The sequence below is a fragment of the Stegostoma tigrinum genome, chromosome 24, assembly GCF_030684315.1.
Source record: "Stegostoma tigrinum isolate sSteTig4 chromosome 24, sSteTig4.hap1, whole genome shotgun sequence".
Taxonomy (NCBI): domain Eukaryota; kingdom Metazoa; phylum Chordata; class Chondrichthyes; order Orectolobiformes; family Stegostomatidae; genus Stegostoma; species Stegostoma tigrinum.
Genome location: NC_081377.1, coordinates 7,744,727 through 7,816,815, shown reverse-complemented (window position 1 = coordinate 7,816,815; position 72,089 = coordinate 7,744,727). Strand labels below are relative to the sequence as shown.

General features: G+C 41.4%; 1 long non-coding RNA gene across 1 annotated transcript; it reads right to left on the bottom strand.

Moving 5' to 3' along the window:
• Nucleotides 1-37,189: 37,189 nt before the first annotated feature.
• Nucleotides 37,190-57,681, bottom strand: LOC125464920 (uncharacterized). The gene is made up of 3 exons (XR_007250132.1): nt 57,631-57,681; nt 45,120-45,321; nt 37,190-37,563 (listed from the first exon to the last, which is right to left on the bottom strand). It is a non-coding gene; the product is annotated as an uncharacterized LOC125464920 (long non-coding RNA).
• Nucleotides 57,682-72,089: the final 14,408 nt, after the last annotated feature.

Genomic DNA, 72,089 nt, shown 5'->3' with positions numbered 1-72,089 from the left:
TATTACGAGCAATGCAGCATGGCCAATCCACTTAAACCTGCACAACTTTGTGCTGTGGGAAGAAACCAGAGCACCCATACAGTTACAAGGCAAAAGTGAGAACTCCACACAGACAGTCACCCAAGGCTGGAATCAAACCCGGGTCCCTGGTGCTGTGAGGCACCAGTGCTAACCACTGAGCCACCCTTTAGTTTCAGAGAAGTGAATTATGTCCCGTTCCTTTCATACAGATCTTCCATTATCTCCCTAATACAGAAATGAGTAGCAGTTTACTGAATGATGGAAATAAAGCCCCATTTCCCATCTGGAAGAATCCACGTGCAATTTTACACTAGGTCTAGTTGAAGGAGGTGGCATGGACGGTGAAACTTAACCACAACCATGTTGACCTCAGGCTGAGTGAAGAGATATATACCTGCGAGGAAACAAGGAGATCACAGCCTCTTCTCTGCTGCCTGTCTGTGCCCACAGCTTCTGCTGAGCTGCCTGTGCTCATGCACCAGGTGTGCTGCAGGCCCAGGAGTGGCATTTTGCAGGGGTCCAAACTCCCTGAAACTTCTTGGAAAAAACTAGCAGAGAACAACACCTCAAAGACAATATTCGCACAAAGTCTGCAGCAAGCATAGGCAAGTCAACAGCCTTTCACCGGCAAATCTGATGCTGATCCCATTAAGAGGCGCAAGTGAGAGGTCCCTCTCGTGGCTGCCCCCATGTTCAGCTATGAATGCACTCACAGAGTCATACAGCAGGGAAACAGGCCCTTCGGTCCAACCAGTCCATGCTGACCATAATCCCAAAATAAACTAGCTCCACCTGCCCATGCTTGGCCCATACACCTCCAAATATTCCTGTTCATGTACTTATCCAAAATGTCTTTTATATGTTGTAACTGTATCCTCATCCATCACCTCCTCTGAAAGTTCATTCCACAAACGAAACAGTCTCTGTGTAAGAAAAAATTGCTCCTCAAGTCTTTTTTAAATCTTTTTCCTCTCACCTTATGACTACGCCCCCTAAATCTTGAAATCCCCCACCCTAGGGAAAGGACACCTCCCATTCAAATGTACAGCTCTCATGATTGTTTAGGAAAGGGTGTCAACTGTGCCTGCAGTAGTCCAGGGTGGCAGACTGAGCAATGAATCTACATTCAACGCTGTTGACATTCTGATCAGTTCATTCTGCATGCTTCGGGTGCCCATATGGCTTGTCCATACTGGTGCCCTCCCAAACGCAACGCCCTACACTGGCCATCAGAGCTAGTATCCCTGGCATTCTCTGATACATACACCTGCCTGCATTGCAGAGCCGCACCTAGTAGGCATTGACCTTCGGTGTCCTTGTTTAAATTTCTGAGCAGACCTCTCAAACCCTGAGCTCAAATTAGTCAAACAGTAACAGCCAATTCCATATCTACTCACCAGCACAGCCTTTCGACACCACCTGTAACCTATGACATTAACAAACAAAGGTGACTCAGTCAGGCAATGACTATATCTTGGTAGGCATCACAAAAGAAATTGCTGACTCCAGCATTCTGGACCAGCAGGTAATAAGATGCGTGCCTTGTCATCCCTTTTGTAAAATACCTATTAGTATTGAAGGCTGCAGGGTCACCTTATATCTGCAGAGTATACAGACAGCCAAAAAAACATAGTAAGTGAAACCCATCATTAGCACAAGTTGAAAACTACAAGCAGAAAGGATTTCTAAACAGATCATAATCACTCAAGTGTTTCAGAAAGCATTCAAATCGGAAGGTTAGCTTTAAAATGAGATACCCGTCTGTAAGCAAGGTTATAATGTCAGGAAAAAAATATTAGTAATGCCAAATATTCTAAAGAAAAATAAGTTAAAAACGAAACCCAAAGGACTGTGAGTGCTGGAATTCAGAAACACAAACAGAAATTGCTGATTTGTGGAGAGAAAGCAGACTTAACTTTATGAGTCTAGTGACCCTTTTTCAGAACTTATAAGGAAAATAAATAAAGAAACCCAGTGAGCTCACTTCACTTCTCATTATCTCTGGAGTTTTCTGAGTTCCATCCATTAGTCCATTCAGGAAACACTGATTTAGGATTAAGACTATTCAACATTGAAACATAACTTGAACAACTGAATCTCCCATAATGTGCAAGAGCAAACACTTGTATTTATGCTGTTCATTTAGCATAGTAAAATGTTTCTAAAATATCTCACAGTGAAATGATACAAGGACAAGATGCCAAGCTTCCACATTCTTCTGCTTAAACAAGTTTCCAAAAGAGAGCCTGAGGTCAGATTTTACAGCAAGTCACTACAAATACTTACAGCCAATGGGCTGAATTCTCCAGGCCTGGCCAGAGTTTTTAAGAGGGGCAGAAGGGGCAACTAAATTGGGACAGAGGTAAATGCTGCTATTAATTTCTCAGGACCCTGTAAATGGGTGGGATTTCCCCTTTATCATTTATTCACATGTCATGAATATTCATTACCACCCAGCTCTCTTTAGGCAAAAGTTGGACGGTCATTTATATATTATACATCAGAGGGGTGTAGCTGGCAGGGTTCCTGTGTCTACAAACATCTTCAGTAACTTTGCTCCTTCAAAACCAAGGCACTTTGAGCAAGTGTTTACTTTGAAGTCTGATCGGGTCAACAAGCTGATGAGATGCCTCTGTCAAATGTGGTCTGGTGTGTAGTTGTGAAATGCTTACGGGATTAAGTGCTTTTCTTGAACTGGATGAAGAATATTTGTGTTGGCGGTCATAACTCAGGCAACCCAAGCACAGGCCCAGCCCTGTGGAGTTGGTTCAGATGATAATGGTCTCAGTGCAAGTGTTGTTAGTTGATTCAAGGATGCTGATGTTAGTATGGCTGTCCTCCTAACTGGCGTGCAGAATCCATCTCAAACAGCATTGATGGTAGTTCTCAAGTGCCTTGAGTTGACGCCTATATACAGTCCACGTTTGGAGCCATATGGAAGAGTCAGAAGTGTGATATCAAGGATCTTGATATCAGCAGGGATGTCACAGTCATCGAAGAGTCAATGATTCAATACAGTATTGAATCCCTCCATCAGTGTCAGCCTTAGATCCACATCGATGATGAGGCAGTACCACAGTGGTGTCAGCAATTCTACGTTAGTGGCTAGACTAAAGTGACAGACTTTGATTGCAAGTAATGCATCTGTTGGAAATGGCGCCTGGATTTTGGAATGCAGTTGGTTTCAGTGGCCTTTAGTGCTTCCCGTTCATCAGATCTGGTGTTTTACCTGTTCATGTGTATATAATTAACTGAGAAGAATGCAAGTATGTAAGCAAACCTGACTCATCAGCATGCAGAAGTCACCCACGCTCCAAACTTAGTTTCAAAACTGATTCCGTCCATTTAATAGAATTCCCTCAGCATTTTTACAAGCATTTTTAATGTTCTGTGGCCTTTTCCAACCACTCAGCTGGATGATTCACAGAAACATCTCATGCAATATCTATATGAACATTAAGTCCATGTGGCACCTTGTACCATTTGAATTAAATTGCCAAAGAAAAACGTGCATTTTCACAGTGCCTCTCACATTTGCTTGGCTGGACTGCCCAAACACCTAGAAAATTTACAGAGATGTATTCATCATATGAATGCTTACAGAAACTGAGACTTGTAGATGCAAAGGTGAACACTGCAAGTATTTGGGAATCGTTCAATGTCTTCATAGTCTCACCCCTTCCCATCCTAGTAAGTTCCACCAGTTTTACAATCTGCATTCCCACTGCTTCCAGGACACTTTCTACTAATTCTGACCTGTCATGTATTCCCCCACAGTGTCCCAACATTTAACAGAGTTGACTTGAGGTGGCTAGGCTCTCCCTAAGCTCTCCACCTCTCTCCATCCTCATTTTTGTTAAGTAAAGACTTTCAACTCTTCAAAAATCACATGCTTAACTAAATATCTGGTCATCCATGTCAATATCTCATTCTCTGGCTTGACTTCTGTTTTTATCTGATTATATCCCAGTGTAATTACACCTCAATCACCTTGGGCAATGCAGTTTTTACTGTGTGCACATGGAGATTGTCACAGACTTTGAAATGTTCTTTCCAATCTGCTTTTGCAAATCAGACTCCACATGCGTTTAATATTTTTGATTGCTCAGGAAAGGCTTCAATGTGCTGAATTGCACACTTTAAAATCTGACCTGATTCAAGCTAGGAGTCCACAAATTCACCATTAAAAAAATTCACCCAGCTATGAACATCAAGATTCAAAACTGCAATGTTGTACTTGCTGACTATTCCATGAAGAAATTGTGCAGCATCAAAATCTATCCAGTATGGATTTATACGGTCCCGATGTTTCAATATTGGAGCTTTCAGCTTCATTTCTAAGTTTAAGATTTCCTTTGACATTTACACTACTTTAAAGAAATGTGAGAGAGAAGACTGGAAAAGTCATTTCATGTCAGCTGCTATTAAACATGGTTTTAGAATCTCAATGACTGTCAACAACAGCAGTGTCTCAGTAATTACTGATCAAGCAATCAATCCATCTCTGGAGAGTCACAGGTCTCACCAGGATTCATTTTTAATAAGAAAAAGGCCACTTGCAATTCTGCTGGGTCTCAGGAGTTAGCACATTAGGTCTGATGCATGTCAAGCATTGGTCTTGACGCTTTCCTTACAGAGAATGACTGTAGTTCTTTTCTTCAATAACTGTGCAGCCAGTTCCTCAATTTCTTTAAGCAAAATTCTAACAGTAATTATTAACACCATTTCTTTTTATTGCCAAATGTTTTTCATTATCACAGTAACTGTTAACGTGGGGAATCAGTTAACTCAGCTTGATGGACAGCAATTTGCGTAGATTCAGTTCATGCACTGGCTGAGGTGACCAGGAAGGACTCTCTTTCTCAACTTTACCCCTCGCCCGAGGTGTGGTGACCTTCAGGTTAAACTATTATCAGCGGTCTCTTTTTAATGAGAGCACAACCCTCTGTACTATAGAACTTTACCTACTAACTAATTAGTTACACTGACAATGTTGTAATATCAGGAACTGAAAATAGTTCAAAAGAGTTTTCAGCTCTGCACAACAATCCACAATGCTGAAAGTAAGAAATATGTTTGCTTATATCGTGCCTTTTAGAACCTCAGGAAGCCTCAAAGTACCTCATAGACAATAAAATACTTCTGAAGCATTGTATTATAATGGATGAATGCTGCAGCCAATCTTCACACAGTAAGCCCTTACAAGCAGCATTGTGGTAATAGCCAAATGTGTTTTAGCGAGCGATATATATTGGCCAGGGCTCCACTTCACTATTCTTCTTCAAATAGTTACATAGCATCTCTTATGTTCACCTGTGAAGGCAGACAGGGACTTGGTGTAATCTTTCATTCAGATACGGTGACATTGTGGCAATGTTACTAGGAGTCCAGAGGTCTAGGCTAAAACTCTGGAAACATGGGATCAAATTACAGCACAACTGCGAGTGGAAGTTAAGGTCAATTCATAACATCTGGAATTCAGAGCTAATGATGACTGTGAAACTATCATCGATGGTTGGAAAAACCCATCTGATTCACTAATATCTTTTCAAGAAGTAATGTGCCATCCTTACCTGGTCTCGTCTGTATGTGACTTCAGACCCACAGCAATGTGGTCATTTCTAATTGTTCCCTGAAATGGTCCATCAAGCTACTCCATTCAAAGGCAATTAGAGTTAGGCAACAAATTAGCCTTACCAGTGACATTCACAGCCTATACAAGAATATTATTTTTAAATGCAAAACTTCCAACTGCGCAGGGCTCCATCAGTACTGAGGCAAGATTGCACATGAACCCACAGTTTTCCAACATGAATTGAGTGTAGTTCTAAATAAACAGAACAGAAACTTCTGCATAGGAACAGAAGGTGGGTTATGAGTCATGTCTTTGGTGTGGGGTGCCAGTTGAAAGTAAACCTCCTGAGAATGGAGAGAGGGGAAGGCGTAAGTGACAAAACTGAATCTCATCTCCATTGTCCTCTTGGCCACCCAAATAATCCAACTAACTATTACCCACTGCACATGACACGATTCAAAAAATGTGAGATGATGAGAATAAGTTCTCAAATCGGAGCTGAGAAATTGTTGGTCAAAGGAAAGTCATGTACAATTTGGAGATAGTAAGAAGATGCTGAGATAACATATTTCCTGAAGAAGGGTCCCGACCCGAAACGCTAACTTTCCTGCTTCTCAGATGCTGTCTGGCCTGCTGCGTTCCTCCAGGTCCTCACCGTGTCAAGTACAATTCAATCTGTAGCAGACAATACATTACTAATCATTCCCAGACTAAAGCGTATCATGTAACAAAAAATAACTCCTGGCACCTCAACATCAGCTAATGTTCTAAATTGTGTATTGAGGTGAACATTGTTGAAGTTTGGGGAGAGGCAGTTCAACTTAATTTGCAGAAAGTTTTGGCCAATCTTTCACCACAAGTGGCAAAAAGCTCCCGACATCAAAAGATGAGATGGATGGGGGTGTAATCAAGTTTCATTGGGCAACAGACTGCTGAATAACTGCACATTTGCATGTACCATAGACCATTAGCCCATGAGATTTATGAGCAGATTAGGTCATTCGATCCATCAAGTCTGCTCCACCATTTGATCATTACTGATATTTTTCTCAATCACATTCTTCTGCCTTCGCCCTTGGTATCCTTACTAATCAAGAACCTATCTATCTATCTCTGTCTTAAATACACTCATTGACTTGGCCTCCACAGCTCTCTGCAGCAATAACTTCCACAGATTCACCACCCTCTGGCTGAAGAAATTTCTCTTTATTCTCAGTCCTGAAGGGTTTTCCCTTCACTGTGATGCTATGCCCTCAGGTTCTAGTCTATCCTAGTGGAAACATCTTCTCCATGCCCACTCTTTCCAGGCCTCTGAGTATCCTGAAATTTCAATGTGACTTCCCCTCATCCTAAACTCTATCAAGTTCTCAACTACTCCACGTATGTCAAGCCCTTCACCCTGGGGTTATTTTTGTTAACTTCCTCTGGGTGCCCCTCCAAAGCCAGCCTTAAATTTAGGGCTCAAAATTGCTCATAATATTCAAATTGCAGTCTGACTGGAACCTTATACAACACCAGCTTTTTACAGTGAAGTCCTTCTCATGGACACGTGTCAAAAATCAATTAGTATCTTCCAAACCTTGTGCAACCTGAAAAACCTCCAGGTCAATAAGAAACTATAGAAAGTAATGAATGCAGCCCTAACTATCATGCAAGCCAAGTTTCCATCCATTGACTCCATCGACACTTTGGAATGCCTCGGGGGGGCAGCCAATATCATCAAAGTCACCACCCACCTTGGTTATAATCCCTTCCAATCACTTCCATCAGGCAAAATATACAGAAGCTTAAATTCATGTACCAGCAGGTTCAAGAACTGCTTATTTCCTGCTATTTTTGGATTTCTGAAGGGAATTCTCAAATTTCAAATCAAATGTTGATTTCGCTCCCTGTGTACTTTCTTTGCAGCCATAACTTTGTATTCCTCACTCTGTTCAATCACCCTATGTTCTTCGTAAATTGTCATCTTCCTGTACTGCACACAAAACATAACTTTTCACAGTATTTAGGTACTTGTGACAATAATAAACCAAATCAAATCAAAACTGTGACTTTAATAAGAGCACAGAAATCTTCAAGATAAATCCATCTTCAAAGTAAGTGAGCATCTTGCTTGTGGTATAGGGGCAGCTACAACAAAAACTTTGAGAAATGAGCATTGAAGCATTGGAGAAGGGAAATACAACAGACCCAGTAAAGTGAAGAGTTTCTGTTTGCAGTTCAACCCTTCAGTTATCAAATTAATTTTTATACGGCTAAACATCGCCGACTTAGAAGAACAGAAAGTCTGTGGTGTATTCGTAACTATCAGATAGTAGGAACAGTAAAAGAATCCTAACATCACTCAGATGTCCTTCCAGTTCAGTAATAGAAGAACCAACAAATAATAACAGTGGAATAACTTAGTTGGCTATTTATTACTTTACATGCATTGAAAGAGATCATACCGTCAAGCACACACATGTGTGCATACTTTTGCAAACACACACTAATACTCAAGCATGCACACACACAAAAAGATGAAAACTTGGAAAGTTGGATGTTAATACAAAAACAGCTTCCTTGAATCTGCATTTGCACAAATTGAATTAGAATTAGCCTTATTATCACATACTCAAATGAGTCCAGTCAAAAGTTCAGAGGTTGCCACTTCACACATGCAAAGGTACCTAGGTACAGATTCTCAAGTACAAATTCTGAGGGAGAAATAAATTTAAAAAATTTAATGTCCAGCATATCACATGTTAGGAATAAATTAGAAAAATTAAGAAATAAGTAATTCAGAATAACATCCTTCCAACCCAGCCCACACCAGCACTTAGCCTCTAGTCTAGGCTGTGCCTTGACTCCAGATGGCACTGGGCTTCACCTCGAGACTGGGAGACCACTCTGGAATTATCTCGAGGCTGGGAGACCACTCTGGAATCACTTTGAGGTTGGAGGTCCATGTTGAGGCCACACCAGGCTGAAAGAACACATCACTTGGCCAAGAGGATGTCACGCTGGGCCGAAAGGATGCCAAGCTGGGCCAAGAGATCACCACACTGGATCCACACTGAGTTCAAGAGTCCGTGTCCACACTGAGGCCAAGAGTCTGAGTCTACCCTGAGACAAGGGGTTCAGGACATCACTGAGAAGAAATCAGTGAAGGTTTATTCAACTGGATCCTTTAGATCATTGTGGAAATTTGACCGACTTGCGTGCAACGATGCATTGTGCCAGAGTGCACACTTTCTGAATGCTGTAATAATAGAATTGAAATATGACCATTACCTATTGTTTTGGGTAATGCTGTTTCTATGTAAAAGTATTTATCAGACAGGAAAATGAATTATTGCACAATGCTTGATCAAAAAATTCACTCGTGCATTAAGGGAAATAAGAAAAGCGTGAAATATGAAAAAATTGGAAAAGAACAACTGAAATTGCTTGAAATGCGCAGTAGGTCTGACAGTAAGTAAGAGGTGAAGAAGCTAAGCTCTTAGTAAAAGGCTCCAACTGTAATACCTTCAGGCATTGTCCTACCTGAATTTTCTATTTTCTATTTTAATATCTTGAGAGCAAACAAATCAATAAACTATTCTACCTGACCCACTTGACTATCTATCAGTGTGCCGCCAATCCTCACTGAATGAATTATTTCTCTCCCATTGTACTACGCATCAATAGTATGACATTGACTGTAGGTAGTTTAGGATGTGCTGGGATTTATTTCTTACTTATTCATTCATTCTTTCATTCCTTCTTTCTCATGTGGAAAATTAAATGAAGTGTTAGATGCTTTACCAAATTTGGTTGGGCAGACCCTATTTGTCTTTAATATGAGCATCAGTCAGGACCATTCTCAGGCCCCAACACTGCTGTAGCTGCAAAAGCACCCAACCTGGGAAACCATCCTGTTTCAGAACAGCAAGCAGGTCCCTGAGGCTTCAGACTCAATAAGAGGGCAACGGCTTGGAAAGAACTGGCACTGCCACTGTCAGAGGTGGATCACAGGGCATCTCCAATTTTTTGTACCCTCTGTTTATACTATATATGCATAAAAATCTCTAGCAAGACCACCTTTGTGGGGAGCTACAACTTCAGTGAGGGGATTTGTTTTTAGTTGGGGGGTGAGGGATCAAGGACGAAATCATCACTGGCTAGACCACCATTATTGCCCGTCTCTGACAGTCCAGAGGGCAGGTAAGAGTGACCCATATTGCTACGGGTCTAGGGTCACATACAGGCCTAACCAGGTAAGGATGGCAAATTTCCTTCCCTAAAGAACAATAGTTTTTAAGACAATCAATAGTGGTTTTATGGTGCTGTTAGGCAAGGACTTTATTCCAATCATTATTGAATTCAGATTTCACCATCTGCTATGGGGACATTCAAACTCATGTCCCAAGAACATTAGCCTGGGGTGAGCAGCACCCACCCCTCCCCCCAACCAATAATGAGTATTCCGTCTTCTGGCTTCATAACTGATTCAGCATCTGAATCCAGCTGTCGTGAAAGTTTCTTTTCTCTACAGGCAATACGTTTGGGAAATTTCCAACACAATTTCCAAATGAACACAAGGTTCACTGGAAAAAAAGGCTGCCCAAAGTTTACAGCGCTTAACACTCACTACGGACCAGTTGAAGTCAGTCCCACATTAGTGGCAGAAAATTCTGAGTTCCAGAGAAGGACGGCATTACTTAAAAAGACACAAGTTAGTGAAGCGTAGTCAGCTTGGATTTGTAATGGCAGGATCATGCCTTCACTAACTTCATTCGGTGTACTGAGGAGCTAACAAGCTGGATGAATGAGAAAGGCCGATTTACTTTACTCCACATGCATTTTAATAAGGCATGTGACAAGGTCTCACATGGCAGACTGGTCATAAAAGCTAAAGCCATTTGAGATTGAAGGGGAAGGGAGGCATTGGATTTAAATTTGGCTCCATGATAGGAAGCAAAGGGTAGTTTCCAATGAGTGCTTTAGTCACTGGAAGACTACTTCCAGTTGGGTTCTGCAGGTAGAGCTCAGTACTCGGTCCTGTGCTGTTTGTAGACTATATCAATGATTCAGACCTCATAGTGACAGATGTGTATAAGAAGTTTGCAATTAATACAAGAATTTGTTGTGTTGACAAAGGGGGAAAGCAGTAGAGTGCAGGAGATACCAACATATCAATTGAGTGGAAAGATTAGTGGCAAATGAGATTCAGCCTGGGGAATTCCAAGGTAATACATTTATGGAGGATACACAAGGAAATGAAATACTCAATAAATGCTGGGATAGTGAGAGGTATGGACGAAAGCTCTGTTCGTGGAAAGTATCACCACAGATAACGTGATTTAAATGGCACACTAGACGTTTTCTTTTATTGGTCATGTTTGTGCTACAACTGTATAAAACAATAGTCAGGCCACAGTTAAAACACATCAGACATTTCCAATCGCCACATTACAGCACAGGGTATGATTACATTGGAGAGCATGCAAGGTAGATTTACAAGGCTATTGTCAGAATTAGAAAATCTTAACTGAAAGGAGAGATTGAATAGATGGGATCATTTTCTTTGAAATGTATGATGTCATGGGAAGTTTGAAGTGCATAAAATTATAAGGGACCTAAATGGAGTAGTTAGTAAGGTGTTATTACTCTAACAGGCAGGCCATTAACTGTTGTGTAAACAATCTGTAGCACTGCTCCTCATGGACTAAGAGCTCATTTCAAGATAGTGAATTACAGGGTCTGTTTGGTTGAGTGTGGTAGAGGGAAGCCACTTCGTAATCTAAGCAGGAGAGGTTTTGTCCTGAGCAAGATGTAATTTGCTGCATGAAAGCAACCAGGTACAAGTTATGTTAATGTGATAGACACTGTTACAGAGACAATGGTGGAGAATCAGATGGGCAATGATGGAGAATCTTACGCCTTCTAGGTGCTGAGCTGCTCCCCCACAAAGCTTATCAGACATCATCAAACTAGGTGATGCTTATAACAGTGTTAACCAATTCAGAGCTTTACAACCTAATAAAACATTTCTCCCCCAAATTTACTCCCCTTGTAAGTAATCTTGGAGATTTCACAATTCTTCCAGAATATATTCTCTTCAAGTTCGAAGGATTGTCAGTCTCTCTGTTGATAAATGTTAATATTGATTTTATGCCTAATAATTTGAGGCCAGTGAGCAATTCTCCATTATGAAAGGTCTCATATGTTTATCCCAATGAAGCAGTGCTGGATAATTGATCTGCAATGGGGCCAGATCCCGCAGTTCCTTTGTACAACCCCTCAGTTGAATGAACGCTTTGCAATTGCTGTTAACTTGTAACTGTTAGAATGATTGTATCCTTCCTGTTGAGGTCCCATATCCAGACCAATTGCTTTATCCCCAATTTCTCAACCATCTTGCATGATGGTGCCTGCTGCTGTGCATGGACTGCTATGTCCAATACGAACGTTCCTTCTTATTTACATTTTGATGGTTGTTTGAACATGTTTGTTGGGATTTGAATCCATAGCCCCAGATTATTAACAAAGATTATTACTAGATTACTACCACTGCACCATCAGCTCCCCTATTGCTTGCAAGACCCTGACAATTACATTTCTATAATTTGTTGTGATGGTTTGAAACTTTCTCACCTCCATCCAACCCAAAGTATAGTCATTGATAACAAGGTCAGACTTCCCATCAGAAATGAATAGATCTATGCTCAACATTCCCAAGGGCTAGTAAGGTAATTAGTAGGTATCAGGGGCTCCCACTACTCTGTCCAGTGAATACTGCAATTATTGTAGTTGGCTACGAGAACTTTGATTCTTTCAGATTTTAGTTCTGGCTCTACACTTGGTGATACTTGAGCGCCCTTCATGTATCGTGTCTTGGATATTTTCCTGAAGTGAATCTGGAACAATCAACATATTATCATGCACCAGTAAATACATCATCATGAACGGACACCAGGACAAAACACACCTCTTAAAGCCACAGTATTGTCACATGGTAATGTTTCCATTTCCTATTCCAGGTATCCCCATTGTCACTCTGAGTGAGATTGTTAGTCACTGCAAAATCTGAGCAGTTTTGTGTGTTGTGAACACACAATAGCTAGCTAGCAAATTTAGATTCCCAAATGTCACTTCATAGCATCTCCCACTTTCAAGGTGAATGATGGATCAGATGAGCAGAGAAAGTTTTGCAAAGCAAGAAACAATTCCGACCATGTTGCTGTCACCTACCTAACCCTTCTACTTCCCAGTGCTAGGTTTAATTTTTTTAATTCTCAGCATTTCAATGAAGATTCAAACATTCTTTAAATATGATGTGGGCTTCTGTTTCTACCAACCCTCTGATTCCCTGTCAGCATCTAAATGATAACGTTCTCCCCAACTTCTTCATCCAATTGCTTTAAATCTATCCCTTCAGTTATTGTTGTAGGAAGGATGTAAGGACCAAACTAAAATCACTTGGTTAACTCAATAAATAATTACCAAGGAATAAGAGTTGCTTTAGTAATGACCAACAAACTGCTCTTATTTATCTTGTGGTGCTTTTCAAGAGCTTCTTTCAACTTTCTTTCTCAATGATTTTTATTTTATTGAGCTCCAAGTACAAAAAGAATAGAAAGTAATGAGCTGTGAACAGATCACATAGAGGATTTACATGACAAGCAAGTAGTAGATTGAGTCATTGCTGTTACTGACAGATCACCGTCAAAGGAATCCTTTTTAAAGGTAAACACAAACCACATGTTTAATAGTCATACAGGGTCTATGTTAATGCAAGGTGTCCAGGGTAAGTAACAGGCATCGGACCAGATGAAACACAAGTGGAAATTTTCAGGCTCCTGACCTCGTTCTTCCTTATTTCTCTCTCAAACTTCAGCCCCACTACCCTGTAGTATTCCAAATCAGGCCTCTTGCACATCCTCAAAGTCTTTCACAAAGTACAACCAGGTGGAGAGAGGGAATTGGCTCTGCTCTTTTTAAATCCCACTCTCAACAACTCAATCATGGCAACTAATTTTTTTTATTTTCTTTATCGCACACAGCTATCATATTTCAATCAAAACATAAATAACTAAATCAAATGAAAGAGACAAATTCACAAAGTCTTCTTGAGTAGAAGTTCAAAACACACACACACACACACACACACACACACACACACACACACACACACACACACACACACACACACACAAACACACGCACACACACAAACACACACACACATACACACACACACACATACACACACACACACAAACACACACACACACAAACACACACACACACACAAACACACACGCGCACACACACACACACACACACTCTCACACACACACACACACACACACACACACACACACACACACACACACACACACATATTATGCTGAAGGAGAGTGGGAGAATGTCTAGTACAGACAGGGGATAAAGACAATTGCAGATTAGAACTCTTAAGAGTCTTTGGAAATTTGAGAATGACCTGAGGATCAACGATTGAGCCAATTCATTATTTCTTCAACAGCGACTCTCAGTGAATAGTTGTTGATCCAAGATGCTTTTCACTGGGAAATGACTTCAAGAGTGAAAGAGAAAAAGAGGGAGAGTGTTCCGACTTCTTATTGGTATCAAATTGCATTTTTTTAACTCTTGCCTTGCTGTTCAAAAGGTGTTGCTGAAATACAGTTCATTTGTGGCTCTCATGTCTGGCTTCATTGTGTTTTTACAAGTGGATGATTTGCAAGCAACTTGTCATATTAAACTTGTAGAAAGGTGTGAAGCAACAGGAACATACAAAATCTGAATTCCAACACCGTTCATAGCGATGTTAATTTCAGCTCAAACTGACCCCTGTTCACTGCTGGTTTCATGAGCTTGGCTCAACCTAGCTGTAGTTACAGCAACCAATTTACACCCAAATCTGAAATAACAAGGTGTAGACCTGGATGAACACAGCAGGCCAAGGAGCATCATAGGACCATGCTGTGTTCATCCAGCTCTACACCTTGTTATCTCAGATTCTCCAGCATCTACAGTTCCTATTATCTCTTACACCCAGATCTGTTCTTTTTAAAGGCCATGAAGGTCTCAGCATTAAAATCAGATGCTGGTATTTGAATATCAATAATCTATTTGGCTGTTCCTTCAGTTCTTTAATTTCTATGTGCCGGATTCCTTCCCATCTTTCTCTCTCACTCTTCTCCATTAAAACACAGTTTAAAACCAAGATCAAACATTTAGATCAGATATCCTAATATGTCTTTATGAGGCTTGATGTCAAATATTGCCTTGATATTTCTATTATACTAGGGTGTTGCATAGTTGTAAGTATTGTTGCTCTCAGTGAATGAAATAGCTTATCAATTCCCTGCCACACTGGCATTGTCCAATATTACAAGGCAAGCTGGCTACCAGTTGAGCTGTCAGCTTCTTTTACATCTGGGCTTGATGCAGACACACCCATTCATTCTAGGTAAGGGTATTGGCAGCTCCAACATCTGCTCTTATTTAAAGGCCTGCAATATGGTCTTTCAACCATAACAGAACAAGAAGGAAGTATCATTTCAAAAGGCTGCTCTTGAGACGCTGCCTGACTGTGTTTAACAAAGGAGGGTCCTCTGTTCAGGCCAGATGCTCATCCTTTCTTTCCATCAGTTTGCACAAAGTAAACCTCATTTCCCACATCAGTAGGTCGGAGAGGTAACTGAGCAAAATTTCTGAGATTGCATACTCAATATTTGCTTACTGAACGAATATGGTCAAAAATGCAGGGTGCTAGGCTTTTACCCTAAGGCAGGTAAACCTTCATAGAGGCAGCAATGGGCTGAGGAAGCATTTCAGCTTTTTCACATTAACAACAGATAGGACATCACTGCAGTGTGTCATGCTGAAAAAATTAACTAAACTTAAAAGCCAGGTGGGAAAACACACCGACACTTCATCAGAAGCTGCACTGAGGATGTTAACCCAGCATGGTAACGAAACATCTGCGAAACAAGAAACCAGCTCAGCAAGGCAACCAACCTCAACACTAACCTGAGCTACAAATCTACTCCAAAACCTTATTAACCAAACTAGGTCTGAATGGGACTGAATAATGCAACTATCAATTTAACATCCCCAACATTGATTAGGAAAAGGGAACATGCTGTGGACACTGGAAATCTGAAATAAATTAGAAAATGCTTGAATATTCAATAGGTTATTCAAGTACTTGAATGAAAGGTCACTGAGCTGAAATACTAACTCTGTTTCTCACTTCATAAATATCAGCTCAAAAATGGCCTGAGGAGAGCCAGGAGGGGGCACGAGAAAGGCTTGGCAGAACGGATTAGGGAGAACACAAAGGCATTTTACACTTACTTGAGGAATAAGAGAATGGTCAAAGAAAGAGTAGGGCCGATCAGGGATAGCATAGGGAACTTGTGCGTGGAGTCTGAGGTGGTAGGGGAAGCCCTTAATGAGGTTTTTGCTTCTGTCTTTACGAAAGAAACGAACTTTGTAGTGAATGAAACCTTTGAAGAGCAGGTGTGCATGCTGGAATGGATAGAGATAGAGGAAGCTGATGTGCTGAAAATTTTGTCAAACATTAAGATTGACAAGTCGCCAGGCCCGGACCAGATTTGTCCTCGGCTACTTTGGGAAGCGAGAAATGAAATTGCTTCGCCACTTGCGAAGATCTTTGCATCCTTGCTCTCCACTGGAGTCGTACCTGAGGACTGGAGAGAGGCAAATGGAATTCCTCTCTTCAAGAAAGGAAATAGGGAAATCCCCAGCAATTACAGACCAGTAAGTCTCACATCTGTCGTCTACAAGGTGTTAGAAAGGATTCTGAGGGATAGGATTTATGACCATCTGGAAGAGCATGGCTTGATCAAATATAGTCAACACGGCTTTGTGAGGGGTAGGTCATGCCTCACAAACCTTATCGAGTTTTTTGAGAATGTGACTAGAAAAGTTGATGAGGGTCGAGTTGTGGATGTGGTGTATATGGACCTCAGTAAGGCATTTGATAAGGTTCCCCATGGTAGGCTCATTCAGAAGGTCAGGAGGAATGGGATACAGGGGAACTTAGCTGCCTGGATACAGAATTGGCTGGCCAACAGAAGACAGCGAGTGGTAGTAGAAGGAAAATATTCTGCCTGGAAGTCAATGGTGAGTGGGGTTCCACAGGGCTCTGTCCTTGGGCCTCTACTGTTTGTAATTTTTATTAATGACTTGGATGAGGGGATTGAAGGATGGGTCAGCAAGTTTGCAGACGACACAAAGGTCGGAGGTGTCGTTGACAGTATAGGGGGCTGTTGTAGGCTGCAGCGGGACATTGACAGGATGCAGAGATGGGCTGAGAGGTGGCAGATGGAGTTCAACCTGGATAAATGCGAGATGATGCATTTTGGAAGGTCGAATTTGAAAGCTAAGTACAGGATTAAGGATAGAATTCTTGGCAGTGTGGAGGAACAGAGGGATCTTGGTGTGCAGATACATAGATCCCTTAAAATGGCCACCCAAATGGACAGGGTTGTTAAGAAAGCATATGGTGTTTTGGCTTTCATTAACAGGGGGATTGAGTTTAAGAGTCGTGAGATCTTGTTGCAGCTCTATAAAACTTTTGGTTAGACCGCATTTGGAATACTGCGTCCAGTTCTGGTCGCCCTATTATAGGAAAGATGTGGATGCTTTGGAGAGGGTTCAGAAGAGGTTTACCAGGATGCTGCCTGGACTGGAGGGCTTATCTTATGAAGAGAGGTTGACTGAGCTCGGTCTCTTTTCATTGGAGAAAAGGAGGAGGAGAGGGGACCTAATTGAGGTATACAAGATAATGAGAGGCATAGACAGAGTTGATAGCCAGAGACTATTTCCCAGGGCAGAAATGGCTAGCATGAGGGGTCATAGTTTTAAGCTGGTTGGAGGAAAGTATAGAGGGGATGTCAGAGGCGGGTTCTTTACACAGAGAGTTGTGAGAGCATGGAATGCGTTGCCAGCAGCAGTTGTGGAAGCAAGGTCATTGGGGTCATTTAAGAGACTGCTGGACATGCATATGGTCACAGAAATTTGAGGGTGCATACATGAGGATCAATGGTCGGCACAACATTGTGGGCTGAAGGGCCTGTTCTGTGCTGTACTGCTCTATGTTCTATGTTCTATTCTGAGACTTTCAGAACTTCCTGCAATTTCTATTTTCATTCCCACTTCTGCCCTGATGATGGAGGGAAGGTCATGGATGAAGCTGCTGAAGATGGTTGGGTCGAGGACAATATCCTGAGGAACTCCTGCAGAAATGTTCCAGAGCTGAGACGACTGACTCCAATGACCACAACCATCTTCCTTCTGTGAATAAGAAACAGAGAGCTGTGGATGCTGGGAATCAGTAACAAAAACAGAAATTGCTGGAAAAATGCAACAGGTCTGGCAGCACCTGTGGAGACAAAACAGAGTTAACATTTTGGGTCCAGTGACCCTACTTCAAGAAGACCCAATTCCGAAACATTAAGAACATAGAACATAGAACAGAACAGGCCCTTTAGCTCACAATGTTGTGCCGACCTATTATCCTACTAAGATCAGTCTACCTGCATACCCTACATTTTACTATCCTCCATGTGCCTATCCAAGAGTCACTTAAAAGTCTCTGAAGTAGCTGACTCCACTTCCACTGCCAGCAGCGCATTCCACACGCCACCTCTCTCTGTATAAAGAACCCACCTCTGACATCTCCCCTCTACCTTCCGCCAATCACCTTAAAATTATGCCCCCTTGTAATAGTCATTTCCGCCCTGGGAAAAAGTCTCTGACTATCCACTCTTTCTATGCCTCTCACTATCTTATACATCTCTATCAAGACACCTCTCAGCCTTCTTCACTCCAATGAAAAAAGCCTAGCTCCCTCAACCTTTCCTCATAAAACCTGCCCTCCAGTCCAGGCAGCATCCTGGTAAATCTCCTCTGCACTCTCTCTAAAGCTTCCACATCTTTCTTATAATGAAGCAACCAGAAGAGAACGCAATCTTTCAAGTGTGGTCGAACCAGAGTTTTATAGAGCTTCAGCATAATCTCACGGCTCTTAAACTCAATTCCCCTGCCGATGAAAGCCAACACACCATACAGTTTCTTAGCAACCCTTGGGTCGCAACTTTGAAGGATCTATGGACGTGGGCCCCAAGATCTCTCTGTTCCTCCACACTGCCTAGAATCTTGCCATTAACCCTGTATTCTGCATGCAAATTCAGCCTTCCAAAGTAAATCACTTCACACTTTTCTGGGTTGAATTCCATCTGCCACTTCTTTGCCCAGCTCTGCATCCTGTCAATGTCCTGTTGCAACCTGCAACAGCCCTCCACACTGTCCACAACTCCACCAACCTTCATGTCATCAACTAACTTACTCATCCACCCTTACTCTTCCTCATCCAAGTCATTTATAAAGATCACAAAGAGCAGAGGTCCCAGAACAGATCCCTGCAGCACACCACTGGTCATTTTTCATCTACTACCACCATCTGTCTCCTATTGGACAGCCAGTTTTATATCCAGACGGCCAAATTTCCCTCAATCCCATGCCCCCTTACATTAACTCTGCTTCCTCTCCACAGATGCTGCCAGATCTCCTGAGTTCTTCCAGCAATTTCTGTTTTTGTTTCATCTTTCTTTTGTGCTGAGATTGACTCCAAAGAGTGGAGCAGTTTCTCCATGATTCTCATGGACTGCAGTTTTGCTGGAGTTTCATGATGCCATACTCAGTCAGGTACTGCCTTGATGTCCAGGGCAGTACCTTGCATCTCATCTCTGGAGCTCAGCAATTTTTGTCCACGTAATGAGAACTGGAGTCAAGTGGTTGAACTCAAACTGCTTATCACTTAGCTTGATAACACTGTCAATGACAAATTTTCCATCAATTTGCTGTTAATTAAGAGGAGCTAGACGAGATCTGTGGAGCTCTGATTATGGCATTATTTAGCTCTATCACATGCAGTCGATGCTGTTTAACATGCATTAATCCAGTGTCGTAGCTTCACTACATGCTGAGATATTTCTGGTGCTGGTTTTGGTATTTCTTCTTTCCCTATTAAATCTAGGTCAGTCCTTTTTCTTTATGGCAATTGTTGAGCAAAGAGCTATACCAGATTTTGAAGTGGCAGATTATGGCGGAATACAATTCTGTTCATAGCACCTTGTGGTTGTCACATTTTGAGCTGCCCTGCCTGATCTGTCCTGAATCACCTCTATTTATCACAGTGGTGATATAACGCAACATACGAAGATGGGGCTTTATCTGCACATGGACAGTGCTTGCTAATACTAGCAGTGACAAAGACATATGTTAGAGTTAGATTCATGAAGATGCGATGAAGTAGAGTACTTCTCATGTTGATTCACTCACCACCTGTTACAGCCCCATCTGGTCTATCCAACCTTCAGGAATCAGCCAACTTGGTCAGGAGTGCAGCTAATCACACTGGCTACCTTCAGTCGTTCTTCTTAATGGAGGATATCTGATGCATCTGCTGAAGGAGGGAGTTAAGTAATAACAAGCAGGGTGGTTCCTTGCCCATGTTTGATTTGATACCATGATATTTTATGGAGTCCAGAATCAATACTGGAGCCACCCAGGAGCAGCCCTTTCTGACTAGATGCCACTATCCACCATCTCTGGCATGTCTGTCCCGCTAATGCAACGGAGCACAATAACAGAGGAGTCTATGATATTATGTTAAAGGAGTGATTCAACATGAGTCTGACTTTGTCAGGTCTTTGTTTGACAAGCTTTTGGAACAGCTCTCCCAGTTTTAGTACAAATTTGCAAATTTCAGGATGACACAGTTGATGGGTCTGGATCAGTGGCTGTCACATCTGAATCTAGTGCCTGGCTCGTTCCCAGGGGACCCATCTGGCTCTCTCTTAGTTTTAGATTTTCACAGTGATTTGGTACAATTGTGCAGCCTGTTTGGCTGTTTCAGATGAATTTATGAGTCAACCAGATTTCTGTGACTTTGCTTATCTCATGTAACTCGGACCAGCTATTACCTTCCATTAGTGACCTACGTAGGGTGTTAAACAGTCAGAAAGTTCCATGGTAACAACTGGTGATACTCATCTTTTTATTATAAATTACTTAATTGACTGAATTTAAATTCCCTTGCACCTGTGATGGGATTGTAATGCATGACTCTGCTTCATTAGTCCAGACTATATCTAAATCTAACACTTAATGTGCCCATGTGCAACATTATTTAGAAATCAGGACCAATTACTCTGCAGTGTTGAGATCTTATAGAATCTCTACAGTGTGGAAACAGGCCCAACAAGTCCACACTGACCCTTGGAGTATCCCGCTCAGACCCATCCCCCTGTAACCCACAAACCCTTGAACACTATGGGCAATCCACCCAGCCTGCACATCTTTGGGCTGTGGTAGGATAGCAGAGCACCCAGAAGAAACCCACACAGACACAAGGAGAATGGGCAAACTCCGCACAGACAGTTACCTGAGGCCAGAATCGAACCCGGATCCCTGGCACTGCTAAACATTGTGCCACCATGCCACCCCACAGGCAAATGGTCAGAGTAACCTGCTTAGAGTAATCAAACATGATGGAAACGCTTTAGCACAAACATTCTTTTATTTCATCCACAAGTTTGCAGTCTTTCCCTCAACCCTTCTACCTGGGACATTAATGAAAACACTAAAAGCAACGCTCCTTTAAGAACACCACTTCCCAGTTCAAAATTACAAAACAACCTTGCTCTTTGGCATTCTGAGTTTCACCTTTGGTCTGCGTTGTACTACCTACCTGAAAAGATGCGACAGGAATGATGGTGAGGCAGAGGGAGAATATCCTACAACTGTATTCACATGCATTCTAATATCGTTGTCAGTACCAGGTTGACTACTGACCTGTTTCGAGCCTTCTGATTTTGGAATACAATTAAGAAAAGGATTTGGTTCCATTCCCCACTATGTTGTTGTGACTTGCCTGACCATTGATCCTCTCAGGCCGTTGTTTATCTGTTTGCTATGATGGATAGTTCTGGACCTGCCAACACTGTATTGATTTTAGTCAAATCAATCCTTAGGTTGCAGCTGGGCTTTCATGATTGCCTACAGGTAAAAGCGTGAAATCTTTCTAACGCCATTACTCGTATTCATATAGGGAAAAAAAATCATTTTCTTTTCAGGGGATTGGCCAATCCATCTCCCGGCTGTCATTTTATCTATCAGATTTGCGTTTTTCACTTTGTACTACCATGTGATGTTGAAACATCGGCAGAGAGAAAGTGACAGGCCGATATTTCACATCAGACAAATGACAGGGAGACCAAACATGAAGTGCTATTTAAACTGTCATAGGTAGCAGTGCTGACTGACAATGCTGAGCTCTCACTTGATTTGAGTATTTAACTGAAAATGAAGCTGCACGACTAAACCAGGGTTTACCTGTCATTGTATCAGAGATAATGGGAACTGCAGATGCTGGAGAATCCAAGATAACAAAGTGTGGAGCTGGATAAACACAGCAGGCCAAGCAGCATCTCAGGAGCACAAAAGCTGACGTTTCAGGCCTAGACCCTTCATCATTACCTGTCATTGTCACCAGATATGGACTCATCCAAGTACCACAGCGAGGTAAGCATTAGTGGTGGTGACAATTGGTAAATTTCAGGTGATGAAATTTAAGGTTTGAGTTGCATGACCAAGTCTCTATGTTGATAGTGAAAGTGCTGCGGCTGGAATGAGTAAGATCATTCTATTCTCAATGTTCTTTCTCACTTCCGCTTGCTCCTCAGTGACCATTGTACTTTACCTTTGTGCATCTATTTCAGACCACTCAACACAAATAACTAGGGCACCCTTATTTAGCAGATTTCCTCAGTCATCCCATTGGAATCTATCAGATTTAGTTCCACTGCTAGGCATCCACAGATTAGTCAGAGTACCACCATTACTTTCAACTATACCCTGCCCTATAACCTTTAGTCCCAACACTCATTCATTTTCACATTACACATCAATGACAGCATCTGCAAATGTTGAGTCATCAGCCTGATATCGATTGAACCTACTACTGGCTCTCATTGCTCCTCTGAACTGACACTGCTCTGCATAGAGATGCGATTGCATGAATTAGCTAAAAGGTTCCTTTGAGTTTTGCAAGGTTAATCCTTGAAAGATGCCAAATTGGTTTAGATTCAAGTTAAACTAGAGCTCAGCTGTTGAACTACGTGCTGAGAAGTGCCGAGAAAATAGGCTGACTGATCTAATTCAAGGTAATTCAAGTAATTTAAGCAATTAAGTTTATATTAAGTATTTCATAAAGCATTGTATTTATATTACATCATGTTACAATCCCCAGAAAGATCTGTATTGTTTGAAATGAGTTGCAGCTGAAGGGATAAAATTTCACACTATGACATTTGCTGTAACCAATGTCTGAAAGAAAATACTGATTGAAAACTAATCTTTATGGAAGGTAACTTACATGTTAACGACATAAAGTTGCATTCGCCACATACTTATCGCTCATTACATTCTCCACAATTACAGTCCTTTGGGCAAACAGCTCACAGATACTTCCAGCTTCCAATGGGTTCTGGTCTTTCTGTTTCACCAAGTTATGACTTTCGGTAGTCATCTCCAGGTGCTTTCCTCAGGTGTCAGAGACTTTTTAAATATACCGCCGATATTGAACCTTATTCTGATCATTATTATTTTCCCCAGCTGTCACAGAACAATTCTCCCAGAATCCATAAAAGGCTGTAGGATGCATCTCTTCAGCCAAAGAACATTTCCTTCCTATGCCTGGCTGTAGTAGCTCACAAGGTCAAACAACCTTTTCTTCCCATTGACCACACACAACAAGTGACAGTCTGTGATATTTATTGATATGAAGGAAACACTACATCACAATCTCAAGAGAAAAGATGATGTTTCGGTTCTGGACCCTTCTTTGGGAATGATCAGAGATTTCTGAAGAAGGGTCCCGACCCGAAACGTCAGCTTTCCTGCTCCTCTGATGCTGCTTGGCATGGCTGTGTTCATCCAGCTCTACACATTGTTATCTCAGGTTCTCCACAATCGGCAGTTCCTACTATCTCAACACAATCTCAAAAATGGTTTCCTCTGCTTTCTATCCCATAATAACACAAAATGCATTAATTATGCATCTAGATAGAAATGTAATAACTATATCTGATCCCTTCACTTTCATTTTAGAAGCAAATAGGCTGTTCCCAGCGCAAATGGTTAAAACTGCCAAGAACAGCACAGTAGCCCCCTACTACTGCCTCACAGCACCAGGGATCCAGGTTTGATTCCAGCCTTGGGTAATTTGCTGTGTAGAGTTTCCATGCTCTCCATGTGTGTCAGTATTTATTGACAATCGCTAATTGCTCAGGAGATAGTTAGGAGTCAACCATTGCTGTGGATCTGGAGTCATATGTAGGCCAGGCTAGGTAAGGATGGCAGCTTCCTTCCCTAAAGGATGCTTGTGAACCAGATGGATTTATCATGACAATAGATTTACAGTCATCACTAGACTTTTAATCCCAATTTTTTATTGAATTCAAATTCAAATTCCACCATCTGCCATGGTGAGATTTAAACCCGGTTCCCCAGAACATCACCTGGGTCTCTGGATTAGTCCAGCAAAATTACCACCAGGCCATCAATTCCCCAACATGGTACTCTCTGCAAGTTTAACCAAGCTTCGGTCTACGGGTGTTAATGGAGATTTCCCTCAGCTTCTCCCTCTGCTGTTCTGAGATTATAGTTATCGGTTATTTTCTGGAAAGCTAGCCGATAAGTTGGACCTGACCAAGGTTTAGCAGATGTCTGTCTTCTTTCATTGATCCTTTACTGACATTTGCTTTCATTTCCAAAAAGTTCTTTACTTCTCAAAAGCATTCCCAATCTGTCTTGAAATGTCAACAGACATGCCAATCTCGATTTCAGTAAAACAGGGATCGTGAAGCTGGAAACAATGTGATTTAAAGTGGACTCTATAAAACACAAAGGTGGATATAGATGTCTTCAGAATGAAGATGCATATTCACCTTTTAAAACTCCATTCGCAGCTTGTATATCAAATGTTAAATGCTGAAATTTTGAAAATTTAAGAGGTAAATTAAGATGCAGAGCTTCCAGGGTATTAATCTTTGAATTACTACCTGAGCTACAGGCAAATCAGTTCAGGATAAATAAAGTCAAGGGGTTTGGTACATGGTTCAGAAATTGGTGTGAGTGGAATGGATGTAAGTTCATGGAGCACTGACACCAGTATTAGGAAAGAAAGGAGCGTAAACAGAAATTGCTGGAAAACCTCAGCAGGTCTGGCAGCATCTGTGAAGAGAAATCAGAGTTAACATTTTGGATCAGTGACCCTTCCTCAGGCCTTTCCTCAATCTCGGCCCAAAATGTTAACTCTGATTATTTGACCCCATCACTAATGCTTTTCCCACTCAGTATAGTTATCCAAATAATTGCCCTGTGTAATGTTCCTCTTGCTTTAGAAACCTACAATACCTCTCTCTCGAACCCTTCCCTCTTCGAATAAGTTTAACCCCTCTCTACAGCCCGAGCTATTTGATCTAACAGGGCAGAGGTCCCAGCATATTTCAGATGGAGCCTGTCTCAATGGAACAGTTCCCTTCCATCCTAAGTAGAAAACTGAAAGAAAAACTTCGGATGCTGTAAACCAGAAAAAAACCCCAAAAATTGCTGATAAAGCTCAGGGGCTCTGGCAGATCTGTGGAGAGAAATCAGAGTTAACATTTCAGGTTGAGATTGAGGAAAGGCCTGGGGAAGGGTTAGTTGATCCAAAATGTTAACTCTTACACAGGACAATTATTTGGATAACGATACTGAGTGGGAAAAACATCAGTGATAGGGTCAAAGGAGGAAAAATGCCAAAATTATAAAACTAGTGGTTCTCAACTTGTATGCAAGTAGTATTCAGACCAAAACAAATGAATTAATGGACAAGTTAAGGATAATGAGTGATTTTATAGCCATTACCAGAGACATCGTTACAAGGAGATCAAAACTGAGAACGAAAAATTCATGGGTATGTGATGTTTTGAAAGGGAAAAGAAGAGGAAATATTAGTGGGTAGCATAGTTGGCATGGGATAGACTAAGTACAATAGCGGGAAATTATCTTAGATTAGAAAATGTTGAATCCATATGAAAGAAAGTGAGAGATAAACAAGGGAAAAAGACACTGGTAGGAATAATCTATAATTGTGACTATATGGTAGATAACAGAAGAAGTCAGGAGTTAATGAGGGCATATAAAAAAGGCAGTATATTAATCATGGATAACTGTAATCTTCATGTAGATTGGGATTGTCAGATTGGCAGATGCAGCCACAAGGAAGAATTCATTGACTGCATTCAGAACAGTTCCCTAGAACAATATATCACAAATTCAAATGTGGATCATTTTGTATCTGGTGATGTGTCACGAGGCACTTTTAATAAATGATAACAGAGTAGAAGATCCCCTAGGAAACAGTGATCATAACATGGAATGATTTAGTTTGAGCATTCAATTTGAGGGAGGGGAACTTGGGTCAGAAGCAACTGTGTTAAACTTAAATACGGGTAAGTACAAAGAAATGAAAGCAAATTTAGTTAGAGTGGGCTAGGAAAGGAGTTTAGCAGCAAAGGCAGTTGGAAGAAAATGACAGACATGTAAGAGTAGTTTATGGCTCAGAACAAAGATATATCCCAGTAAGAAAGAAACATTCTTGGAAGGGAATAGATCAACCAAGGAAGTTTTAAGGATAGCATCAGATTGAAAGAGAAAGGAGCAAACATTGTAGCAAAGATTAGTGGTAAGCCAGAGAATGAGGAAAGTTTTAATAACTAACAAAAGATAATTATAAAAGAAGGAAAGCAAACATTGAGCATAAGCTTGTAACATCAAGACAAGCAGAGAGAGTTTTTTCAATATATAAAAAGGAAAAGAGTGAACATGTACTCCTTAGAGAACAAGACTTGGAAGATAATGATGAGAAATTAGGAAATGGCAGAGAAGTTGAATAAATGCTTTACATCAGTCTTTAAAGTAGGAGATAGCGGTAAAATTCCAAAATCATTAAATAATAATGGAATAAAATGAGGGAAAATAAATACAGCAACTATCACAAGAAAAGAAAGTGCCAGAGAAACTCGTAGGACTAAAGACAACAAATCCCCTCGAGCAGCTTTGGATATTAAAAGAAGTAGCTGCAGAGATAATGAATGCACTCGTCGTTATCTTCCAAGAATGCTTAGATTCTAGAAAAGTCCCAGAGGATTGGAAAACTGCCAAGTTAATACTTTTATTCGAAAAGAGAAGGAGATAAAGAAACAGGTAGCTACAGGTCAGTTAGCCTAAAATGTGACTTTGGGAAAATAGTCAAATCCATTTTAAAGGGTATAATAGCAGAGCACTTAGACATGCCTAACAGGATCCAAGAGCATCAGCATGGCTTCATGAAGGGAAAATTATATCTGACTAATCCATCACAATTATTTGAGGAAGGGAGGAAAAGGATAATTAAAGGGAAGTACTGGATGCAATGTTTTTGGATTTCCAAAAGGTGTTTGAGAAAGTATCACACTTCAGGCTACAAAACAAAATGAGAGCTCATGGTGTTGGAAGTAGTCTGTTAACATGGACAAAGGATTGGCTAACTAATAGAAAACAGAGAGTTGGGGTAAGAGAGGCATTTTCAGAATGGCAACCTACAATCAGTGGAGTATTACAAGGATCAGTGCTGGGGTCACAATTATGTATAATGCATATTAATGTTTTGTATGACTTAGATGAAGAAAGTGAATGTACTAAAGACAAATTTATGAATAATACAAAAATAGGTAGGAAGGCTAGCGGTGTGGATAACTTGAAGAGGCTACAGATGGATTTGGACATTTTAATAAGTAGACAAAAACATGGCAGATAGAATATAATGCAGAAAAATGTGAGATTATGCACTTTGGGAGGAAGAATAGAGTCCAGGATCAGGGGGCCATATTCTCAGAATAAAGGATCACCATTTAATACAGAGATTAGGAGGAATTTGTTCCCTTTGAGATTTGTGACTCTGTGGATGTCTTTACTGTAGAGAATAATAGAGCTGGGTTCTTAAGTATGTTGGAAGTTGGGATAGAGCTGTAATCAGTAAGACAAGCAAGGGTTGGGGGTAAAGGCAGAAAAGTACAGGATTATAAGATTCAGTTATGATCTCTTTGAATGGCAATGCACACTCGATAGGCTGAATGGCCTCCTTTTGCTCCTAAGTATTATGATCTTATGGTACTATGTATTACAATTACTCGGAAAGGTGCTTTAAAGAATTCAGAAAACATACACAAATCCACTTCTCAACGCTGGAGGTGATGACGCAAGAGACTTTCCAATGCATTCACTGCATATGATGACGGGGACCTCTAGAGAATGTGGACCTTGAGGGTTAAGTTATTCTGAGGTCGGAATACATGCTAGCAATGTGAACACTGAAGTGAGCATAGAACAAGCCAGTGTGAGATGATCAGTGTGCAGTGTGTGCACTTTGCAGACTATTAAAGAGGAAACAATTTTAATTCTGAAGATCAAAGTTGTGTGTGAGAGATGTGCGGATTTTCTGTAGGTGGGGAATGGATGGAGCTTGTACTATAAAATAGGCTGAAGGAAGAGGAAAAACTTTATTACATTGAGCATCATCTGAACTGTTCAAAATTCTCTCACTAGTTATTAGCATTGTGGACTGTTATTTAAAGATCGACTTTCCTCTCAACCAATAACAGATAGAAATTGAGAGCATTAGCACCAGAAATACAAAGGCAGCCAAAGTTACGAGGTGAGGGAATTCTGCCGTTTGATATATTTCTGCTGCGCAAACATTGAAGTTTAATCAAACATTTTTCTTGGAGATGCCGTTGTGAACAGAAGCACCCGAACTGTCTCTTTTCTCTCCTTAGCACCGGCGGTCTGACAGATGCCATCAATTGTCTTCACATCCCAATGTATACATACTTTAATGAAATTAACATCTAAGAATTATAGCTGAAATTGATTCAGTAAGAGGTAGCATTAAGGCACTAGAACGGTGACATCCATTTTATGAGCTGACACTAATTGTCAATCTCACAAATTGCAAACATTAGACTCACTGCTGTAAAACAAAGCCCACATAACGGCAACTGATAATGTCAAATTACCATGCTGCAAAAAAATAGATCCCACATCAATCCCGCAACAGCTTGTACCAGCACCGCCTCAAAAAATCATCAACAACATTCCTGTATTAAAGCTCTTCCAATCATCATGATGTAAAACGAGTTTCTGGTGAAAATCAGCCCAAAACAGTTAAATAATACACATGGTTGGTGCAAGAATCAAAAACATTGCAACCACATGAATGGCCTGCAAAATGACCAGATCAAAAATACATATAAGTTATAGATGTTACAGATGTCTCCTCATGTAATGTTCACAGTTCAAACTTTCAATGGAGTCTGGAAAGTGCCTCACAAATTGCAGACCATCTAAGGAAAACCTTGAAAGGCTGCAGAAAAGATTTCTAAGGTATTGCCAGAGTTAGAGGGTTTGAGCCATAGGGAGAAGCTGGATGGACTGGAGTTATTTTTCCTGGAGCATCAGAGGCTGAGGCCCGACCTTATCGAGGTTTAAAAATTCACGAGGAGCATGGATAGATGATAGTCAAGGCCTTGTTCCCTCGTTAAGGGAGTCCAAAACTGGAGAGCATGGGCTTACGGTGAGAGGGGAAGGTTTAAAGGGGAACTATCTGGCAACTTTTTCATGCATAGAATGGTGCATTTATGGAATGAGCTGTCAGAGGAAGTGGTGGAGGCTGGTACAGTTACAACATTTAAAAGACACCTGGGTGGGTATATGAATAGGAAAGATTTAGATGGGCCAAATGCTGTGGCCAGCATAGGGAAGCAGTTCTGAAGCAGCAGCCAGTGGGGCGGTGAATCAGTCCCAGAGTAGAGGCTGGCACGGGGAAGCAGTCCCAGAGAAAATGTCCCTTGGAGCAGCTGAGCGCCAGTGTAGAACAGGTTGGAAGCTTAGAGCGGAGTAGGTACAGTTGTTGGACTGGGGTCCTAGCATGGGCTGTCAGACCACGAGTCAAAGTCCCTGCTTTCAGCCATTGCAATGTACTTTTATTCATTAACAGGATGAAGGCATCGTTGTCTAGGCAACATTTATTGCCTATCCCCAATTTCCCAGAGGGTAGTTAAGAGTCAACCACATGCAGGCCAGACCAGGGAATGATGACAGTTTCCTTCCCTAAACGGCATTAGTGAACCAGATTGGTTTTTCCAAAAATTGGCAACAGATTCACAGTCATCATTAGATTCTCAAATCCGGATATTTTGTGGAATTCAAATTCCACCATCTGCTGTGGCAGGATTCGATCCCAGGTCCCCAGAAGATTATCTGAGTTTCTGGATTAATAGCCAGTGATAATACCACTAGGCCAACAGCTCCCAATTCACTCTCTTTGTGACATTTTTCATTTCCTTTGTAAGAGATAGAGCAAATTTTTGCAATGCCTATAATCTCTGTATGAGTATAAGCTGTGTCTACGAGACCTGTTTGATAAATTGCACACAAATATTTCAAACCTTCCTGTGGAGTTTAGAAGGGAATTAAATAACAAGGGCTTGGTACAATAGGTGTAAAGTGCCAATTTTAATCTATTGCAATTTGTCTTTTGTCCCATAAGAGGAGAAAGAAGTTTCCAATGGACTCAGACAGGTAGGAATAGCAGCAGAAGATGTTGTTACTAAAAACATGCCATCAGCATAAAACATAAGTTTACATCCATGATTGTTAATTAGCACATCTGTTATCAGATTTATGAACACAAATAATATCCTCCACCAATTATAGGCTCAGAACAGCAGCAAGAAGATGATTTGCATTATTTGCACCTTACAGATGGCATAAAAAGGGGCAAGAATTACAGGTTGTGATAAACACAAGAGCTGCCTTTCCATGGATGGCACTATCCCACTAACCTGGGTGTCAGAGTTGAACAGTAATGGCACACTCACTTCTTAGTCAAAACGATATGGCATTAAGCCCTACTTCAGAGTCTCAGGTGGCTATTTCAGGCTAGCGCTTAGTATCAAAGCCCCACCAGAGATGCTGTATTTCAGATGAAATAGCAAATATGAGCCCTAGTAAATTGACCCCTTCATTGGTTATAAGCATTTTGGAATATCCCAATGTATTTGAATGTTTATCTTTACTTCTTTCAACTTGACCCCTGCATTCAGAGATAAGGTGGAATTCTCCATGCTCAGACAGCTGTAAACCCTTCTTGTGAAACCATGTTTGGACTGTTGTAACCTGGTGAGGAGTGTACCAATGTTACTTTTCAATGCACATTCATCAGGACTTTTCACAAGAGAATCAAGGAGGGGGAGAAAACAGCATTTTCTGTAGTATGAAAGGAGAGTGCAGGTTGGCCAGCAAGTGGACTCTGATTGGTGGAAGCATTACCATGGAGACTGCAGCATTCAATGATGACATCATTTGTGCTGTTTCCCTCTCTCTCTGGAATTGGAAAAACTTATCAATTTTGCTTCCAATTTCCATCCTTCCATCCCCTACACCTGCTTTATCTCTTACTTCTCTATTTCCTTTTATTTGACATCTGTTACCATACTTCAGGGGATGGGCTTGCCATTGATAACCACTACAAACCCATTGACTCCCATAATACTTCCACTTCACATTCTCATACCCTGCTTCCTGTAAGGACTCCATTCCACTCTCCCAATTTCTCCATCTCCATTACATCTGTTCTGATGTTGCCATCTACTGCAGGTGGGCTTCAGAAATATCCAACTTTTGGTGGATTCCCCATCACAATAATTAACTGATCATTTCCCACACTTTTGCCCTCATCACCTCCCTTCTTTCTCACAGCAATGATATGGCCTCTATTATCATTACATTCCATCCCACCAGTGTCTGCATCCAGAGGATCATAAACCACCATTCCTGACACCTCAGGAGGATGCCACTAGCAGACAAAAATTCCCTCCCCCCTGCCCTTTTCAGCATTCCACAGGGACTGTTCTCTCTGGTACACCCTGGTCTGCTTGTCCACCATTTCTAACAACTCCCCACACTCACAAGACACCTGCCCCTGCAATCACAGAAGGTATAACACTTCACCCTTTACCTTCTCCCTCCTCACTATCCACACCTTCCAGATGATGCAGGGATTTGCCTACGCCTCATTCAATCTAGCCAACTATACTTGCGGCTCACAACGCAATCCTCTCTACACTGAGGAGACAAAATGCGGGCTGGGTGACTGCATTGCCAAATACCTCCACTTCATCTGTAGAAGTGACCCTGGGCTTCCAATTGCCTGCCACTTCAACACATCACCATATTCCCAAGCCAAACTTTTGCCTCAGTCCTGCTGCATGCTCCAAAGAAGCTCAATGCAAGCTGGAGGTACAACACCCCACCACCCCACCTACAGCCCAGGTACAGGACTCAGCTTTGAGTTTAATAATTTCAGAACATGCACACATTTCCCGGATTTTTGTTACTCTTGCCCTACACTCACAGATCTTGTTCCATACAGGTTGCTCCAAGCACAGCCAACCTATTTTTAGCTATTCACTTATCCTTAGCACCTGTTTAGCATTTATATCTGTCTGGCTTACTATCATCAATTCCCTTGTCTGCTTCCCTTTTCTTCTTCCTTCCCTCCATCTCTTTAACTCACTCTTTTCCCTTACCCCATGTCATCAGCATAAATACTATCATTTCCCAACTGCTTTCAGTTCTGACAAAGGGTCACTGACTTAAAACATTAATTCTGTTTTTCTGTCCATAAATGCTGCCAGATATATTGAACGTCTCCAACACTTTCTCTTCTCATTTCAGATTTTTAGCATTCACAGTTCTTTATTTTATTAACTGATGATACACTGTTGACCATGTGTTGTTTAGATTTCAGTCAAGGCAGGTAGAGTCTGTAGATGACACCAAATGGTTAGTAGGGTAATTAGTAGTAAAGAAGATGGTTGTAGGATACAGGAAGATATAGATGGGTTGGTCAGATGGGCTAAGCAGTAATTGATGGTATTTAACTCTGATAAATGCAAGGTGTTGCACTTTGGAAGAAAGAATAATTTGAGGGAGTATTTAATGAATGGCAGGACACTAGGTAGCTCAATAATTCACAGAACACTGAAGTTGGAAGAACATGTTAAAAAGACGTGGGAAACTTGCTTTCAAAAGTTATGGCAAGGAGGCATTGTTGAAGTTGTACAGAGCATTGGTTAGTGCACAGCTAGAGTACTGTGTGCAGGTCTGGTCACCTCACTACAGGAAGGATGTGATAACACGAGAGGGGGCTCTCCAGGATGTTCCCTGAGTTTGTGCATTTGAGCTATAGGGAGAGTCTAGATAGGCTTGAATTATTTCCTTTGGAGCAGAGAAGCCTGAGGGGATTCATGAATGAGGTGTGTAAGATTATGAGGGGTATGGATAGGGTGAGTTAGGAGCAGCTGTTCCCCTCGGTTGAGGGCTCAATCATGAGGAGGCATAGCTTAAGTGTGTATGTACAGGGGATTCAGAAGGGATTTGCAAAAAAGTCTTTTTCAGTCAGTAGGTGCCGAGAATCTGGAATGCACTGCCTGAGAAGGTAGTGGAGGCCGGAAACTTTATAACCTTTAAAAAAGTTTGAGTGAGAACTTGAAATATCATAACATTCAAGGCTATGGGACAAGTGCAGGAAATTGGGATTAGCATGTCTTTAGTGGTAGCCATTGTCAGGGCAGACTCAGTGGGCCAAAGCGACTTTTCTGCACTGTATGGCTCCATGACTCTGTGATTAGGGCATCGCCTTGACAAGTGAACCACTGAATGTCTGTCACCTATTTTATTGAATTAAAACAAGTGCAGTCGTTGTAAATGTTCTTTCTGTCTGTATTTAACAAGGCGTACGTATTACTATTTGTAACTTCCAGTACACACAAATGTGTCAAAGTGTGGGCCTGTCTGACAAACTTAAATTGGCCATTGCTCATTTATACTTGCTGGAGGCAACATTCATTCTCAAATTTTGTAAAACTGGGAATTCGATGTGTCAATGGGGGAGCGTGCCAGGAAAGTTTAATCTCCCAAATCCAGAAAATAAGGAATCATAAGCGTGCGCATAGCCAATGCCATTGATCATGTTAAAGCCTGCCCTTAGGTGAAGTCTTCTAGTTTTATTGAAGCCTGTTGAAAAAAGTCAATGTAATGCTTCTGCCTTTAGCTACATACAACGTGAACTTATCTTGAGTGATGTTTCTGTGGCATTCTGAAATATGGTCATTCCATGTCTGGAATAAATGTGTCATCATCATCTTGATGAATATCTGTCACCAGCATGAGAGAAAGTTGTGAAAAATACCAAAAGTATAGTTTACTGCTCAAAACTGATACTTTTGTTCCAGTACCAATGAGAAATTGCACTGAGGTGCCCATGATCATAACAGATCTTAAATTAAAATAACACCATACTGTCACGTTCATGATGCATAAATGTGCCTTACCTCACTTTTGTAGATGAAGGCAACTTGCATATCCTTACAAAACAAACCTTCATCATTCAGCATGAGTTACACATTTTCCTTTGAACTGGACATAGCATTTTGAAATGATGAGTACCTCCCCAGTTTGGCCACAATTTTGAAGGTTAGGACATCGTGAAGTGCCTCTGCCTGGAGCCTTTCCACTTGAGTTCGTTGGGCAAGCTAAGTCTGAAGGTACATTTCTGTGTAGCCTCCAAATCAACATGGCAGATTTGGTTTGAACTGCCAAGATTATGGCCTTTCCAAAGTTAAATCATCATCCTTCATGAGAAGATGTTTCTAATTCTTGAAGTGGAAGCCTTTTCAATTAGGTGGTGTCAAATCAGCTGCTGTTTTGTGTGCCAAGTGCACATTTAGGAGCCAGTTAACACAATGCTGATGCATACTGTTACACTGAACCAGCATTTCCTTGGCGTCTCTGGCAGAATGTGTATCCTTCAGTCATCACACTTTCGTTCGACCCAAACTGCTTTTTGAGAGCACGTCCTGTCATACAAATGTAGTTGTGTCTTCTGTGAGCTGCCAGAATATGCATAGCATTGCCTTCTTGCAGATTTCTGTTGATTGTAGGTCAAAATCTAGAAACAATAAAACTATTGGTGCCATAGTATGGGGAGATCTCCCAGTGGGGAAAGGAAAGGTATTGGAATCAATAAATTTGAACTATCCTCTCTCATCCTTAGTGCCGATCTGTTGCATATTTTATATCTAGGAAATATGCAGATTTGATACACCAAAGTGTATGTGCAGAAATATTATTTGCAAGGGTTTTGTTTTTCATTTCAAGTGTTTGCTCAAAGCCATGATGAAAGAGGAAATATACACTGGAAAGCGTTAAAAATGAGTAATTGTCCGTACTCAGAATGGATAATGTATCAGGTCCAGATGAGATGCATTTATGGACATTCAAAGAATGAGGATGGAAGTTGCACTCGTAGTGATCATATTTTTTCAAATGTCCTTAGACTTGTGCAATGATGCCAGAGGATTAGAGAATTGTTAGTGATGCTCCGTTGTTCAAACAAAAAGGTCTAAAAGAAGCCCAGCAGCTACAGGTTAATCGTTTTAAGCTTAGTGATCAGGAAACTTTGAGAAACAATCAATAAAGATGAAATTAATAAGACACATCAACAAATGTGGTTATTTAAAGCATGGATTGCTTAAGGGAGAGTGATATTAAACTGACTCACTCCCATTTTAAAGAGTTAACAAAGAGAGTTGATGAAAGCACACTGTTGACGAGATGTACACGCATTTCCAAAGGCATTTAATACAATCCCCCACAACAGACTTGTCAGCAAAGTTATAGCTATGGAATCAAAGAGACATCAGCAACATGACACAGAATTGGTTGAGTGACAAGAAACATAGAGTGCAGATAATGGAGATAATGGGAACTGCAGATGCTGGAGAATCCAAGATAACAAAGTGTGAAGGTGGATGAACACAGCAGGCCAAGCAGGCCTAGGGTCTAGGCCCGAAACGTCAGCTTTCGTGCTCCTGAGATGCTGCTTGGCCTGCTGCGTTCATCCAGCTTCACACTTTGTTATCGTGCAGATAATGGATATGATTTTTTGCAGGGGCGATGGATTTATTGTGGAATTCCTAGGGCTCAGTTTTGGGACACTTGCTTTTGCTGACATATGGTAATAACCTAGGCTTTGGTATATAATATGAAACTTAGGACTTAAATAATTTTTTCTCTGCCATATCCATTTCTCACTCAACGCCTATTGCTCTCTAACATTTCCCAGTTCTGATGACAGGTCATTAACACTTCTCTTTCTTCATAGATGTTGCATGACCTGTTGAGTATTTCCAGCATTTTCTGTTTTTATTTGAGATTGAAAGCACTCCAGCCTTTGTATCCTTCAGCACAATAAAGAATTGACATTTGATCAGTTTAAGTCCGAAAGATCCACTGTCATCATGTCAAACATCCAGAAAAGGTGATGAACACCTTTGAAATAAAATCCATCCATTTATGGATCAAAGTCACAAACACACACTGACATAAAATCATTTTTTTGATTTTTATTGCTAGTTTCTGCAGGATGTGGACTTGTGTTCTTCTTTGTTTAAACCATTGATGCGAGTGCCTTGTGATTAGTATTGTATAAAAGATCCAACATTCCAAATCAATCAAACTCCTGTCAGAAAAAGTAGATTCTGCTTTGGCCCGAGGAAGGAATTTATGCTGCAAGTCAATGAGAGTTGCCAATCTAATCTAAATCAATGCGACAAGTTGATGCATGCAGTTCTCGGCTTCACAAGAAACTTTTCATTTCCCTTTGTCTTCTGTTCTCACTTTGCTGATAATCATCAATATGTGGATTAGGTAATATTACTCAAACCAAAGAAATTGAGCAACAAATCATCACAATAGTAGAAGGATTGTCTCTGTAGGCTTTCAAGTAAGTAGGAAGGATGATGGCAGAAGCTAGAGAAACTGAGATTATTCTTCTTGGAGTCGAGACAGAGACAGTTGAAGGGAGATTTGAAAAAGGCATTCCACATTTTATGAGGTTATATTTGGATTAATGAGGAGGAACTGTTTTTCCACTGGGTGGAGTGCCAAGAACCACAGGACACAATTAAAAACATTGTCAAAACGAACCAAGGGATAGAAATAGTGGTTTTTATTTTAACTTTATAACACTGCCAGTTTTTATGACCTAGATACATTGCCCAAAAGAATAGTGAAAACAAATCTTTGTTCAAGATTATTTGGATTTACTCTTGAAAAGGAAAATTTGTGAACCCACAGAGAGTGGAATTCATTGGATAATTCTTTAAAAGATCCAACACAGGAGAATTGGGCTGAACAGTCACATTCTGTTCTTTGAAGTTCACATCCAACATCAAGTACATTACAATATAAGAGTATACTGTAATATAATACAACATATAATATAATATGTATTATAATGTAATATAAGAAATAATATAATACAATATAAGAGGCTTGAATTTTGAGACGTCTGATGCTTTTCATTCTGCATTTTTTCTGACTGAACTTTAAGAGTTGTTAATTTTACCCAGTATTTTTTCTTTCCCTTCTCCTCAATGTCCCTGTGACATATCGCCCTTAGTCAAGAAAACTGGCCAGAAATACCTTCCCACACAGTCCGAGACAATATTGTTCTCTCAGATTACAACAGTGGCTTCACATTGACTCTTTTTCCAGTCATGCCTTAAGAGAAAAGTGCTCCCCGGGTGTCTTTGAGGCGAGAGTTTGGTCATTCATAATATGGGGCAGAAACACAAAGCTGTTGGCATTTTGATGGAAATTGGTGATGCAGTGCCCTGGTGCAGTCCAAATTGTGTCTCACAAGCCTAATGTTGAGAAACAGTCCACAACTTTATCTGAAATCAAATGAGAGACAAATGAGGAAGAAAGAATTTGTTTTACAAGAAATGAAGGGTTGCTATTTTTCTTACACAATTCGTTTTAAATAACTTGGTGCACTTTTCTTTTGAAAGCAAACGTAATCCAATTTAGAGAGGTGTCAAAATTCCAATTGAGTTTTTTAGGTTCATTCTTTACCTGTCCTCAATTTTCTCCCCTCCTTCCCTGAGGCAACTTTAACATTACCCAATTGGATTCTTTTTAATTTATGGGTAAATATATTATTTGAATCTCAACCCTATATGTCAGCAGGCTTTGTTTTTAAAGTGTCTCTCAATCAAACTCAAAAGAATGCTCTTTTCTCAGCAATAGTTAGAATGTGGAATTTAATATCACTTGGGCTGGATTTTACTCGCAGAGGCATCTGGCTTAAAGTCAGGATGATACTGCCTCCACTGATACAGGAAGCCACAAGGTAGTTTAACAGCTGCTAGGATCTCGATTTGCTCAAAGCAAGATTCCTGCCCCTATCTGGAAGAAAGTTTCTAAACCAAGAGTTGCCAACTACTCAAATGGCTTTTCACTCTGTTGTCCCAGCAGCAACAATAGCAGTGATAGCCAGGACTGCAGCCAGTTCAACAAGGCATGGATCTGGGTTAGAAGACGGATTGAGGAGGGATAATATTGATAATAATATTGATCCTCATTTAAGAATCATACACATTCTGGAATTTTCCAGATTATACAAGGATCAGGGAGAAGTTTTAGGATACTGTCTTCCTGGATGCCTTTTTTATCCTGGATTATTTACTTCTCCTAGGAGATTAATTTGAATTTTGGGGGTGAAATTGTAATTGGAAGCAACAATGGAGCCGAGAAACAGGAGTGGGGCAATTATTCCTCAAGCCTGGCTGATCTCTGATACTGTATAGCTACGTTTTCCCCATATCCCTGAATACTTTTAGGAAACAATAATGCATCAGGGTCAGTCCTAAAAATTAATATTTTACCTGGAGTTTTTCGTTGTTTAACAGAAGAGAGTTACAAATTTCTACAACCTTTTGAAACTGTTGCACTGAAGTAAAAGCCAATGGAGGATGTTGTCCTGATGAGCCATGGGCTTTTAAACTCTTTGGGGCAGCATGGTGGCTCAGTGGTTAGCACTCCTGCCTCACAACATGAGTGACTTGTGTCCAATACCACCCTTGGGCAACTATCTGTGTGGAGTTTGCACATTCTCCCTGTGTCTGTATGAGTTTCTTCCAGGTGCCCCAATTTCCTCCCGTAGTCTGTAGATGTGCAGATTAGGTAGTCTGGCCATGGGAAATTGCCCATAGTGTCCAGGGATGTGTAGGCTAGGTGGATTAGTACTAGGATAAATGCAGAGTTACAGAGATGTCGTAGGCGACTGGGTGGGATGCTCGTCAGAGGGGCAGTGTGGACGCAATGGGCCAAATGGCTGTGTCCATACTGTAGGGATCCTATGAAGCTGGTATTGAGTTGAAATGCAGTTCTCTTTTAAAATATACAAGACCAGTTTGGGCTTGTACCAGTCACTTATATGTTTCACTGGTTTTTCCATCAGCTGGTTCTAATTTTAGACTAAGTCCGTTGCTAGATTCCTAAGTTAATAGAAGATGTATTTTCAATCAGTTCAACTCCTAAGCTTTCAAATTTCCAAGAAACAATCTCAATCTGTATAACTTCTCCTATAATCCTTGAAGTCTGGGGTAATGTTCTGGTAAATCTGTGCTGTACATTCTTCAGGTCAATACATCTTTTCTGAGATGTGGTGCAGTGAACTACTTCCAGTTCTCTATGAGTGGTTTAACCAGGGGCTACAAAATAGCAGCACACTTTTACCTCCTTGTATCAATCCTTTAAACATTAAGGCCAGCACTTATCAGCCTTCTCAACTTTTTTGAAGTGCATTGCGATGTGCATTGTTATGTTAAAGGTCTTCAATATGCCAGGTTGTTAGTGTTAATTATTTTCTGAGTTTATTCCTGGGATTCCAACCATCAACATTTGTGAATGCTCCAAGTCTCTTTGCACCTCGAACAATTCTAGATTTCCACCAGCGTGAAAATCTCCTATTCTGACAATTTTAGGTCCAAAGTGGATGGCCTCACAATTGTCCACATTGAAATCCATTTGTCACAGTTTTGTTTACTCAATTAATCTATTGACATTTTACACTCAGTGAGGGTAGCACACTGGAAATCCAACCCCTCTATCATGTGGAATCATCAAAGTAGTTAAAGATTCATAGAGTTGTACAGCACGGAAACAGACCCTTCAGTCCAACTCGCCCATGCCGACCAGATATTCTAAATTAATCTAGTCCCATTTGCCAGCATTTGGCCCTTATCCCACCAAACTCTTCCTATTCATATACCCATTCAGATGCTTTTTAAATGTTCTAAATGTACCAACCTGCACCATCTTCTCTAGCAGCTCATTGCATACACAGAGTTCCTTAATTTATCTGTCTTGTGGTTGACACTTTATTGCCCTCTGGGAAATTAATAATGGGCAATAAATAATGGCCAATAACACCCACATCGCATGAAATAATTTTTAAAAAGTAAACCATTAATTATATCCAAAACAAAGTTGCTGGAAAAGCTCAGCAGGTCTGACAGCATCTGCAAAGGATAAAACAGAGTTAACGTTTTGGGTCCAGAACTGAGGAATGGTCTCCGGACCCAAAATAGTAACTCTGTTTTTTTCTTCACAGATGCTGCCAGACCTGCTGAGATTTTCCATCAACTTTGTTTTTGTTCCTGATTTACAGCATCCACAGTTCTTTCAGTTTTCATTAATTGTATGGTCCCTTTTATTGCCAAAAGGTCCTTCTGAAGCAATTTAATTGGCATGAGGGAGATCACCAGTTCAATGGGCCTCTCTGACAATTCCTTTTCAGAAAAGTTACTTGCGTGCCCTTTACTGAGGCATTTTTCAATCAACTGATCAATGGAGCTGCTGTCTATATAACATGGGTTTGAGTCTGTCAGTCCTGAAATTAATTCTTATTGTGAACTGGTCTTAAAAACATTTTCCAGACATTTTCCAGAACTTTCTGAGCATCTGTGGAAAGATTTGTTGTGTTAATTCTACAAAGTCCTTACTTGTCCCATGGCAAAGCATCTTTAGTGTCTTTTTTTGAGCATCATTTATCGCTTGAAGTGTACATTGAAAAGACATGCTTGCATCGTTGTAATTCAATAAAGGTATGCACTCTTTGATTATGTCATTCATTAGTTATGCTTCTGTTACACTTAAATTTTCATGTTGCTGTTCACTTATTGTCCATTTAATAGTGTTTCTTTGTTGTTGTATGTTTCAAACTATAGGTGACTTTCATGGCAAGTACAGTGTGGTGACATCATAGGAGTGTTTTATTTTGACACTGATTTGGAATCAACCAAGATTGGACAGAGGTAAGACATCTTAATGCAGGAAAATGCCATTTAGTATTTTTAAAGCTGTATTTACTTTTAGAAGAGCATGAATTCAGGCACATTTAGCTACTTTATTTTTAAACCAACCTACAGGTTTTTCTTAAGGAAAGAGCCTGACATAGAAGTGACTGGTTTAGGTCTGTAGCCTTTGGTCTTGATTGTATTGGTAACTGCCACCTTTTTAATTTTATTTAAAGGGATGTTAAAATTTTGTGTATCTTAAAGGAAGTTAGACTTCAAGCAAGAGATTATCTATCTGTGCTGGTATCTGTACACACATAAGCTGATGTCGCTGATTGCCTGAAATCTTTGATGTTATTTAGTTAGTCTTCAAGTAGTCTTCCAAATATCTGCCATCAAGATTTTGGACTGTTTTCTTTGTAGCCAGCCAACGTTGCTAATCATGAAGCATTCTTTTTTCCTCCAAAGGGTTATATTACTTATTGCGACAATGCTAGTGTGATCGCACTGAACATAAAAAGCCAGGCATGGATAACAGGGTACTGAAGAATTCAGCAAATGCTTCTCCCATTTCACAAATGTTATACTTTTGGGAATATCAATGTCTGGGCTCAGATTGAGTAACTTGGTTAAGAAGACAAACATGTTTTCAACAGTGTACCATACTTCAAGTGAACCATGTTAAGATGGCATCCTAAACCTTTATACCGTGAGGTAACATGCTATGATACAGTGACGTTATGATGAGCATGTCTGTTAAAGGTACACTGATTGTGAGATATAACACAGCAGATACTGGGTAATGACTATCAATGGACTATTCCCTACCAAAGTTAAAGGGTTACATCAGCACTTCCAACATCATGCACATGCATTCACTGAGAATCGGAGAACTTCTGGCTGATATTTTACTTGCTCTTGACCAAAGAATCTTGAGATAACCATAGCAATAACCATGATGTCCCCAGTGACATCAGCTAACTCAGCCTCGGGCATCAATTCCAAATGATCACTGTTTACGTACTGCATAATCTGTTTGAAAAACAGTTTACAGGCTTTCAATTGAATATTTGTCAATATTCAGCTAAATATTGCTTAAAACTTATGACAATAATGGCTCCTCAATCTGTCCAAATAACAAAATGCCCTGGCTCCACTACTACTTCCTATTTTTAAAGTGATGGTGACGAAACCTGTCTGCGAAAGCACTGAGCAATTATTTGTAAAACTGTCATGTTTCTGTCTTCTTGTAATGTGACACAGGAAATGAGTGAGTTCTGGATACACAAAGGGCATGCAACATTCTGCAAGAACTAATGAGTAATTATAATGTATATAACGTGACAAATGCTTGAAGCAAGTTGTGATTTCGCAAGTGTTATCACAAGATCCTTACAGGGTCTTGGAGACTTTGCAAGTGTTAATCTTTGCCAGTTTACATCTTATTTGTTATATTAGCATAGCACTGTTATATTTTAACATCTTTTCTGTCAAACCTTGACATTCCGTGGCATTAACATCACTGAATCCATTGCTATCAACATCTTGGGGACTAACATGAACAGAAACTCAACTGCACTCGCTATGCAAGTACTGTGGCTACAAAAGCAGGTTAGAAACCAGAAATTTTGCAGTGAGTAACTCGCCTCTCAACTCCCCAATAATGCCACTTATAAGGCATAAGTTGGGTGTGTGATATAACACTCGCTTCTCCCCTGGATGTATGCAGCTCCAAAACACTCAAGAAGCTTGACAATATCTCAGATGATGCAGCCCGCTCGATTGGCACCACATCCACTCCCACCACTACCAACACTCAATAGCAGCAGTGTGCACTAACTACTACGATGGACTGCAAATTCACCAAATATTCTTAGATAACACCTTCCAAAGCCAAGACCACTTTCACCTAGAAAGACAAGGGCAGCAAAAACATCACCACCTGCAAGTTGCCCTCCATGTCACTCTTTTCATTATTCATTTATGGAATGTGGGTATCACTGGCCTGGCCAGCATTCATTGTCTGTCCTTAGTTGCCCATGAGAAGCCAGTAGTGAGCTGTCTTCTTGAGCTCCTGCAGTCCACCTTCTGTGGATTGAACCACAATGCCCTTTGGGAGGGAATTCCAGGATTTTGACCCAGCGACAGTGAGGATAGTGAGTGGCTTGGAGGGGTAGAAACCTGGAAATTGTCCAAATCTTGTGGCATTTGAACACGGATGGATTCAGTATCTGAGGTATCACCAATTGTGAAACAGTGTCCAATTATCAGCAAACATGCTCACTTATGATCTTATGATGGAGGAAAGGTGATTGATGTATTAATGATCTTCACTGACAAAGCAGATGAAGATGTCTGGGCTAAGGACACCACCCTGAGGAATACCGGCAGGGATGTCCTGAAGCTGAGATGACTGACCTCCGACAACTACAATTATGTTCCAGGCTTGTCTCCAACCAGCAGACAGTATGCCCCATTACCCACTGATTCCAGTTTTGCTAGGGCTTCTTGATGCCACACTCGATCAAATGCAGCCAAGGCTGTAATGAGGTCAGGAGCTGAGGCACCCTGGCAGAACCCGAACTGGGCATCACTGAGCAGGTTATTGCTGAGCAGGTGCTGCTTGATAGCGCTGTTACTGACACCTTCCATCACTTTACTAATGATGAAGAGTAGACTGATGGGGCAGTATTGGCTGGATTGGATTTGTCCTGTTTTCATGCACAGGACATACCTGGTCAATTATCCACATTACCGGGTAGATGCCACTGCTGTAATTGTACTAGAATAGCTTTGCTGGGAGAGCGGAAAGTTCTGGAGCACAAGTCTTCAATACTTTTGGCAGAATGCTGTCAGGCCTTTGCTGTATCCAGCACTTCCAATTGTTTCTTGATGCTTGCAGTCTGTACTGTTAGTGCAGTCATGTACTGAATTGGAAGTGTATCACCATTCTTTCACTGCCTCTGGGTCAAAATCCCAGAATTCCCTCCCCAAGGACATTGTAGGTGTAGCTACAGCACATGGACTGCAGTGATTCAAGAAGGCAGCTCACCACCCGCTTCTTAAGGGCAATGAGGAATGAGCAACATATGCCAGCCCAGCCAACTATGCCTATATACCCATGAATGAATTTTTAAAAATCAGTCAAAATTGAAACTTCTTAAAATCTTGATACTTTTGAACAAATTTCCTCCAAGTCTCCTTGTGCAAGAGATCAAGTCTTGTATAAACGGCTCGAGATGCATTTTTCTACCAACTACTAAGATGGTAATGTGACCTGCTGTTAGTAAGAGTCTGCTTGTTGTCTTATATATGTATCAAACTATCAATTCTGTTAAAACCGGTTGACACAGCTGATCAAAGCTGGATATTGATGTTGTTTTTAATTGCTGCCCTGGGTCTCGTTGAATGTCTGCTTACCACACACCATATATTTGAACTCAAACTTAAAAGCAAAGATATTACATTCCATGTCAACCAAATGTGTCCGTATCTGCGTAAAATGGTTACAGTGAAATCTCAAATGTTAATTTCCATCAATCAGTTGTTTTTTTTATTAATTATCCATGAAATGTGTGGATACACGTTCTTAATTATTGTTGACAAACAGCATTTGTATATTTTGGGTAATGTTGTATGTCATAATGATACAAATCCGGCCTGGACCAGGGCAACCAAAAGTAAACACAGTGTCTTCTGTGTACGAGGGAAGCGATAGTGGCATTTGATGACTCATCCAATGCATGGCCCAGAAATGCTCAAATGTATTATAGCCGAATGGATGCATCTAAATTCCCACACTTGTAACAGAATGGTTACCAGCCAGGTTTCTACAAGGATGATGGGAAAAAAATGACCAACTCCACAGGAGTAATAGCTTATTGACCAAGGCAGAGCTGGGCACAGCTAATTAAACAAGCATCTGGTGATATGCTCTGCTAAAGGGCTGTTTGACCTTCGCAGTTATCAAGGCAATTAAATTAAAGGCAGAAAGGAGGACAACTAATGATTTTATTGTCATGTCTATTTTACAGTGAAAAATACAGTAAAATGCAATGAAAAGCTTCCACTGTCACCATTATCCAGTACTACTTTGAATAGTTAAAGAATAATTTAAAGAAAGATAAAGTTTAATGAGATTCCATCACCTTTCCACCACCGCTGCCAGGGTACGCTGCAGGCACATCAGCCACCTGGCCGTTGCTACCAGGGTTACCAGATGCCTCACCGCTACTGCCAGGGTCCAGCTCCGGGCACACCAGACGCCTTCCTACTGCCTTCCTCGTCAACACTGTCACCGCCAATGCCTCCATGACCAAGCTCTCCCCAGGAGGTAAGTAGAAGCAAAAGCTAAAAAGAAAAAAAGAAATGAGAAAAGAAGAAAAACAAAAACCAAAAAGAAAACATATGTTCCTTGTCTACACAACCCTTGATGGATGACCTGAGCATTACAAGCACCCTGGGCGGGAGTCACGAAGATCAAGTGAAAACACGAAAAAGTTAAGAGTTTTGCAAACCTTGAAACTGGTAACCTAGAAATAATCATCGCAGGAACAGGACCAAAGGCTCGATTTAAAAGAAGGACAAATTCAACTGAGCGACTGAAGCCTGAACAGTTATCTCTCAGCAGAGCAGATAATACCCACATGTCAGTGAGTCTGAGGCAGCTTTGTGTTGTAACCTGGTGCAACTTTACGCTGTAGTGTTAAACTGACTCTTGTGATAAGTAAAGAAATAGATTGCAGTAACAGTACAGGCTGAATCTTTGTGCTCACTGGTTTTGATCCAGACAGGGCAATGGACAACAGCATAAACTGCATAAAGTACCATGCCCCTATTAGCGAAGTACTTAGCCACAATTCAGAACATTGGCAAAACATCTCTATTCCACAACTTATATATGGTGACTCAATTTCTGAATGGCTAGACAACACTATTAAATGCATTTCTAATTTTCTATTCTTCATTAAACCAAATTCAATTAATCATTACAAAATTAAATGCATTTAAAGCTTTAGAAGACTTATTGGGAACTTGGCTTGCATATACATTGTAATATGTCAGAAGGCTTTTATTTTGAATGCAGACTTATTCATTTATTGAGAACAGCGTTAACATCAGAGCATTTTTGTCTTGAGGTATCAAATGTGACTATAAGCCAGTTTTTAATGTCCATCCCTAATCACTCTGCACCAGGAACAGCCAGAAATTTTAGGGTGAATTTTACCAAAAATTGGCCAAGGGCCAATTCCAGGGAGTGTTAGATTCTTGCAAGGATTTGTAGCTCAGGTTGTGGATGGGGTTGTTGACTTGCTCACCAAGCTGGCTGGTTATTGTACAGACGTTTTGACACCATGCTTGATAACATCATCAGTGCCACCTCCGATGAATTATTTACATGAACTGGTCTGTTGAGGTGTTTTGTGTCATTTCCAGCTTTTTTTTGCAAAGGCTTGTGTATGGGGTCTAATTCAACGTGTTTATTGATTGCATGATGGGTGGAGAACCAGGCCGCTAGGAATTCCCATGTGTGTCTATGCTTGGCCTGAGCTAGGATGGTCACGTCATCCCAGTTAAATTGATGGCCTTCATTGTCTGAGTGTACTGAAATGAGGGAAAGTTTGTCATGTCGATTTGCTGCTGGCTGGTGTTTGTGTATCCTGATAGAATGATAAATGATGAACAGGGAATTCCAAACCACAGCTTATAGGAAGGGAACCCACAGTGACCAAATCCTCGATTTCCACAGCAATCACCTCAACATCCACAAAGTTGTGTAAGGACACTATTCAAACAGGCCGCAACTCACTGCAACACACCGGAAATTCGCAAGAAGGAGAAAGAGCACCTATACAATGTCTTCACTATCAATGGATACCCCACCAACTTCATGCCTACTAGATAGACAACACCAAGAGGACATAGTATGACCTGATACACTGGTCACACTACCGGTAAGATAAGAATAGATTGGAACTGACGAGACTCCTACGACCATGAGGAATCACGATAGTACACAAACCCACAGCCGCACTACAACAAACACTCTCAAGGACCAAAGATCCCATACCCACAACGTGCAAGACCAATGTAATGTGCAAAATACCATGCAAGGACTGCCAAAAACATTACATCAGCCAGATAGGAAGGAAACCAGCCATCAGAATACAAGAGCATCAGCTATGCACAATGGATCATGGTGGCCATTTTTAATGGAGTACTCTTTTGATGTTAAGGACACACACTGCATTGTATAACAGCGCAACTGCTTCAAGAATGTGAAACTTACCCTCTTTATCAGGGCTGTGTTTTTAATGACTCCAGGCCCAAACCAATATAGTTGTCCGTTAGCCACTCTTTGGAGTATCTTAGCAAACTGTTCAATTATTACACACCATATCTCCAGAAGAAGGCTATCGCCATCTCAGGAATAGTATGCTGTTTACTGATTCCAGAATATTGATACTAGCTGAACAATTAACAAAATAACCTTAATTACAAAAGGATGTCTTGTCCCAGTGAAGAGGTTTTACCAGCAATTTTATAGACGCCTGATGTGAACTGGAGTATTACGGACACTCCTGGGCTCCCGACATTTCGATAGGAATCACCTACCCCAGAGGACTGCAAAGAAAGCTCTCTAGGCTGGTTATTGGGATAATTAGGCGGCCCTATGATGAGAGTTTGAGAAAACTAGGCCTATAGCTTAGATGGTTGAGAAGTGATCTTAAGTTCTTAAGATGCTCGGACACTGATGTGACGCTTGCCCTGTCAGAATATGGAACCAACCATTTATGACTGGGTAGTGGAGAAATTTCTTCGCTTCAAAGTCTTAGAAAGTCATTGAGCTGTACAGAACAGAAACAAACCCTTTGGTTCAACTCGTCCATACCAACCAGACATCTGTAATTAATTTAATTCCATTTTTCAGCATTTGGCCCACATCCCTCTAAATCCTTCCTATTCATGTCCCCATCCAGATGCCTTTTAAATGTTGTAATTGTACCAGCCTCCACCACCTCCTCTGGCAATTCATTCCAGACACACACCACCCTCTGCATGTAAAAGTTGCCCGTTTTAAATCTTTCTCCTCTCACCTTAAATCTATGCCCTCTAGTTTTGAACTCCCCTACCTTGGGAAAAAAGACTTGGGATATTTATCCTATCCATGACCCTCATGGTTTTGTAAACCTCTATAAGGTTACCCCTCAGCCTGTCACACTCCATGGAAAATATCCCAAGCTTATTTAGCGTCTCCCTATAGCTCAAACCCCCCAACCCTGGGATCATCCTTGTAATTCTTTTCTGATCGCTTTCAAGTTTAACAACATCTTTCCTATATCAGAGAGACCAGAATTGCACACAGTATTTCAAAAGTGGCCTAACCAGTGTCCTATACAGCTGCAACATGAATCCCAACTCCTAAACTCAATGCACTGACCAATAAAGGCAAGCGTACCAAACTTGGAATTCTCTGTTCCAGTGAGCTTAAAATGTAGGGATAATGCAGGAAGATGTGGGTGCAGAAGGTGAGGGTCATTCATGACCTTATTTGAATGACGAAGCAGGCTTTAGAATCTATATGGTCTCCTCCTGCTTCTACTTCTGATGCTTCCACATTCTAGCCCTAGATCTGTGCCTTTCCTCAACCTTATAGTGTTTCATTTTGTAAATGCTTATTTTACCTCTGCCTGAAATTTTTCATCATTTCCCGGAAAGTTGGGAAGCAATGCGATTCAACTGCTTCAAAAAGACAGAATCCCAGGCTGTAAAGCGCAAAGTGAATGGAATCATTCTGTAAAAGCTTTTCTTGTTTGAATATTATTATCTGAGGGTGCAACGTGGACACTTTGACAGGTGTCACCTCTCACTGGGAAAGTGTGCTAGAAATCAGGCCACACTGGGCCACCAGAGATCTGCCCCATTGTTTTTAACACTGGAGCTATCTCTTAACTCAGCCTCCTTGGTTTAAAGCTGTACCTTCCCTTTTCGGCCCACAAACTAAAAAGTAAAGGGAATAAAAAAAGTTGTGGTCTTTACAATGATGACCTGAATGATGGGCCCCATTGTGTTCACAGTAGCAAATCTACCTCCTGAACCATTGAACTGAGCCCAAAGTCTACGCATCAACAACATCACAAGCATTTATATAGTGTCCTTGATAGCGTATAAAAATTCCCAAGTTGCTTCACAGGAGAATAATGAGACAAAATTTGGCGCAAAGCCACCAGAAGAATATAGGAAGAATGACCAAATATTTGGTCGGGGGAATAGGTTTAAAGGAGAATCATAGAGGGCTTAGGGAGAGAATCTCAGAATTTATAATCATGATAACTGAAGGCATAGCAATTAATAATTCAGCAAAAGAAATGGTGGGATAGGGCTGGGGGTTTGCGGGTGGTGGGGTTGCACAAGCAGCCAGAACTGGGGGAGCAGGGTTGTAGGGCTGGACAAATTTGCACAGATAGGGAGAGAGATAAGGAGAAGCTGTAGCAAAATGGGCAATGAATGTACAAATAATGATGATCTACATGACTGTGACTCCAAGAGGAGAAGAATAGTAGAATTGTAGCAGAAAGCCGTGGTCAGCATTCTGGGCATTATAAATAAGGACTCCATTGATTGTACTGAGAGTGAAGAAAGAAACACTCTTAGCTAAGGTAAAGATAGAGCTGCAGCAGCCCAAAGTGGGGACCATGTAGCTGGATAGAGTAGTCTCAACAGTGCAATCCAGGTACCCAGTGGCCAGGTACCCAATGATACGTGTCTTGAATCCATGAAGGTCACATAGTACATGTATTCAGCAATGTCAGCGCAAAGCAGAGTTGTTCTTTCTAGTGTACCTTATTGAGGTTCTCCATGTCGACTCTGCACCATGTAAGGAGCTATAAGGGTACATCAACATTATCTGGCTTCTCAATGTTGGTTGGCAATGTAGATGGAATAATACAATGGGCTCGACTCCAGGTCACACACTTTCCCTTTACGCTGGGGAAATGCCCTCCTCAGGAATAAGAGGCTAGTGGGCAAAATTAAAGTACATGGGATTGGGGGTAACAAACTGGCAATGGACTGAGACTTGATTGACTGATTGGAAACAAAGGTTGGGAATCAATGGCACTTTTTCCATGTGGTAGTCTTTGACTAGTGGTGTACTGCAGGGTTTGGTGTTTGGGCCCCAGCTATTCACAATGCGTATAAACAGTTTGGACGAGGGAACCAAACACAGTGTTTCTAAGTTTGTTGATGTCACAAATTAAGTGGGAGTCTGCGTGGTGAGTAGGATGCAAAAAGGTTTCAAGGCAATCTGGTCAAATTGAGTGTATGAACAAAGATATGGCAGATGCAACATAACATAGATTCATGTGAAGTTCTATACTTTGGTGTGAAAAACAGATAAGCAGGTTAATATTTAAATGGTGATGTATTGAGAAATGTGGATGTACAAATGTACCTGTAATCACTAGGTTTAGAAGAATAAGAGGAGATCTGATTGAAAAGTGTAAAATTCTAACAAGGCTAGACAGATGTGGTGCAGGGGATGATGTTTCCCCTAGTTGGGGAGTCTAGAACTAGGGGCCATGGTCTCAGGCTACAGCGTAGGCCATTGAGAATGGAAACATTTCTTTACCCAGTAGGTGGTCGGAATTCTGTACCACAGAAAACTGTGGAGGCTTGGACACTGAGTATAGTCAAGGAAAAGAATGACAAGTTTTCAGATGTTAAAGGCATCAAGGGGTATGAAGAGAAAACAGAAATATGGTGTTGAGGTAAAGGATGAACCATGAGCAGGCTTGGAGGATCAAGTGGCCTCCTTATACTCCTCATTTCTACATGCCTCTTCAACCATGATGTCTTCATGGGCATTCACCTCTGCTTAGACATGATAAGCTTTGGACTTGCCCTGTAAGAGGAATTGGCAGCATTTCCACCTAAAATCGACTGGGGTAGAAACAGGTCCCAGCGAAGGATAAGTTTTACAATAGCTCCCACAACTTTGGGTGTCTCAAACTTTTAACCCAGCAACAATGAAGGAATGAAGGAAAGTACATATATCTTGAGGGCGATTGTAGAACAGATTGTCATTCTGGGTGGTAGAGTTTACAGAATTGAAAGGTGCTATCAAAGAAGGTTTGCCTCTCCTGCCTGCAGAGAATAAAGATTTATTTCAAAATGGCATTTGTTTAATTTCAGTCCGAAGTCACTCATTTACAAGAGTACGGTTGCTGAAGGCAGACTGGGTTCCAAGATTACTGATCCCCTTCTTTCGATGTTGTGCAGCCCACAATGGCCCATTGTGCTGATATGGGGGAAATATGACTTTATCAATTACAGGAGATGGTTTCTGCCAAAGGAACATCAGTTCACAGCCCAGGCCCTCCTGCTTCCTGACAGCTGCCATACTTTCTAGTTTACAGCTGAGAACTTTCACATTAACCTGCCGTGACCTGTAAATGTGTTTTCACCGTACATTAATAAATACAGCCAAGTTAGTCATTTAAACTGATGGATTGCCATTGTAATGGAAACTTTTGCTTCATTCCATTGCACAGAAGATAGCAAGTCTCAGTCAGGACACTTCAGTCAGATAATACCTTGTCTGCTATCTTTAGTACATTGCATCTCACACTGTGTTCATTCTGCCTTTGGAAAAAAATACATTTGCCAAGTTGATTGGGCTCGAGGGAGAAACTGTTGAAGTTTACCATTTAAGTTCCAATGACAGAGCTGATGATTAAACAATCTGAAGAGAAGAAAATAGAACGTTTCTGGTTTAGGATGGGGTTGGCTCTCAGTAGACTGCACAAGGGTCTAATCTCTCTTCACTATAAAACTCAGTTTGTCCCTGTTCTCTGCAGTGTTGAACTGATTGGTTGTCTTTACCATGTTACTGCACCAGCTATCTGGAAGAAGTAATAGTAAGGTGAGTCCACCTCTGCATTAACGTGATAAACATGATTACATTGCATTAGAGTTTCTGCTACTCCTCCATTCTCCATTTTGACTCTTTTTCTGATGCCCTCTCTGTGTCACAATTATATGATTAATTACACCACTGACTGATTTATGTTAACCCCTTAATCCATAGTTATACCTTCTTCAAAAAATGCTCACATATCCACTACCTATTAATTCCTCTACAGCCTAATGTTGAGACAGGTCTCAGAATACCGACAGCGTTCTGCAGTTTTAAAAACATATTTCACCCTCTTTTCTACCCATGCACATCGCCAACCTGACCCACTGGATTCAACTCAGCCCTTTCTGCTTTTTGTACCCATAAAATATGAGACTTATTGCATTCATACTTCAATGATCACTGTGGCATGTCTTCCATACCCAAACATATGCTGAGGATCAGGGAGACTTGTTACGCAAAACACATTGGCTGATTGTCAGTTGGCTGGTCACCAATTTGAAGATTGAGGAGAGGCAATGATTGGTATGTCATGCTGTTGAGTGGAATCTATGCTAATGTTGAAAGTATTCCGATTACCTGCATTGATTGTCCATACTCTGTGAACTCTATTAACCATCATGCGGCCAATGACTGGAGCTCACTTGCCACCCAATCCTACTAGGGTTTTCCAGGCTCTTATAGGATAGTGCCTCACTGCTGTGTGGCCAGTAAACTGCCAAGCACATGTCCTGCAGCTACTCACTAATCTTGAAATGATCCATTATTGACAGAGCTGGGAAGAGTCATAAAAAAAGCAAGACGCCTTAAACTCAAATTTTTACTTTAAAAACTAGAAGCACTCATCAAACCTACTGTCCAATCAGTTGCCTTTCCTATACTTGCATCTCATTCTGGCTCTTGACTTCACTTCACTGTTGGTCTTACTGCAGATAGTCCTCTCAATCCACACCTTTTATACTCTTTTATACTCATTGTGCTTTGGAACTTTCTTACTTCTTGCAGTGAACTTTATTCAATGCAGCTCTCACCCTAGTGCACTGAATTCCTAATATGAACCAGATATACTCACTCGCCATCTGCCTCAATCACACTCCGAAGAAAGATCCCTAGCACTAACTGGGCTCCTTCCGGATGTCAAAGGGAGGTGTCAGGTCACGATTAAAACAGACTTCGGAGGTAGAAAACCAAGAGGAAAGGAAGGGAAGGGTATCCTCGTGGGTATACTGCAGGACAGCAATTAAAGTAATGGTGTTTGGTGTTTGGAATGAACAGGATAAAGGTAAAATGACACTAAAGTCGGTGGAGTGGTGGACAGTGTGGAAGAATGTTGCAGGTTGCAGGGAGACTTAGATAAACTGCGGAATTGGGCTGAAAGGTGGCAAATGGAGTTTAATACGGATAAATGTGAAGTGATTCACTTTGGGAGGAATAATAGGAAGGCAGAATACCAGGTCAATGGAAAGATTCTTGGCAATGTAGATGTACAGAGGGATCTTGGTGTCCATGAACATACCTGAAAGTTGCCACCCAGGTTGATAGTACTGTTAAGAGGGCTCAAGGTGTGTTAAGTTTTATTGGTAGAGGGATTGAGTTCTGGAGCCGTGATGTCATGCTGCAACAACGCTAGTGCGGCCTCATTTGGAATATTGCGTGCGGTTCTGGTCGCCCCATTACAGGAAGGATGTGGAAGCATTGGAAAAGGTGCAGAGGAGATTTACCAGGATGTTGCCTGGCCTGGAGCGCAGGCCCTATGAAGAAAGGCTGAGGGACTTGGGTCTGTTCTCATTGGAGAGAAGGAGGCTAAGAGGAGATTTAATAGAGACATACAAGATGATCAGAGGATTAGATAGGGTGGACAGTGAGAGTCTTTTTCCGAGGATGATGACTTCAGCTTATACAAGGGGACATAGCTACAAATTGAGGGGTGATAGATTTAAGACAGATGTCAGAGGCAGGTTCTTTACTCAGTGTGGTAAGGGCATGGACCGCCCTGCCTGCCAATGTAGTTAACTCAGCCACATTAGGGGCATTTAAACAGTCCTTGGATAAGCGTACAGATGATGATTGGATAGTGTAGGGGGAGGGGCTTAGATTAGTTCACAGGTCGGCGCAACATCGAGGGCCGAAGGGCCTGTTCTGTACTGTGTTGTTCTATGTTCTATGCTCTATGTTCTAAAATTGATAGTTTTTATAGAGCCATTGAGTCATACAGCATGGAACCAGACTCTATGGTCCAACCAAGCTGTGCCAAACATAAACCCAAACTGAACTAGTCCCACCTGTCTGCTCTTGACCCATATCCCTCCAAATGTTTCCTACTGATATATCCATCCAAATGTCTTTTCAATGTTGTAGTTGTACCCACATCCACCACCTCATCCTGCAGTTCATTCCACATCCGAACCACCCTGTTATAAAAAAAAATGCCTCTTGTGTTTTGTTTTTAATCTCTCTCCTGTCATCTTAAAAATGTCCCCCCTAATCTTGAAAGTCTCCATTTTAGAGAAAAGGCCTCTACCCATCAACTCTACCTATACCTGTCATTATTTTATAAACTTCTGTCAGGTCAGTTCTCAACTCTCTATGCCCTAGTGAAAAGAGTCCCAGTCTATCCAGCCTTTCCATAAAACTCAAGCCCTCCGCACCCAGCAACATCCTGGTAGATCTCTTCTGAACCGTCTCCAGCTTCATAATATCCTTCCTATTTAGAGCATAGTAGAGATTGATGGGGAACCAGGAAATGTCAGTGGAGTTAAATAATAATTTTCATTTGTCTTCACAGTAGAAGACACTAATAGCATTCCAAAACCTCTAAATAATGAAAAGGCAAAGCGAGTGGGAGAATAAATACAATAGCTATCATTAGAGAAAAGGTGCTGAAAGAAATTAATGGGACTAAAGAGGGACGAATGGGACTAAAGAGGGACTAATGGGACTAAAGGCCTGGATTTGCATCCGAGGATATTAAAGGAAGTAGCTACAGATCTAAGCTGTAGAAATCTTCCAAGAATCCTTAGATTCTGAAAAAGTACCATAGAACTGGAAAACTGCCAGCTCAATACCTTTACTCAAAAAGGGAGGGAGACAAAAAAATCAGGCAGCTGCAGAGTAGTTACTCAATATCGGTCATTGACAAAATGTTTATAAATCTATTATAAAGGTTGCGACGGCAGAGCATTGAAAAATACATAATGTGATCAAGCAGAATCAGCATGATTTCGCAAAGGGGAAATTGTGCCTGACAAATTTACTAGAATTCTTTGAAGATCATGCGGCATACATAAAAGGGAGGAAGCAAATGCAATACATTGGGATTTCCAAAAGATATTCAATAAATTACCAAACATAACACCACTTCATAAGAGTGCATGGAATTGGGGGTAGTATATTTGAATGGATAGAGGATTGGCAAACTTACATAAGATTGAGTTCAGATAAGGGGGCATTTTTAGGATTGTAACTTGTAACTAGTGAATTGCTACAAGGATCAGTGCCTGGACTACAATTATTTATAATGTGTATTAATGATTTGGATGAATAAAGTGAATGCATCATTGCCAGTGAGTTAGTGTGGTGAGTCCAGATGAGGTCTGTGGTAATTCCCAGGGTGTTGACTGTGACAGATTCAGTGATGCTAATCCATTGAATATTGAGGGATAGTGGTTAGATTATCTCTTATTGGATAAAAACCAAAAGGACTGCGGATGCTGTAAATCAGAAATGAAAATAAAAGTTGCTGGAAAAGGTCAACAGTTCAGGCAGCATCTGTGAAGAAAATAATCAGTGTTAATGTTTCGGGTCTGGTGACCCTTCCTCAGAATAGTTCTGAATGTGTTCCACTTTCCTTTTTTGCTCAGCATTGGGACTATCATCTGTCTGATGATTTGATGTACTTTTTCCATGAGCCCGTTGCTGTTTAGTGTCAATTCCAGCGCAGCCAGGAAGTCAGTTTTTTTGGCATCTCTATAGTTATAATTCAGTCAACATACTAGGACCATCAGAAAGATAGCCCCAACACAGAGCAAAAAAGAAAAGTGGAACACATTTAACACAGAAGAGAAGAAAGCCCTGGAAAGACTCAAAAAAGGCAGAAACATTGTAATCTTATCAGTGGACAAAGGATGCATGGTAGCAATCCTTAACAGAGCCCAATGCATTCACAAAGCCAATGCGCTACCAGCAGATACCGTCACCTACCAACATATGGCGATTGACCCGACACCACAGTTAGGGAACAGGGTTACAACAACCCTGAAGAAATTACACAACTCAGGAGACATCAGGAAGACAGACTACTCTAAAATGAAGCCAGAGGGATCCAGCACACCCTGATTCTATGGACTCCCCAAGGTACACAAACTGGGGGACCCGCTCAGCCCCATTGTCTCACTATCAGACACACCAACATATAGACTTGCCAAAGAACTACAACAGAAATTGAAATACATAGTGGACTTAGAAGAGGATGAGATGATGATATCCTTTGGCATAACAGCACTATTTACATCCATAAACATCAACCTAGCCAAAGAAACCAATGCCACACTACTGGACAAATGAATTAGGCAGGCAACTCAGGACACTGACCACATCAATAAGGACACCACCATGAAACTACTGGACCTGTGCCTCACAACCCACTACACCTTGAACAACAGCATATACAAACAAATCAACGGAGCACCATTGGGTCCCCAATATCAGGACTGATTGCTGAAGCAGTATTGCAAAGGTTAAAACAGACAGCGCACCCCACCATACAACCCCAGCTTTGAGTCCGAGATGTAGGTGACACCTTTGTGATTATTAAATGCACAAAATTAGAAGAAACTCACTGACACATAAACAACATCCTTACCAGGATAAAACTCACAAAGGAAGAAGTGAACAATAACTGGCTAATCTTCCTGGACATAATGGTAGGACACAACAATAACAGGGACCTCCAGTTAGCGTTCTCAGAAAGACCACACAAATGGAGTAGAAACTCAATCACACTAACAGCCACCTCAACGTCCACAAATGGAGCTGCATCAGGACACTATTTAAATGAGTCACAACACATTGCAGCAACCAGGAACTACGCAAAGCAGAACAGGAGAATCAGGGAGTCCTAGCTGACAGATATAAACAGTCGTGTCGAAGGCTCTGCACACGTTTAGAGTTGGCTCTGAAGGAGCTGGATCAAGGACTCTCCAGGTTAAATAAAGGGTGTCTTGGTGACAGAATACTGGCCCCTTTTGAGTTATTTCTCAAATGTAATTTGTTGTAAGGGGGTCCCAGTGGTGATGCCCATTTTCTAAATGCCTGCCCTCTCAGCCTTTACAGAAATTAATATTTTGCTTTGCAATAAGTATCCATTCTGTGTATTTTCTCTGAATCCAGTATTTAGAATTGAAACGATCCACCCTCAAACCTGTGGCCATTCAGCTCCCACTCTTGACCTTGTCCACCAACACAAGGTTAAACCCATTTATCCATGAATCCTCAACCTGCACTCTCATTAAATGTGAACTTATGCGCACAAAAGCGTCATCTTGCTTAAGATGCCTTCATTAAAATCTTCATTAAATCGCCCTTCATTAAAATCTTCTCCCAGAAACACAATGGAAAAATTAAACTAATGCAAAACTAAAATATAACATTTGGAATAAAAATACTGTCTACTGAGAAGTGAAAATAAGCAGCTTGCTAAATTAGTTCCAACATGACAATAAAGCATTCTTTTTCTTCCTAACCTGTTTATTTAGACTGTTAGTCGATACATCTTGCTTGTCACTGAATCCTTTCGGAATCTGTCAGAAAACTGCTTTCTCAGCAAAGCCTGTCACATGTAGCAGTCAGGAATGCAGATAACTAACTTTCCGTGCACAGATACTGCAGGACATTTTTATAAAGCACTTTCCAATAAATTAAACGCTTTCTTCCAACATTAAAGCTGGACAGCTAGTCAATACATTTAGTCTGTCAGATCATCCTTTAGAAACTATTCAGGGAGCTTCACTTAGTAGTCATCTCAGCGTCCTGTGGCAATTTAAACCATTTTTCTCATTCCAGGGTATTGCCTTGCTTGACATATTATGCAAATAGTAAAGGTCACTCTGTATTAATGAGTCACCAGTGTTAATTATTCCAGCTTGCTGTGGTTATATTGATAGACTATTTTTCTCCTGTACTGTGGCAAGGATAATAAAGCACAGTCAGAGATGTCTATTGACTTCACCATTCTGCTGCACTTTTTGGTCTCAATTCATCTATTTGTCTGGATTCTTTTATGAGGTTAGATTGCCTACATCAGCTTGGCTCTGTTGGTCATACTATTATCTATTATTTTCTGTTGGTGAGACCTTGCTGTGTGCAATTTGGTTGCCATGTGATGTACATTATATCACCACTGCACTTCAGGAAATACCTGAGTGATAGTTGAATTCATGTAAAGTTCAACTCCTGACTTTTCATCAAAAACATTCTTTTCTTTAAACATTAATCTCACATGTAATTTGATGTGTACCTTGTGGCCAAAACGTCCAAATTCAACTTACTACCTCCTGACTGATGAAGTCAAATTTGTCCATGTACCAACCTGTTGATTTGAAGGCAGTTTTTCAGTTCCTTGTGCCTGTGCAGAATAACAAAGTTTTTTGTTCCTGTCATGATAGTTTTTGTCATGATATATGTGTGAACAGTCTCTGAGCTCACACGTCTGTGATCAACTGATGTATCGCAATGTGCAGGTAGTGATACCCAGAGGCAGTTGGTTTTCCATCCCTTGAGAATATCACTCCGGTAGGAAGAGCTATTGGGGTGGCACAGTGGCTCAGTGGTTAGTACAACTGCCTCACAGCGCCAGGGACCCAGGTTCGATTCCAGCCTCAAGTGACTGTGTGGAGTTTGCACATTCTCCCCGTGCCTGCGTGGGTTTCCTCCACGTGCTGTGGTTTCCTCCCACAGTCCAAAGATGTGCAGGTTAGGTGAATTGGCCATGCTAAATTGCTCATAGTTGATTAGCCATGGGAAATGCAGGGATTGAATAGAGTAGGACTGGATGTGATATTCTTGTGGGTATTGGTGTGGATCCAATGGGCCGAATGGCCTGCTACTGTAGGTTCTATGAAGTCTGCCACCTACCTTCGAGAAAAACTTGATCTCAGAAACTTAATTTAACAATCTTGTACAGTATTTCAGAGATAGTAAGAACTGCCGATGCTGGAGTCAGAGATAACGCAGTGTGGAGCTGGAGGAACACAGCAGGCCAGGCAGCATCAGAGGAGCAGGAAAGTTGACACTTCGGCTCGGGTCCCTTCTTTAGAAAAAGACCCGAAACGTCAACGTTCCTGTTCCCCTGATGCTGCTTGGCCTGCTGTGTTCCTTCAGCTCCACATTGTATTATATATAGTATTTAATGGCTCCAAAGTGCATTCAAAGGCCCTAAGGTTGTGAAAGACTCAATATTAAATCAATTCCTTTTCTTCTTAGATTATAGCTGGTCGCGCAAGGCCAACAGTCCAAGAGTCTCATAAAACCAACATAGACCATAGGAGCCTTAAGATGCAGAAAGCAATGGCCTCCAGGACTAGACCTAACTCTCCACTGCCGCTGAAACTGCACTGCGTTATTGGAAAGGGAGTTCTATTCAACTGAAATGTGAAGATATCCTCAGACTGCCTATTGCGCTGGTTCAAGATATCATTTAATTGTAAACGGGATTTATTTGACATGACAAATGATTTCTCCACACCGATTGTTGCACTAGGATGTAAGATGAATGCTAAAGGGAGTGTTAAGCACCACTACTATGACTGTTTCATACAGACCTGGAAGGAGAACTGCTTAGGAACCCTACCACCTGGAAGTTACCCATAATTTCTGTAACAATATCAGTCATATTAATGTAATGTGTACCTCTCTGCGATCCTGCAATAAATTACAACTTGTTTCAGTAAGCGCATCTTTTCATTAGAATACCAATTTTTTTTGTCTACAACACTGGACAAAGTAGACCTTTTTGATCCTTATCACGAAAAAGGATAGTAGGAGCAAATATACCTGCTAGCTCTTACAGCATGATGAGCAGTGGTGAGGAGTCAACCTACAGTCTCCACCAGACTGTATGGCCATTCATCATATTGTTAATTGTGAGATGTTTTTACTTGTAAGATGACAATCATGCTCACCTACAGAAGAGGTCCTGACATACAAAATTATTAATCACACGTGTAGCTTTTTGCAACGTTCTGAAAGATTCGGTCCAGAATTCAATCAGTGCGGGTCTTTTCTTCAAAAAGTGAGTTTACAAAGGGTTCCACACAGTGATATAAGGAAACAATAGGGATGAAGCTGGCAGGACAATACTGAGAGGGGAACAACTGTACTGTCCAGGGTGACAGCTGGACGACGTCAGGTCAGTTTCAGTTTCCTTAGATTAGCGAGCAGAGCACCCCCGGCAAGTGCCTTTGGCAGAGAGAATCATTTGGGTCCTAAAAGAGCTAGGCCCCAGATAAGCAGGTTCTAGTGTCCTCATGCTTGCTGTAGGCAGCTCTTGGTGAGCCCTCTGCAGAACCAGAAGCAATAATGTGTCAGAGATGCATCTAAAAATATCTGTCTTCAAGAAATTGATTTCTCCTTTGAACTGGATTTTTTGTCCCATTTTCCCGTAAGCAAATAAAACCTGTAAGGTTCTATTTAACCTGTGGTATCTTTCCTCAATTCATTTTGAGTTTAATTTTCAATTAAAAATGGAGTGACTTATTGGATCCTGAGATTCAGAATCCTGAGGGAATAAGGTTCGGCTGGAATCCTGTTGAACCATGTCTCTGGAAACACTCAATATTTACTAATTAGTTTCTGCTCATATGGTTTCCAGTCTTCATCCATCAAAATCACCCAGGACCCAGCCATGATATTTATTCAGTGATAGTGTTAATTATCAAACAACTGCATATTTCACTAGACTCATGCTGATGGAAACAGCAAGTAAACTGTAGTCACATTTAAAATGATAGGTTTTAAAATTCTTACTGTAACAATAGTCATTCATGCAATGTTTCTTTCATCTCACATAGTGCCCACGTGTCTGTTGGAAGAACTTGCAAATTCCTCAGAGAGCTGCCAATCTTTGTGATGTAGGATTTGAAGCTCATTGTGCAAGGAATAGTTTGAAAGTTTATGGATGGTTTGAAACTCAGAAATTTGGTATATAATGGTGAAGGTATGAACAGCATTGAGAAAGACTGGCAGACTGGTAAAATGAGAAGACGTGTGAGATGAAATTTAACAGCATAATGTGAAGTTATACATTCTGAAAAGAACAATGGAAAGTGAAAATGAAAAGAAAATTTGCAAATATATACAGGATGTGCAGAAGCAGAGAGATGTGAGGTCGGTGAAGTGGTGGTTATAGAGTCATAAAGTTATACAGCTCTGAAACAGACCCTTCTGTTCAACTTGACCATGCTGATCAGACATCCCAATCTGACCTAGCCACATTTGCCAGCATTTGGCCCATTTCCCTCTAACCCCTTCCTATTCATGCACCCATCCAGATGCTTTTTAAATGTTGTAATGTCATCCAGCTCCCTACTTCCTCTGGCACCGCATTCTATACATGGACCACTCTGAGTGAAAATGTTTCCCCGCATATCCTTTTTAAATCTTTCCCCTCTCACCTTAAACCTATCCCTCTAATTTTGAAATCCCCCACTCCATGACTAAGGTCTTGCCTATTTACCCAATGAATGCCCCTCATGATTTTATAAACATTTATAAGGTCACCCTTCAGCCCCCAAAGCTCCAGGGAAAAAAGCCCCAGCCTATTCAGCTGCTCCCTAAAGCTCAAGTCCTCCAGTCCCAGCAACATCCTTGTAAATATTTTCTGCGCCTTCTCAAGTTTAACAACATCCTTTCTATTCATACATAAATCTTTGAAGAGGGCAGAATTGGTTTAAAAGGCTGTTAAAGAAGCAGACGGCCAATGGAGTTCCAAAAGACTGGTCAGCATGAATGTTGCAGTAAGACCACTACATGTACAGATTTGGTACGTGCCCTCCCAGTTTAAGCGTGCTTTGGCAATTATCTGGAGTGGGAATTGGTGGGGAGACGGTTATAATTATAGCTATAAGCAAGTAGGAGCAAACTAATTTAGAATGGAAAATGCTGGCAAGTAGAGGAGGTAAATATAAAGCTTTTGAGTATACTACAAATGTATATGAACCTACAGGAAATGCACACAGGCAGAAGCTGATTAACATCTCTTTTTTTTCAAGGGAAATGTCAACTAAGCCTTTGTGTCCTTCCTTCCCAATCCTGATCATGATGGATACTATTGATCACTTTGGTATTGGCTTATTGACATCTCAATAAATTAGCATGGGACAATGGTCTGTCCAATTATCCTGGAATAAATTTTCTTCAGTGGAAAACCTTGCACTGCATTAATACCGGCCGAAGAAGTTCAAGAGCTTCTGACCCGAGCTTATCCTTAACCTTCCAGGAATTCATCAGCTCAGACACAAAGAGAATCAGCAACATCATGAATCCAAACCTGCTGTCACATGACAATTGGATACTTGACCCTTGATAAATAGAGAGATGGGATCCTTTTACATATCCTGGAGCCATGTCTGGTGATGGCATTATACAGAAGATCAAGGCAAAGATCATCACTATGGCTGCAATGTTAATATGGCAAGTAGTCTGTGTTGAATAATAGTTCTAGATCAACCTACACAGAGCTTAAATATGATGATTTGTGCTCAATTCACTCCAAGCAGATAACACCAACTTAATCACTTCTTAAGTATATCTTAAGTCTGACACTGCAATCACTGCTTGATCAGGCAATTTATCTTTAAAGCGAGGAAAACGATTGTTTCTTTTGAACTGCACGTACTGGAGGCAAGTTTCATCTGACTGGAGGAGTTCAGTGCCTGGTAAACAACATAATTTTTTTTGTTTATGCACTGGATATGGGCACCTCTGGCTAAGCCACCATTTATTGCCCCTCCCTATTTGTAAGGAGTCAACCACTTTACTGTACGTCTGGTCTACTAATGTAGGCCAGACCAGGTAAATCTAGTGATTGTAGTGAGGTCTGCCATGTGGACTGCATAGAATATGAGTTCCCTGATTGGAGCTGTTTACCTGGTCCAATCAGGGAGCCCTGGCTGACAGATATAAGCAGGCATGCCAGGCACGTTGTTCGCTATGAGAGCTGGCTCGAAAGGAGCTGGATCAGTGTCAGGGATGTTATAATTAAAGGGTTACTAGGAAAGAAGTCCTCTGTGAAGTTATTTCAGCAGTGATGAGAGAAAAAGTACGCTCCTGAAGAAATCCACATACAACAGTTGTCTCTGATTTGTGACGAAGCATTTCTGGCATCATGCCATTATTTGGGAAGCTTAACTCATTCTATCCTGCCATTTAAGGCTGGGCCCAGTATGTGGGAAAAAGGCATTGCCTTTTCCAGGCAAATGATTTTGGGGCAGGTGAAAAGCAATGAGTAATTCTCTTGACAGCTTGTGGACCTGCAGATTTTTTGCTTATTAGGGGCCTAAATTTCCCTGAGGCACCACATACTTAAAACAACGAAAACAACACTTTCAAGTGTTGATGGATTTAGTTCAGGAATATTACACCCCAGCCTCCTCTAATCCTCAGTTGCTGTCAGTTTTACTCGGCAATTGAAGATCCAGGGGAATCCATATCAGGATTTTTGACTAGGTGAAGATGACTGGCATAGGCCTGTGAGTTTCGTTTGACCCCCTGAGTAACTGGTCAGAGTCTATGTACTGTGGATGTGTAAATAAAGGGTGACTTAGTGCAAAGATGCCAACATCTGTAGCACTATTTCAATATGGATGATAGATTTCCTTAGCAGAAGAGCATTAGTAAACCAACTGAGCTTTCGCCCCAACAATCAGCAATGATTTTAATATCATCATTTCATCCTTAATTCCATTTTCTTTATTGAATACAAATTCCACCATTTGCCATGGTGCGTTTTGAGACTAAGCCCTCAGAATGTTAAATGAAAGCCAAAGGGGCTGTGGATGCTGTAAATCAGGAACAAAAACAGAAGTTGCTGGAAAAGCTCAGCAGATCTGGTAGCATCTGTGAAGAAAAAAATCAAAGTTAACGTTTCGAGTCCGGTGACCCTTCCTTGGAACTGATGGCATCTAGGAAAATGTTGGCTAATATACAGGAAATAGGGAAGGGGAGGGGATAAGGAGTAAATGATAGGTGGGAATAGAGCCCAAAGCGAGAGAAGAACAGTTGGATAGACGAAGGCATTGATAACCATCTGGATAAGAGGGTGAATAACTGTCAACAGGAGCTGTTAGTGACTAACAATAGGTAGTGTGTAATGGCAAACTATATGACATCGAGGCCTGGTGTGTGGGTTAGAGGATTGGACATGGGAGAGTTTAGGCCCTAAAATTATTGAACTTGACATTGAGTCCAGAGGGCTGCAGGGCCCCGAAGCAGAAAATGAGGTGTTGTTCTTCCAGCTTGGGCTGAGCTTCACTGGAGCACTGCAGCAAGCCTGATACAGAGATATTGGCCAGGAAACAGGGTGGTGTGTGAAAGTGGCAGGCAAATGGAAGCTCAGGGTTTATTTTGCGAACAGAATATAAATGTTCTGCAAAGCAGTCACCCAGTCTAGGCTTCATTTCCCCAATGTATAGGAGACCACATTGTGAACAGCAAATGCATTAGACTAGATTGTGGAAATTGCAGGAGAAGTGTTGGACGTACCTGGAATGTAAAAGGTTTGACCGCTTGGATATTAGCAGGGTGGGTGCTGAATGGGCAGGTGTTACGCCTTTAGCAGTTACAGGGAAAGGTGCCATGAGGCTGTGGGAGGGGTGTATTGGAAGTGAAGGAAGCATGACCTGGAGGAAACGGTCCCTGTGGAAGGCGGACAAGGGAGGGGAGGGGTATATGTTTCTGGTGGTGGCATCTCACTGGATTCATCTCCCTGATGATCTTCTAAATGTGGATTCTGGTGGGATGGTAGGTCACAGCCTGTGAAATGTCCACCTTCTTCCTCAAACAAGGATTCCCCAGGACCACTGTTGACATGGCCCTCAATTGGGTCCAATCCATTTCCTGCACTTCAACCCTCACATTTTCCCTTCCTTCCCGCAACAATAATAAGGTTCCCCTTATCCTCATATACCATCCCACCAGCATTGGCATCTGGAAGATCATCAGATGACATTTCCGCCATCTCCAGCAAGAAAGCACCACCAGACACATATTCCTCTCCCCTCCTTTGGATGTCTTCTGCAGCGACTGTTCCCTCCGGGACACGCTGGTCCAAACTTCCTTCACTCCCAACAACCCCACCCCCACCCCCACAGCCCCACGGCACCTTCCCCTGTAACCAGCGAAGGTGCAACACCTGCCCATTTACCTCCTCCCTCCCCGGTGTCCAAGGGCTCAAACATACCTTCCAGGTGAAACAGTACTTCCCAGAATCTAGCCTACTGCATTCGCTGCTCACAACGTGGTCTCCTCTGCATTGGGGAAACAAAGTGTAGACTGGGTGACCACTTTGCAGAACATCTACATTCTGCCTGCAAAAAAAGAGCCTGAGCTTCCAGTTAGCTGCCACTTTAACACATCACTCTAGGTGGGGCTCTATCCCCAACGATCATTTATTTCTTATCCCCTTCCCCTCCCTATCTTCTGAATTTAAACCAACATTTTCCCAGCTACCATCAGTTCTGAGGAAGGCTCACCGGATCCAAAACGTTAACTCTGATTTTTCTTCACAGATGCTGCCAGGCTTGATGAGCTTTTCCAGCAACTGTTTTTGTGCCTAGAATATTAGCTGGGTTTAGGATTAATGGTTGACTGATAATGCCACTAGGCCATTTCCTCCCCACATGGGCTCAAAAGCAACAGATAATTTGCTCAGCACATTCACTGGCACATGACAAAGCTGAAAGTTACCGAGCAATAACCGCAGAGTAGCCAACATGACACAGAGTACTTGAAAACAACACACTAAATTCATACAATGGAGGGAATGATCATTTCTCCTAGTTTCTTCTCAGGGGATGTGAGCATCTTTGGCTGGGCCAGCATTGGTTTTTCAGCCCGAATTGCCTTGAGACAGTGGCTGTCTTGAGAAGTGAGCTGTTTTCTTGAATCATTCCAGGCAATGTTGTGTAGAGACACTTACTGTGCTGTCAAAGAGGGAGTTCCAGGATTTAGACTCAACGAACAGTTCCAGAATAATAATCTAATTATGAATTAGGATGGACCATGCCTCAGTAGCAATTTTGCAACTAGGTGACTTTGCCATCTAATCCTTCTAGGTGTGGGTGGTAGTGGGTTTGGAAGGCCCCACTGAAAGTTTTGGTGAGTTGCTGCAGTGTATTTGGTCCATGGTTCATGCTGCTGCCACTGTGTGGTTCAGGGAGTTAAATGCTCAAGATGGTGAATGGGGAGTTGAACAAGTGCTGATAGCCTTTCCATGGCAACAAAAGGTGTAAATGGAATCCATGGGTGGGTGGTTGGCTCCCATGATATTCTGGGATGTGCACACAACTTTCTGTTGATTCATTATGATCATGACTGATCTTCTGTCTCAGTACCATATTTAAACTTTCTGGCCATACTCCTGGATGCCTTTATCTCTATAAATGTATCAATCTCCTTCTTGAATGGATTTAATGATTTGATCTCCACAGTTTTCTATGGGACCATATTCCACAGGTACACCTTTTGAGTAAAGAAGCATTTCTTCATTTCAATCCTAAAGGTCTACTCAATATCCCAAGACAATGAGCTCTGGTTCTAGACTCCCCAAATGTATTTTTCCCCAATGATGCATTTGTACGAGGAGCTATGTTATCATAATGTCATAAAAAATCAAGTATCGTGTTCCAGAAATGTTGTCTACTTTTCTGTCTCTCTATGTAGTTTATCATAGAATCTGAGAATTATTATAGTGTAGAAGCAGTCCATTTGGCTCATCATGTCTATGGTAGCTCTCCTAATGAACATCAGGAAGTTGTGCCATTCCCTTCCCTTACCTCACAACCTTGCATATTGCCCCTATTAAAATGGTCATCTGGTGCCCTCCTGAATGTCTCCATTGAACGTGCCACCATTACACATCCAGAAAATGTATCTCAGATCGAATAGCTCACTGTGTGAAAAGGTTGTCTCTCACATCACATTTACTCTTTTGCAAACACTTTAAATCTGTGCTCTTTCATTCTTTATCCTTTCACAAACAGGAATAGTTTCTCCATGTCTACTCTGACCCAATCTCTCATGACTTTGAAAACCAAATCTCCTCTTCATCTTCTCGTCTCCATAGAGAAGTGTTAATTTCCTGATTCTGTCTTCATAATTGAAGTGTCTCATCCCAGAAACTATTCTCAAAAAAACATAATGTCTGCTTAGAACTTTATAATTTAATCATTCTCATCCTGAAATGACTGTACAGATAACGGTATCTTGTCACCAAGTCACCCTTTATTTACACATGGAGAATTCTTGACACTGATCCAGTTCCCTCCAAGCCAGTTCTCATAGTGAACAGAACCTCTGATACTCCTGTTTATATCTGCCAGTCAGGGCTCCCTGATTGGACGAGGTTAACAGCCCCAATCAGGGAACTCATATTCTATGAAGTCTACCTGGCTGCCTCATTACAATCATCACACATCCCTATATGATTATGCCCCTCCCAAATCTTGTCATCTCCTCCAGTTCCACAACCCTGCGTAATCTTCATCCAACCCCGATTCTGTACTTTAGCACATCTCCGATATTAATTGCCCCACTATTATGGCCATGAATTTAGCCACTGAGCTCTGGAATTCCCTGCCCAAACCTCTCCAACTTGACAATTACTTCCTTCCCTTAAAGCTTCCTCATTAAAACCTACCATTTTGACCAAAGTTTGGTTCTCATTATGTTGCCCATTATGATGTTTTGTTTTACTGAGAATCTGTGATGTGCCCTGGACCTTTATGTTACATTAAATGAGCTACATCAATTCAAGTTCTTCTTGTTGTCATAAAAGACACATTATGGGCAGTTTACCATTGTACCCTTATCATTACTCTGCAGTCATTGATTCTTCATTTATCCCATATACCTTTGACTCTCCTGATGGGAGGTGCATTCTTTCTTTCCCTGCAAGCTGAATGTTTTGGTCACAGTGATTTCCACATCACGCTAAAGAAAATTGCCTGGCTGCCCTACCATAATGTTTATTTCACTTCAGGGAATCTTATCAGTGTCTATTTCCCCATTCAAAACACATCCTGAGTTAAAGAAATCAGTGCCAGACAGTGACAACAGGCATATTCTTGGGTCATTCTCTCATCAAGAAGGCACATCTGTGGTAGAATTATTGTTTGTTCACACTACATTGCCAGTCAATGTCCCTCCCTCAGCTTGCTATGCCAATATGAACACTTTGCTAATAGCTGTGAGGGGCATTCATAGAATCCCTACAGTGTGAAAATAGGCCCTTTGGCCCAACATGTCCACACTGACCCTTAGCATCCCACCCAGACCCATCCCCTATAACCCACCTAATCTACACATCCTGAACAGTATGGTTAATTTAGCATGGCCAAGCCACCTAGCCTGCACATCTTTGGACTGCGAGAGGAAACCAGAGCACCCGGAGGAAACCCACGCAGACACAGGGAGAATGTGCAAACTCCACACAGACGGCGGCCTGAGGGTGAAATCAAACCTGGGTCCCTGGCGCTGTGAGGCTGCAGTGCTAACCACTGAGGCAATGTGCCAGCCTTCCAGCATGCTGCTTTTACAATCTTCAACAACCCATCAATACCATGTTAGCTAATGTCTCTACATGTTTCATACCAAACTGTCACTCACATAAAATGACATAGATGTCTCCTTGATGCCTCCAAACAGAAAATTATTAATATTAAAGTCTTGATTTCTTTATGACATGCATTCAAATCCAGACAGGCCCCGTGCCACTTTAGTATAGTAAAGGAAAATACAAGACAAGTAGCAAATATTTGGGGGAAATAATCAACTGGAACGGCCTTGGAACCTTTGTGGGTTAGAGTTCTCATCTTGGCAAAGGCAGTATCACAGAAGCAAAAACTGAAATCGCTGGTGAAACTCAGCAGGTCCGGCAGCATCTGATGGAAAGTAAGCAGAGTCAATGTTTCGAGTCTGATTCTGATGAAAAGTCAACGGACTGTGCTTTCTCTCCACAGATGCTACCAAGCTTGCTGAGTTTCGCCAGCAATTTCTGTTTTTGTTTCAGATCTCCAACATCTGCAGCTTTTTGCTTTGTTACAGCATCACAGGAGTTGGATTTTGTAAACCTGCAAGATATATTCGAACCTTACCAGTTGTCAAAAGTCTGATATACGTCTAGCAAACAAGGGGAATATAAGGGAAGAGTAAGATCAAGAGTAAGGATTAGCGATGAAGGTAAAATGTCTGGCAAACCAATGCATCAAGCTACTGTGTGGATGGAGAGCCATACAATCATGCAATGGATGTAGCACAAAAGGAAGCCATTCCACTCACTAAGCCCCTGCTGGCTCTCTGCAAGAGTAATCCTTCTAGTCCCAATTCTCCCACTCATTCCCCACAGTCCTGTAACATTTATCGTTCTAAATAATTATCTAGTTCCTGCTTGACTGCATTCAAAGCCGCAGCTGTGCAACCCATTTTCATCTCTCTGCATAGCTGCCTCTCTCTCATTGCAGGAGGAAAATAATGAAACACAAAGACTCAGGACTGGCGTTGGGCTGTCCAACACTTGGCTCCTCACCCTTTATGAGCGGAGGATCCTGGCTCTGACCTTCCCAGAGGCTGGTGGATGGTGTTCATGCCCCTGGACAGCTATTGGAACTTGCCCTTCACTTACTGTGCCAGGGACCTCAGAGCAAAGGCCATCTCCCTTGACTTATGGCTGACCACTGCTGATAACAGTAACAGATTTCCTGGCTTTGAGTCTGCAATAAACAGCAGAGCAGTACAGCAATACTGTGAGCTAGGAGTTTCTGACTGATTCGGCAAAGCAGAAAAAGATATAGTAAGGCAGGGACACCTGCAACATCCGAGTAGAATCAGTGACTTAGCTCTATGACAGCAGTACATAACTTGGTACAGTCCATGAGCTGGGTGCATGTCTCTGAGCGCTCAGTGTCCTTGCTGTAACATGACAATGATACTTGCCACTGCAGCACTGAAGTACAAAAACGCCCTGTAAGTGGATCAGAGATGGAGACTGCCGCATGTTGGGAGCCAATGCCTGTGTGGCGCGTCCCCATGGAGCATGCCCGGAAGTATCTGCATGGAGGAGAATATGAAGGACCTTTTGAAGTCGCCAGGTATCCTCTCATACTTCCGTTCCGAGAATTCTCAACGCCTGGCTTGGTCGGTGTGATTTGTAACAAAAAAATCTGAATATTAATAAACTGAGTCCTACCATTTAACAAGCAAAAAAAACCCTTAATTGATAACACACCACTGTCCAGTGATAAACTCACCCCACCACTTGGCAAATGCACAAAAGATGCAACAAGTTGGTCCCAAATGAACACCTGATGCTATGCTGCCACAAATCTTCCCATGACCAACATCATTCAGGCTCATTTTTCTAAATTCTGCCCGAGGTTCTAATTATGGCTGAATTAGCACTTGATCAATCATGTTCTTGCTTCTGTATTCTGCAACTTAACTTCTAAAGCCCATGATCCTATAAGGAATTAGACCTGTTTCTCAACATGGCCAACCATCTCAAATGTTTTGTATACACACCTGCACAGGCACTTTGTTCCTGTATCCCATTTACCATGAAACCCTTTATTTTACATTGCCCCTCATCTTTCTTCCTGCAAAAACACATCACTTTGCATTTCTCTATATTGTGTTTTACTTGCCACATATCTGCCCAATCTACAAACCTGTAGTCTTGAAGTTATCACTGTTGTGCTAACGTTGAAATCGTGCTCTGTATAACTAAGTCCACATCTGTCCCATGTTCTTGAAAGGTAGCATCTTATTACCAATCCCTATCACAGTGGGAATCCCATTCTATAACTTCCTCTGCTCTGAAAAACAACTGCTCACCACATTACCATGTGGTTACCCATAACCCACCAGTTTTATTTACCATATCTTGTGCATTTACACAATTGCTGAGGTGAATGGAGCAGATCGGCCTCACTGCCTAAATGTCCAATGTTTACTTTTTTCACAGCTAGCTGAGAATTTCTTTTGAATGTTTTATTCACATCTGACAGGTGGTCATTATTCAGCTGAGGTAGCTTATCAAAAACTGAGTAAGGTTGTCTCCTGGCATGATATGAAGTGGGACATTGGTGTTTCTTGTCAATGTGTTTGGTTTATCTACAACCTAATCATTCTTTGTACATTAACAATGCCATTCACAGATCAGATCTGCGCCCTGAGGGATCATGCACTCACCTCTTATTTGATTTTATTGGATGCCTGCGCTGGTCAAACATGCATTATTGGTATTGCTTGCTGATTATTGACAACTGTATTTCATGGACTGAGCATTTCCATGCAGAGCTAAACACAACACTTCCTGCAGTACTCATCCTACTGAATGAGGGAGTCTGTAAGTGAGAGCAAATAATCCAGGTGAGCTGTGATCATGCTTTGCATGCTAAATGTAGCTTTTGTAGCATTACAGGAAGCAACGTTAATGTAAAACAAAACCCCAGTCATCACGGACAGTCTAAATTTGAAAAACATACCTAATAGGTTTTGTCTGGATCATCAAACTAAATTGACAGCCATAGTGCAAACGTACCAAATGGCTATGCATTGAACCATAAATTCCACAATAGTGTCACTATGTTGGTTACAATCACACTTAAGTATCTGAGGCTGCCGTAGGAATGAAGACCAAGGGAAGGTACCACGGGAACCCTTAGCAAGATGGGAGTGGGAAATAGTAAAATACTTCCAGATGTCAAAAGCCTCACAGTCTGTCCCTCTTAGCATTCTCCTCAATAGCATTCCTCAGAATGCACCCCATGGCTTCACTCATTCATCTCTCCCCAGACAAATTCTCGCATATCCTGCTGGGGAACATTCGCATTCTGCCTCACCTTAATGCCCACACACCCTCTCACAGTCACCCTCCAACAACGTTGTTCTTCCGTGATACCTGCACAAAACATTATAAATTCTCCTAATT